The 57195-nt window shown below is 36.6% G+C and overlaps 2 protein-coding genes and 4 long non-coding RNA genes across 9 annotated transcripts; 2 read left to right on the plus strand and 4 right to left on the minus strand.

The window, feature by feature from the left end:
- Window positions 1-4789: 4789 nt before the first annotated feature.
- Window positions 4790-6309, minus strand: LOC148842274 (uncharacterized). Its single transcript, XR_016102885.1, has 3 exons — window positions 6055-6309; window positions 5780-5901; window positions 4790-5657 (listed from the first exon to the last, which is right to left on the minus strand). It is a non-coding gene; the product is annotated as an uncharacterized LOC148842274 (long non-coding RNA).
- Window positions 6310-14206: 7897 nt separating this feature from the next.
- Window positions 14207-20428, plus strand: LOC148842275 (uncharacterized). Its single transcript, XR_016103110.1, has 3 exons — window positions 14207-14403; window positions 19899-19979; window positions 20069-20428. It is a non-coding gene; the product is annotated as an uncharacterized LOC148842275 (long non-coding RNA).
- A 1794-nt stretch (window positions 20429-22222) lies between these two features.
- LOC148842276 (uncharacterized) lies at window positions 22223-23034 on the minus strand. The gene is made up of 2 exons (XR_016103111.1): window positions 22760-23034; window positions 22223-22677 (listed from the first exon to the last, which is right to left on the minus strand). It is a non-coding gene; the product is annotated as an uncharacterized LOC148842276 (long non-coding RNA).
- A 4013-nt stretch (window positions 23035-27047) lies between these two features.
- LOC148842277 (protein C-terminal S-isoprenylcysteine carboxyl O-methyltransferase) lies at window positions 27048-33162 on the minus strand. Of its 3 annotated transcripts, none has more exons than XM_088956569.1 (4): window positions 32869-33162; window positions 32653-32788; window positions 28502-28573; window positions 27048-28406 (listed from the first exon to the last, which is right to left on the minus strand). In XM_088956569.1, the coding sequence occupies exon 4, from the start codon at window positions 28381-28383 to the stop codon at window positions 27139-27141; it is 1245 nt and encodes a 414-aa protein (XP_088812695.1). In that variant the 5' UTR covers window positions 28384-28406; window positions 28502-28573; window positions 32653-32788; window positions 32869-33162; the 3' UTR covers window positions 27048-27138. The 3 variants fall into 3 exon arrangements, with proteins under 3 accessions (XP_088812695.1, XP_088812696.1, XP_088812697.1); XM_088956570.1 differs by having other exon boundaries at window positions 32653-32799; window positions 32869-33089; XM_088956571.1 differs by having other exon boundaries at window positions 32653-32762; window positions 32869-33043.
- Window positions 33163-45860: 12698 nt separating this feature from the next.
- On the plus strand, window positions 45861-49240 carry LOC148842278 (FtsJ-like methyltransferase family protein). 2 transcript variants are annotated; one of them, XM_088956573.1, is made up of 6 exons: window positions 45861-46106; window positions 46224-46315; window positions 46423-46485; window positions 46723-46824; window positions 48465-48723; window positions 48807-49240. In XM_088956573.1, the coding sequence occupies exons 2-6, from the start codon at window positions 46238-46240 to the stop codon at window positions 48914-48916; spliced, it is 612 nt and encodes a 203-aa protein (XP_088812699.1). In that variant the 5' UTR covers window positions 45861-46106; window positions 46224-46237; the 3' UTR covers window positions 48917-49240. The 2 variants fall into 2 exon arrangements, with proteins under 2 accessions (XP_088812699.1, XP_088812698.1); XM_088956572.1 differs by having other exon boundaries at window positions 46229-46315.
- Window positions 49241-51309: 2069 nt separating this feature from the next.
- Window positions 51310-52772, minus strand: LOC148842279 (uncharacterized). Its single transcript, XR_016102823.1, has 5 exons — window positions 52669-52772; window positions 52304-52369; window positions 52046-52199; window positions 51771-51958; window positions 51310-51684 (listed from the first exon to the last, which is right to left on the minus strand). It is a non-coding gene; the product is annotated as an uncharacterized LOC148842279 (long non-coding RNA).
- Window positions 52773-57195: the final 4423 nt, after the last annotated feature.

A 57195-nucleotide genomic window follows, 5' to 3' on the forward strand; every position in this document is an offset into this window, starting at 1 on the left:
GTTGCGTCCACTTCCGATGCCGCAATTCGAGCTGGTGGTGGTGCCGCCACTGGTCACCACCGCCGGTTGTGGGTCAAGGATAGGTCGCAAGCGTGGTGGGATCGCTGTAACCATCCTGATTTCCCGGAAGAAGAGTTCCAGCGGGCGTTTCGGATGGGGCGGGCTACTTTCGACATGATTTGCGAAGAGCTTAATTCCGTTGTTGCCAAGGAGGATACCATGCTTCGTGCTGCGATTCCCGTTCGACAAAGGGTCGCTGTCTGCATCTGGAGATTAGCCACGGGTGAGCCTCTTCGCCTTGTCTCTAAGCGATTTGGTTTGGGTATATCAACTTGTCACAAGCTTGTTCTTGAAGTCTGTTCGGCCATAAAGACTGTTCTCATGCCCAAATTTCTTCAATGGCCTGATGAGGAAAAACTGAAGAATATTAGGAACGAGTTTGAATCCATTTCTGGAATACCCAATGTTGTTGGTTCCATGTACACCACCCATGTCCCAATTATAGCTCCAAAGATCAGTGTGGCGGCCTATTTCAATAGGCGGCACACAGAGCGTAACCAGAAGACTTCTTACACGATTACAGTTCAGGGAGTTGTCGACCCAAGAGGGGTGTTTACGGACGTTTGCATTGGTTGGCCTGGTTCGATGCCTGATGACCAAGTTCTGGAGAAGTCCGCGCTCTATAAGCGGGCAAATGGAGGATTGTTGAAGGGTGATTGGATTGTCGGGAGTTCAGGCTACCCTCTAATGGATTGGGTCTTGGTTCCCTATACCCACCAACATCTCACTTGGACACAACACGCCTTCAATGAGAAAATTGGGGAGATTCAATGCGTTGCTAAGGAGGCATTCACCAGATTGAAGGGGAGGTGGAGTTGCCTGCAGAAACGGACAGAGGTGAAACTCCAGGACTTGCCAGTGGTTCTTGGGGCATGCTGTGTATTACACAACATCTGTGAGATGAGGAACGAAGTAATGGATCCTGATCTCAGGTTTGAGCTTATTGATGATGAAATGTTCCCTGAAAGCAGACTCAGATCAGTGAGTTCAATGCAGGCTAGGGATAACATTGCTCACAACCTCCTACACCATGGCCTTGCAGGCACCACATTTTTCCAATAGTTAAAGGTCTCCCCTCTTTGTTTTGGTCCTTTGAGATTGCAATTCTTTAGGATACGGCTTTTAGAATCGTGTCTTAGAATAATTCAATTATAATCCATTATCATTTGTTGAAGAGGTTTTTTGTAAAGGATTCATTTGCACCTCCTACAAATAGATGGATGATATTTTTAGCTGGTATATCATGTAACTTAGTTCCCATACTAAATTACTACTTAAAGAGATTTGAGAATCCAATATACTTTTCATGGTATGTGATCCTTTTTTCCCATGGATTATTGCTTCTGGATGTTCTTGTAACAGTTGCTTTACATGTTTACTTTCTAATGGTTTTTTTAGGGATAATAACAGAACTCTTAATCACTCTGTACAATGAGAATGAGATATAGCATAAGTAAACACTTCTTGCATGTCAGTTGATCCAACTCTAATACCTAAAAGCCCCTTGTTTTCTATTATCTTAGATTTTGAGAAGAAATATCTATGTTTAGAAACTGTTTGATCTGTCTCTAACTGAATGCATATCAAGGCTTACTTCAGTGGATAGTACTTTGGAGCACCTCCTGCATCGTTGGTTGGTCATGGGTGCAAACAAAGTTGGATGGGTTGATTTCATTGGTTAGTGTAATGTCCCATGTAATAAAGTTCCTATTTCTTGTTATATGATTGGAAGTGACTTGTCTCCAGAAGAGTCCTGTAGTCGTAAAAATCCTGTGTTGACTATATCCAAATAGGTTTGCAGTTTTAATAAATGAAAATGAATATAGCAATTACTGGGAACCAGATTTACATGGTCAATGGAGCCGATGATATCATGACCAGTCATTTTTCCAGCGTCATCATTGAATCAAAATCTATTTTATCCCCCACTATTCTTTGGTCTTCTGTTTTCCCTGAGTTTAATTCGTATCTCATTGTACTCTGGGTAGCTTTTTTTTTTTTGGCAAATACTTTGGGTAGCATTTGAAGACTGATTAACAGAGAAAAACAGCCAAGCTTGTGATACAGGAAAGTAGTCATTGACAACAGATGGGGATTGGGAAGTGCCTACTAACTATAAAGGGATGAGAAATTTAGGGGCCATTACTTGGTGGTTGGTGCAATAGTAAACTCTCAGTGTGACAAGTATGAAGGATGAGAAATTTAGGGGCCATTACTTGGTGGTTGGTGCAATAGTAAACTCTCAGTGTGACAAGTATGAAAACACATGTTCAAATCTGAGAACGGACACTTGTGCAAAAAAATGCTGAGGATCAGTCCATGTCCAGTGCATCCCCACCAAGACTCTAGATAGCTAGGACCAACAACTAGTAATCGAGGTTCATTAAATGAATCTCAAAGACTAGTAAGTGATTTACCATCTAATTGATGACAAATAAATCCTGATGTAATGATTCATCAAGACATTATGATAGAGAGATGGATTTGAAAGTTTTCTTTGATATGATATTACAATTGGTGGCATTGTAAACAACACAATTCTTACTTGTGGAATGAGAGCACAAGATACCATCATCATCATCTAAGTCTTATCCCAATTACCAACTATATGGGGTTGGCTACATGAATCCTGTTTCACCATTCAGTTCAAATGAGAGTGCAAGATATATTCTTCTAGTTGTACCCACTGAAAATAAGTCAGCAAGTTTCTGAGCTGACTGTGCTTTCCATAAGTTCCTTAGGCTCAGTTTGGAAGTTTGGAAAGAGTACAAATACAAATATGTACAGTGCAAATACATACAAAATGATGCAAAATACAAGCTTTTGCACTCTACGTATTTGTATTTGTACTCTTTCCAAACTGAGTCTTGTTAATAGATATAGAGATGTGATGGGGGTTAGGATTTGGGGGCCTCTACATATTTGTATTTGTACAGTGCAGAAAAGATATATCTGTGTTTCTATTATTTTGGAATTTGAACTATCTTACAAAGCATGAAAACTCAAACTTTAATTCGTTCATATTTTTTAAGGACATCAGAAATTTTGTTATATGGGTATTTCCTGAAGCATCCAAATGAAATAAAATATATGGAAGTTTTCTGGAAATTCCTGGATAAAATTAGGAGTAAATTAATAATATACCTGTTGTTAAGTGGTAAGTTGTTTCTAAAAGGAATTCCTGAAAAGAAAAACTCTCATTCCAAGCACACATACTTTCTCTTCATGACAAGCACAACAGGATGCATAGGATCTACATACATTGGCAGGTAGAAATCTATGTTTTTCTATGATTCTATCTTAAATTGTTAGTCACAGGTACAGGCATATGTGACACTGAATGATAGAGGCTGCACAGTGCGGCAGTTTACTAGGATTTTCAGAGCAGCTCCTCATTTGTGTTACCGTTGACTGAAAGTCGTTTCTTCTATTGTCATAAACAAAAGGCACTGTTAGTTCGTTAAAGTTGTCTCATGCCACCAATTGTTGATTAATTGCCACATGGACTGAGTTTTTCAGATATTTGACTGCATTTTTAATTATATAGATTGCTCTCCAGATTATGCTTTCAACCTTGGATCAAATTCAGACTTAATAGAAACAAAAACAGAGAACCTCTAAAGCTAATGATAATCAGAGTTGAGAAGCTAATGCCTAGATTTTTCAGATCTTTCTCCAGAGTATGCTTTCAACCTTGCTTAGTAACAATCAAGAAAATATCAGATTCTTGGCAACAAAAACAATACCTATCTACAAAGTTGGGTTATCTTTCGAGGAAAAAGATCCACAGGAGTTGAAAAATGATTTTATGGATTAACAGGGCAATTCATTGATTTGAAGCGTCAATCTTTCAAGCCATGCTAACATTCTCACCTTTCCTATGGGGCTTTATCTACCTAAGGCTTAGTTTTATGTTATTATTTTTCTTCTCTCAGATTGCTGTTAACTCTAGTTCTGTCAAGCTTTTAATTAGTAGTTTAATCATTGAGTCTGTAATTTCAAGTTTTTGCTCAATTTGCGGTGCCTTTTAGGGAAGTATTCCTGTTCTAATTATTTAATGTAATTTATTCAATTGGAATTCAAGCTAGTTTATTTTCATGTTTACCACGGTTACTGTGAATAAGTGACTACAAGCTTATGTAGTATGATTTTTCCATGCTTTTGAACCGTCATTGACCCAAACAGCCAGATCATTTGGCCTGGAAAACTGTCCAGGCAACTGGTTAAGTTTCACCCCTGAACTGCTCTTTTGCTAAAAACCATTGACTTGGTTAATGATCCACTGACCTAGATAGTCAAACCATCAACCTGTTGGACCCAGACAACATTTTTTTGACAGTTTTTTTTTTTTTAATTGTAATGAGCCATCCATTTGGACCAGATGGGCAAACCATTGACTGACAAGCGGTGGCCAAAGTAGTTCTGATTCCGGGTTGGTTTTTAAAACAACGGTTTTTCCATTAAATATCATTGGTTTTCCTCTATTTTCTATGCAACCAAACACAGCCTATTCTATAACTGGCAAATCAAGTAGGAAATTGTTAACAAATGATTATTTGTAATAGTCATACTCTATAAAAAAATTAAAACCCAAGGTCGTCCATCATGATTGCCTAAACATAATTATTTCAAGGGTTGGCCCATCACTACAACAGCCTAGAATATTGAGGTTTTTGGCACATGCACCAGATACAAATTAAGTTGAACTACTCAGATGAGAAAAAAGTCATACAAACAACAAACTTGGCATCACTTATTATTCCATAATGGCATCACTACTTGGACCCATGTTCGTTTTGGCCTTTAACTCTGATCCCTTCAACTTCTAATAAATATACCACTTCTTCCCCCTATAACTCAGCCACCTTTTAAAACCTCAAAAATAAAAGAACAATGATAAAAATCCTGGACATTTATTGTATTCAATTCCATTTGGTTCACAGTTGGAATCGAAATCAAAATTCTTCAGAATCATAATCATAATGATCTATTCCCAGTCTATTTGGTTCAGACAGGAATCAGAATGGGAATTAAAACCAACTGGAATAGAATTTCGTTAAGAAATGGCCATTCCACTAGTAAATAGGATTCCAGTTCCACCCAACCATACACTTGGTGGGCTCTAACAGTTGGTTTGAACTTCTGGGGTCAACATGAATGATTCTGATCTTCTTCACTACAAAATTAGGAAAGCCGGATATATTTCTCCATCAGTTTTTCTTCTCAAAACAAAAACAACTAATCGGTGATAGTAACTTGATTGTTGACAAGTTGATCTGGACTCTGCATCATGACATTTGAGTTGGTCTTGTCACGACAACTGCAGCGAAAATGTCTCAACAGCTACGTGGTGGTTAGCAAAACTTAAGCTTCTATGCACGCAGTGGCTCCTCCAGATGACCGTAAGTAGACCGCTCTGCCAGACTGCCACTGCCAAGGGCGATAAAGGCTGAACTGTTCCTACTGCCTAGGAGTTAGCAGTCTACCACTAACAAGCAATAATCATAGAAAGATCAATTTGGATCAAGCAAGCGGGTGAAGGTGGTCCTTTCCATCTTTCTGTCTGCTCCATGGTTTGATGCTGGAGAACATGAGATCTGCCAGATCATTTAGGCATATGAAGTGAGAGAGTGCGTGTGTATTGAGTTGAAACTTTACAACAATGTAGCATGTCTAAGGTTCAAACTTCAAATATGCAAATCTCATTTCATGGGTTTACCATACTGGGGAGCTGTTGGATCTCGTAAACTCAACGACTCTGGTATCCTTTCTAAACAGAGGAACAATGTGATCACTCCGGAAACAGGGCTTCCCTTGTTGCGGGAATCCTTGCGATCAAACCTGCAAGAGGCCCCAAATTTCAAAGTTCAAATAAATGTAAATAAATCTCCAACTAATCAGTACACTAGAAACATGGGCCATTTTCATGCAAAAATCTAAAAGATGGGTCTATGACCGGAAGTCCATTAAACATGCAATGTGTCCTCTACTTACAGTGTCATCGAGGACCGGAAACGATGAAAAGACGCAAGAGTCAACAAGCCATTCCCGAAATGAACAAGACCTTGAGCAATCTGCAGCTTCGCATATACCCTAAGAAAATTAGTGACACTCGGAAACCCACAAGAGAAAGCCAAATGAAGCCTAGAAATGGAAAGCTTACACCAAAGAGTGGACCGGCTTCTTTATGGTAATACCTCGAGCGGTTGTGCAACATGCCTGCAATTTGAGCATTCTTGGTGCCTGCACCTATAAGACCCAAGAATTTTATGGCCGCCTCCATAACCAGCAAACACTATCTTGTAGAAATAATGCGAGATTGGATTTCAGACATTGTACAACAAGAACATACTTGTGCCACTCCTGAATCTGTATCACGGATGTGTCTCCCTTGTGCGACCATGGCATTCACCTGCCAAGAATAGTCACAAACAGGTGTAGAAGAAATAACTCTAGAAATGATCATGGAGGAAGATGGTTAGAGTGGCTTATTCTGGGCTCCAGCGTATGCGAGGCCGTTGCTCATTACTGCTCCAATTCGAACACTTGAATCGTCTTTGCTGGCGCATTCTCCGAGAAGTGTCAATCCTAAAATGTTCCAGATCAATTTGGTATACTAAAAAGAATAACAAGGATAACAGCAATAATAAAGAAATGATGGGCTTTAAAAGATTTCTAGCATATAGAAACAACATTGGCTTACACAATCAGTCATTCCCAATGCCACACTGGCAATGCGAACTCCTAGGAATGCGCTTGCAGTGACATGACTGAAATTGCTTTAGAATCATACGCCACAATAGCAGAAGTTTGAACATCGAGTATGTGTTGGAGAGGTCCTTACCGAGAAGAGCGGATTCCGATGGGGAAGAGAAAGAGATACCAACCCTGCTACAACACTAGCCATCAACGGTTCAGGTCTATTTGACGGGCCTGAACAGACCAAGCTAATTATAGTGGTTCTGGTGTCTTGATTATGTCGGAGTAATAATTGGTTTGGTTCCTATTCTCACTTGTCCCGAACCGATTCATACCCAAAATCGATTGTTTTGTTAGGTATATATAATATTTCCTTCATTTTCTTATAATTACTATCATATTATATGTTTAAGGCCTCAAATTTGATAGATAGTTAAAGGTGTTTAGCTTTCTAACATATAAGTAATTTAGTTTTTATCTACAAATTTTATTAGCGTTATATGATCAAAATTTAAATTTTAAGTTACCATTTAAAAAAGAACATGGTTTTTAGTTTAACAGGTTCAGTTTTTTTTATCAATTAATTGGTTCAGTTTTTACCGTAAGTTATTGTTTAAACATAAATTTTATGTTAACAACGACGGTTTTGGGTCTGTGATTGTTTTTTTTTTTTTTTGATCAATAGTTTTGGGTCTGTGATTGTCCTGATTACTAATTGGCTCAGGAGTACTTCTACTTAGACTCGACCCAGACCCCACTCGCTGACAGCCCTATCTTGAACAACGGCCAACTTCCGATCGTGCCACCACTTAAAGCTTCATGAGGAACTGTTAGCCACTTATCCTACGGAATGAAAAGAAAACAGAAGTCCAATAAGCATGCGATGTGTCCTATATTTACAATGTCATCGAGGACCAGAATGATGGTAAGGCGCAAGAGTCAGCAAGCCCTTCTTAAAATGAGCAAGACCTTGAGCAATCCGTAGCTGCACATATATCATTAGCAAATTAGTGACACCGGGAAAACCATAAGAGAAAGCCAAATGAAGCATAGAAATGGGAAGCTTTCACCAAAGAGTAGACGGGCTGCTTTATGGTAATACCTCGAGCGGCTCCACAGCATGCCCACAATTCGAGCATTCCTAATGCATGTACCTATAAGACCCAAGAATATTATGGCCACCTCCATAACCGACAAACATTGTCTTGCAGAAATAACGAGAGATTGGATTGCAAACATTCTACAACAAGAACATACCTATGCTACTTTTGAATCTTTACCACAGATGAATCTCCCTTGTGCGCCCAAGACATTGACCTGCCAAGAATATCCAATCACAAACAGGTTGAGAAGAAATAGCTCTACAAATGATCATGGAGGAAGCTGGTTAGAGTGGCTTATTCTGGGCTCTAGCGTATGCAAGGCCATTACTCATTACTGCTCCAATGCGAACACTTGAATCGTCTTCACCGGTACATTCTCCAAGAAGTGCCAATCGCCTGAAGATGTTCCAAATCCATTTTAGAAACTAAAAAGAATAACAAAGATAACAACAACAATAGAGAAATGACTGGCTTCAAAAGAAGTGTTTACCCAATACCTCACTTAGGGAAGAGATAATCTGGGAACTACATGTAGGGGGTGTAACAGGTCATTTTGGAAGGGACAAAACCATTTCCATGGTTGAAGATCGTTTCTATTGGTCAAGACTCAAAAGAGATGTAGCTAAGGTTATCAAGTAGTGTTGTGTATGTCAACTAGCAAAGGGAAGGAAACATGATGCTGGTTTGTACACTCCACTCCCTGTTCCACATTCTCCTTGGCAATACCTTAGCATGGATTTTGTGCTAGGCCTCCTAAGACTCTATGGAGGCATGATTCCATCTATGTTGTGGTTGATCGCTTATCCAAAATGGCTCATTTCATCCCTTGTAGCAAGACATCTGATGCTTTTCACATTGCATAACTATTCTTTAATGAAGTTGTGTGTTTGCATAGTCTACCTAGTACTATTGTTTCAAATAGAGATGCCAAATTTATGAGTTACTTTCGGAGGACTCTTTGGCATATGTTGAATACTAAGTTGAAGTTCATTCCCTAACTGATGGGCAAATTAAAGTTGTGAATGGAGATTTACTACGATGTTTGGTGAGTGATCATGTTTCAAAATGGGATTTGGTGTTGCCTATAGCTGAATTTGCCTACAATAGCTCCGTGAACAGAATTACATGTCACAACCCCTTTGAGATAGTGATGGGAATTCAACCTAAGAAGACTATAGACCTAGTGCCTTTGCTATTAGAAGCAAGACCAAGTACAGATGCAAAAGATTTTGCCAACCACATCAAGGGGATCCATGATGTGGTTAGGAGGAAGATTGCAACCAACAATGAAGCCTACAAGTTCCATGCTATCCTATTGTTACTAAAAATTTTTTTAGTATAATTTCTCACATAACATAATTCACCCAATTAGACTAATAATTAGGTTTTTTTTTGTTATTTGAGTAAGCCCCAATAGCAAACTGACCCCTTAATTACCTTGGTTTGCCATTGGGTGTTAACCCTTAGAAAGGTGAGTTTTGGGTTCCAATTGTGGAGAGGTTTGAAAAGAAATTAGCAACTTGGAAGAAAAACTATGTCTCTTGGAGGGAGAATCACTCTAATCAGGTCTACTTTAGCTAACCTTCCTGTTTACTTTTTGTCAATCTTCAAGATTCCGACAAAGGTGGCTAGTAGATTAGAAAAACTAATGAGAGACTTTCTCTGGGAGCCGGGGGAGGAGAAGGACCATAGGGTGGGGTGGGAGATGGTTTGTAGGAGTAAGAGGGAAGGAGGTTTGGGTATCGGGAATTTAAGGAATAGGAACTTGGCTCTTCTGGGGAAATGGCTTTGGAGATTCTCATTGGAGGACAAACTTTGGGTGAAGATAGTGGAAAGTATTCATGGGGTTGCAGCAAATGGATGGGACTGGGGGATTCTGGAAAGGAGTACAAGAGCATCTCCTTGGAAAGCTATTCAAGCTATTCTACCTTTGTTCTCTCCATGAATTAGGTATGACTTGCACTCAGGCAATCTCATTAATTTTTGGGAACAAGTTTGGATTGGGGACTCCTCCCTAAAAGACCAATTCCCAAGCCTTTTTGCCCTTTCCACGTTATAAAATGAACCGGTGTCTTCATTCATTGTTCCTTCTAATTCTATTTCTGGGGTCGGTTGGAACTTGGGCCTGCAAAGAGATATCAGGGACACAGAGCTTGATGGTATCTCATCATTGTTATCCATTCTTGAAGGGGTGTTCCTAGAGCCAACAAAGGCATACAGTAGAATTTGGACTCTCACCCCCTCTGGTTCTTTCACTTGTGCCTCTTTCTTTAGCGCTCTCGGACATTCTTCTTCTACAGGCTTGCCTTTCCCTGTTAAAGAGGTGTGGTGTCATCCTATACCTCCTAAGGTTGGGAGTTTCTGTTGGGAAGCCTTTCTGGAAAGAGTTAACACAACAGATTTACTTCAAAGAAAAAGACCCAATAGTTGTTTTTGTCCTCACTGGTGTGTCCTCTATAAAGCTGATGGTGAGTCTGGATATCACTTACTAATCTCCTGTCGGTTCACTAACATCATTTGGGAGTGGTGTACTTTGTTTGGGTGCAGGTGGGCCCCTCTTCGAATGTGCAAAGCCTATTCACATGTATGCCGTTTCGACCAACAAAAAGGACCAAGTTTATGTGGAGGTGTATGAGGGCTGCAGTCTGTTGGACTATTTGGGTGGAGAGAAATTCACGAATATTTACAGATAAGGAGAGAAGTTTGGAAGCAATGATGGAGGTCATCCACATTAGGGTTACACACTGGCTGAAAACCTTGGCTCTGTTTGCAGAATTCTCAGTTGATGAACTGCAAAGAAAGTGGAAGGTGATAGCAGAACTTGTTCTAATGAAGAAGGCCTCAAATGTTTGTTGGATCCCCCCACCCCATGACTTTATTAAATTGAACTTTGATGGCAGCAGCTTGGGCAATCCAGGGCCATCCGGAATAGGAGGAGTAATAAGAGATGAACAAGGGAAGCTGTTAGCTATGTATTCTGGACCAGTTGGGGTGGGAGATTCTTTGAGAGTTGAGATTCTTGCAGCTCTTTAAGGGGTACAAAGAATCAAAGATATGCATATTAACAAGTTGATCATAGAAGGAGATTCTGAAGTAGTGGTAAACTGGCTAAAAAAGGATAGTCTTAGACTTCGGAATTATAGTAATGAAAAGAGGAATTTAAGTGGCTGACTAAGGACATGGAAATCCAATACAAATAGGTAAAAAGAAGTGTGAACTCTTTGGCAGATGATCTAGCTAGACAAGGGGTGAACAGACATTCTATTTTTTGGGCTGTCTTGTAATTTTTGTTCTTTTGATGCTTAATGGTTGTTCTTGGGAGCTAAGATTGTTTAGCCCCCTTGCCCTGTAATTTTCTCATATTTTTAATATTAATTCAATCCACAGTTATTGATAAAAAAAATCACGTAGATATTCCCTTAATTACATCTTTGTAAGGGGCATAGAAAACCTTTTGATTCTGATTCAGAAGTACAAATGAATAGACTAAACTAAGTATCATTTTTTTACAGAATTTTCCTTTGAAAATTCTGGTATATATTCCCTCTTTGTTTGACAGAAAACCAGTAAATAAATAAACAAACTTTTATACATAACAAGTAAATAGGTATCATAAATAATCATATTTCATCAATAAGGCTGCAAATGACCTTTAAATTGTAATTATGTGCATTATCATGCTATGAGGAACCATAATTAGTCAAGTTTCATGAACAAAGTTGTAGATGGTTGTCTCCCTTACATAAAGTAATGATTTTCAGGATCAAAATGAAGTAAGGAACCATAATTAGCTAAGTTTCATAGACAAGGCTATAGATGGTTATCTCCTTACATGCATTTCAATATGAAATAAAGAAGAAAAGAAAAGAAAAGAAAGGAAGAAAGGAAGGAATGAGAGGAAGAAAAAGAATATGGTCTTCCATCTCATGTGGGAAGCACAAGGAGTATCATATTGAAGGGGTGTAGGAAGAAATCAAGATTCCCTCCTTAACCCATTTTAAGTGGGGTGACACTTGACGCTCTAAGAAGAGATGAGTGGGGAGTTACTTAACCACCTCCCTCCTCTATATTAACTTGGGGCCTGTTGTTCACTAAACTAGATTGCAGGCCCCTTTCTTTACTAAAATGTTTGAGCCCACCAATAGGACTAATTGGGCTTATTAGAAAGCCCTTTTTCTTCTTTATTATTATTTTTAAGTTGTCTCTGGGAGTATCTTAATAACCTGCTCCCAGTCCAACAAACTTAAGGACTTAACACCTACGATGCAGGTTTACTGATTTTAAAGAAGGGGACATGCTAATGGTATGAATCAGGCCTGAACGTTTCCCTAAAGGTATTTATAAGAAGCTCCATTCAAGAAGCTTGGGTCCTTTTAAAATCAAGAAGAAAATCAGCTCTAATGCTTACATATTTGATTTGTCGAAGGATATGGGTATGAGTAATGTGTTCAATGTGGAGGAATTAACATTTTATCATGGTAATACAACCAATATGGACCAATTCGTAGGCCGCTTGCCACAAGCCCCCACTTCCAAGGAAGAGACTAAAGATGTTATTGATGATCAAATTGTTTCAACACAACATGGGGGATATTGCAAGTTTCTTATCAAATGAAAATGTTGTCCTCGCTCCGATTGCACTTGAATCACTGCTAATGAGTCCAACGCTTGAATTGTGATATGTATGAGAGGTACCTTTCCTTTTACTCAACGGAGCTGAGTTTTTTTAAGCTGGGGAAAGATGATGGGGATCAACTTAAGGCATGTCAAAAGAGAACCAAAGCTGCTCCTATGCTCATTTGGCATTGTTATGAAGACGGGGAGTCCACATGGGAGTTGGGTTAGTGGTGAATCAACTTGGGAAGACCCTAGAGTCTTCAATCCACCTTAAGATGCTCTTTGTGTGGTTGAGCTTGCTGTTGGATAGGACTTACTTGGTTTTCTTACATTTCTTGATAGCAAGGGTACTTTTGTAATTTTGCATGTTTAGTGGGTTACGTTTGGAAACAGGTTTTAGTCTAGTAATTTCACTTTGCTTTGCTTTATATTTGTAATTGTTTGGGGCAGGTTTCGTCTAATGTAGCTTCTATTTATAAGTGGCTTGTTGGGCAAGCTTCTTCCTTTGGAAGCTTCTTATTATTAAGCTTGTAAGGCTCATTTGGAAGACAGTTTTTCTGATGAACAAAGAAAGTTTCTCTACAGAATTTGGTGTGATTGCCCTCACCCTTAGGTGTGATTTCCTAGGATTTTATCTAATTTCCATCTCTTCTCTTCTTTCTCCATTAGTTCTTTGTTAATCATGGATGTACGTAAGTTTTTTGTAGCTATTATTACAAATCTGTCAGGCAATCCTCCAAATCAGTCAACCTTTTCAAGTTAAGCATACATTAGATGGTAAACAATCATGTGCGACTCTTCAGTAATTTGCAAAGTCCTAATGGCCCTTTAACCTCTAACCCAAAGCTTTCAGTTTTCTTTTGTCAACGTATATATTGGCAAAAGTTTAGTAAGGGTGTTTTCAGTTTTCTTTTGTCTTTCTCACTCAATTATGCACACTAACACTTGTGTTAGTATAGGTGTCTCCCCAACTTCATGGAGTTTTTCTTTGAAACAGGTAAAGTATAGTAATTCATTAATATACAAAAAACATGTACAACTAGGAGCTGTACACAGGGAGTTACAAAAAAAAAAAAAAAAAAAAGAACTAACCCCCAAACCCTGATTTACGAAAAGATTCCCAACGGCAAAAAAGGAGCTAAAACTTCTATTCCTTAAACACTTTTTTTTTTAATTATCCTCAAACACACTGTTTACTGCCAACCAAGAGTACATTTTCACCAAAAATTTCTGGAAAACTGTATCTGTGGAGCATTATTGATTCTTGAAAATCCTTGCATTCCTCTCCTGCCAGATGCACAAAAAAACAGCAGCAGGAGTCAGGTTCCACGCAGTCTTCCCTTCTTTTGTGAGGCCCTTGACTATCCAACTCTTAACAAAATCTGCTACTGACTCTAGATAGCAACTTTTCACCTCAAACAAGTTCCCATCCCTAACCTAAATCTCATAGGAGAAACAACAGTGAAGCAGTAAATGGTTGACTGACTCAGTATAATTCTGACAGAGCACACAAACTTTTGTGTCCAGCAGCATACCCTTCTTCTACAAACTATCCCTAGTTAGAATCCTGTTCAAGTAGGCTGTCCAAACAAAAAAAGCCACCTTTGTGGGCACACCCTTACACCTCACAATGCTAACTGGGGTTGGCTCCTTCTCTGTTCTAGAACAGTAATTGTAAAAAGATCTAACAGAGAAAACCCTTTCTCCCACTTCCAAACTCTTTTATCCTCACTCCCTTCATCCACTTGAGTACTATATGGTCTGTGCAGCAGATACACCAGCGAGTCTACTTCCCAACCATTCAAATTTCGCCTGAAAAGAGAAATCCAAACAATGCTTCCATTCTGCACCTGCAAATAGTCTGAAACCAGAGCCTCTTTATCTGAAGCTATTTCAAACAGAGTGGAATAAATATCCATCAAAGGTATGTTATCTCACCATATATCCTTCCAGAAAGAAACTCGTAGCCCATTCCCGACCCTAAAGAGTTCCGTTTGAGTAGAGATCTGAACTTTCCCAATCCCCTTCCAAACTGAGCAACCATAGGGCTGGTTTGACTCTCCTGGAACCCAGCCAGAATTACTAAGCCAATACTTAGCTGCAATCACCCTCTTCCAAAGACCACCTTGATTCTCACCAAACCTCCAAAACCATTTTCCTAGTAAAGCAGAATTGGTGTCCTTCACTCTTCTCACACCCAAACCCCCTTGAAGTTTGGATTTACAAATCTTAGACCATCTGACCAGCATGTATTTTTTCTTCTCATCCCTCCAGCCTCTCCACAGAAAATCTCGCATCTTCCTTAGCCATCCCAGCAGGAATTGGATACAGAGAGAGCATATGCAAAGGGCGAGAAGATAAGACACTTTTCAGAAAAAACAATTTACATCCATATGATAAATACCTGGTTTTCCAAGAGGCCAATCTCTTGTCTAATCTCCCCACAATAGGGTCCTAAATCAATTTGGAGTTGCACCTCGCACCTAAAGGCATCCCAAGATATTTCAGAGGTAATTTACCTGTTCTACATCCCCATTCCTCCTCCCACCTATCAAGCTTTGGCACTTCTCTCACCACAACCAATTCACTTTTGTGCAAGTTTACATGCAAGCCGGGCTCTACCTCAAACCACCGCAACACTGCCATAAGTCCATAGTGTAACCGAGTTGCTTAGCTGAAACATCACAAAAGACGAGTGTGTTTTTAACTTCTCTATCTATCTTCCTTTTCTTGACTTGATCAATTCAGACATTACCATGATCCAGAGAGCAGTAGAAAACCCACAAATGCCACTAACCAAATCAATTCCAAACCTTCACTTCAACATGACTGCTAATATATTCTTCCACCTTGAAAATTCTTACCACACTCCTTACCCAAACCCTTCTTCGATCTTTCAAACCCTGATATTCCTTTAATGCCACCTCATATCGAATTTCACCCTCCACCATCCTTCCTTCTTGTTAGACAGTTTTGTATGCCCTTAGTTTCAATCAAAATTGATGTACTTTATGAGTTTATTGTAAATGAATAAAAGTGCATTTTTGGTTCATGTTCCCTTGGTATGTTTCTGTATAATACCCTTAAACTGGACACTTATTGAGACTTGTGTTAGTTTAGAATGTTCACAGCCAGTGGGTCGGTCTGGGGAGACCTATCCTGACAAGGCTGACACTGTGATGCCACCAAATCGGTTGGGGTGGCTTGTCTCAGCAACCGGGGTGAGACCCTAAGCACATACAGTGTGGGATTAATTGAATCTTTGAACTGGACCAGATTTTCAGTATTGCCCTGGACCTTGGAGATTGATGGGCAAAACTGAAAAGTTACACCTGACCCCTAGACTCGATTATGATGCTGCACTAGGTGTCGGATCGGGTTGTCTTTGATGTACCAATCAGTGAGATCCTTAGTGGGGGTCAAAACCTGGGTATGTTGGGACAATCCGAGAATTCATCTGAGTGGGTGATCATAGTGACAGGATCAGCCCCTTTGTCGGACAAAGGTAATGATCGGGGATGCACTCTCACTGTTGGAAACCAAGACTGCCGGCAGCCGATTTCAACTGTTGAAATTTGTTTTGAAAAATATATTTTATATGAGATATAAAAGTATATATATTATGGTTTCTAAAATGTTTGCAAAAGGGTTTTAATTCCCGGGATCCATATAAGTGGAGAGTGCAACACTGTTCCTTGCAGCCGAGGGAGGGGTCCTCTCTTGTCGGGCAGTGTATGATCATTATGGGCTGAGAGGTTAAGTGTAAGACCATTGAGGATAATACCTGATGGGCTAATCTTGCATCTGCCCACAGTCCCTGGGTGTTACAAGGTGGCTTGGTCCAGGGACCACTTAGGGTAAGTGTTGGGCCCATAGAGCCCATTTGATGGGTTTCAGGGGGTGCACTGTCTTTAACAGTGTATTCGACCAAACCTTGTAACAAAGGCTGGGTCAAATCCATGTGGCTGATGTGTAGATCAATGCTTGGGTCCCACGCCATACAAGGAAGCCCAACTAGGCAACAGTTAGGAAGGTTAAGTGAGCACATAAGTTTAATGGGCCTAAAGCCCATTTCGAACTGGGCTATTAATTTAGTTAATTAAAGGGGCGAATTCTGAGATGGATTATCAGTGAGGATAGGGTCTTAATTCTATCCACTCAGAGAGTCCAGATCTGAATGTGATTCAGATCTAGAAACCTCCTAATAAGATTAGGATAAAGCTAATCTAATCTGCAGATAAGATAAGGGTTTATCCTTATCATTGGAAGAGAAGGTTGATCCAAATATGATTTGGATAAGCACCTCCTAATGGGATTAGGAGCTGATCTTTTCAAGTTAACAAAAGGAAGGAGGGGGCGGCAGCCTTGAGAGAGACCAAGAAACACATCAGATCCTCTTTAGTGCTGAAATCAAGAAGAGAGAATTCTGCACCCTGTGAATACTCTCTTGCCACCTCCCTGCTCTTGCCGCCCTGTTTGTCAGTTCGATCTCCAGCTGTGGGAGAAGTCAAGATTGGATCTTGACATCAGTTCTTTGAGAAATGACTGAAAAGGGAAGCTGTGCTCACGTTCCATCCTGTTGTTTCTTGTGAAGGACAGAGTTCTTAGGGAAGAACACTGCTGATTCTGCTCCATCCTGCACTGCGCCATCTTCAGTGGGAGCAGTCTTTGGATCCTTGGGCATGAACACCTTCGTTGGGAGATATTGCTTCTCCGTATCAGGTATTAATCTCTCACATTCCTTTTGGTTCAGATCTGGTTCAGTTTAAGGTTCAAGATTTATCTTTGAAAATATGATTTTCTAAATAGGGAATGTGATTCCCAGTTGAAAGGAGAGAAAAAAGTTTGAAATTCGCCCCTTATTCTACAATCTTTGGGCGTCCATGTGATGGATCTCTCAACCCTTCAGTGGTATCAGAGCCACAGGTTCAAATCTTGAACCATTCTGTTTCAGATCTGAACCTGCGCAATTAGGGAGAAGGCGTTCTACCCAATTTGCGCAGATTTGGTTTTGGAAAATTTGTTCCCAAAACAGTTGGGCAAATAATCTGAAATTAATTTTAAATAAATCTGATTATTATTTAGAATTGTTCTTTATAATTTTCTTGATTTATGGGTTGTTCGTACAAGAGGATATCGAATTCTTGGTTTGCACAGGGAACCTGCGAATTTGCAGTTCTTGACTTTTTTTTTGGTCTGTAAATATTTTTTTTTTTATTTTCTAGACTCAATGTATAGGTATTCGATTTGATGTAATTATTAATAGAAATAGGATTTCTATTTATTTTATTTTGGATCGAAGATGGCGGCGCAAAGAAGGAGATTTCGCAGGTAAGAGAAATGCTATCTGCGATTTGCAGTTTGTGAAACTGCATTCTGTGATCTAACCTCTGTTTTGCAGGAAGGATTGTGCGAACAGCCCTGTTTGACTGATTCTTGTTTTTCCTTTTATCAGTATTTAATTTCAGATTATTTTCTTGAATTAAGGATTTAATTAAAAATCAAACACTAGACCCATTCGAACCAAGATTGGTTCAAAACTGTTTGGACCAATTCTAGGGTTTAATCAAGGCTGAATGTCAGCCCTAATTTCCCACTAATGGGCCTAAGGATTGATATTTAATTAAATGGTTAATTCGGCCCAGCTTGTAAAGGCCCAGTTTTAAATAGTTAAAACTGCAAAAGCCCATTTCAAAGGATAAAGCTATATGGGCCGAACTGGGTAACCCTAATTCAGCCCATATACCTAGATAATATTAATGGTTAATATTATGGAATTTTAACGGGCTTCCAACGGGCCTTACAGATAATTAATTGATAATTTATCCCTGCATGTGATGTATGGATGTGTGATGTGCTGCGTACATGGGCCATAAGTACTTGGCCCATGCTCATTCGACAGTGGCTCTTGCGCACACCATGGCTGAATGCATATCATTGCCATGGTGTCCCTTTTGGTCATTGGATGACTTCCCTCAGTGGTGGGCCCCCACACCTCATCAAGAGATTGCGTGCGGAACCCTACCCGATTTAAGGCCCACCGAAATCTGGCTTTATGAAAGTTAGTGGGAGCCACTTTGGTTTGACCTAAATCAAACTGGAGCGTAATTTTGTTCCCTCCAGCTAATATGAGTGCGTGTGATAGGGAGATTCATATGATGAACTCTCTAAAGGCCTTCCATCATTAGCATGAGGATGGGTCATTCAGTAATGAGGAAACGCACTAGAAAATGGGCTATCCATTTGCTGTTGGGCTTGTCTGAGTGTTTCATAAGATGATAGGGGCATCATAGACCGATGTGGGAGGGGCTTCACCAGAAAATGGGAACTCTCTCACGGTACCTTGGCGTTCACGAATATGATGGGTAAGCACTCACTGGACAGAAAGGTTTACCTGAAAACGGCTCTGACAGAGGCCAAAGGGAAAACTCATATGATGAGGGGATGTGATCCTTCACAGAAAGGTGGTGGGGTTATGCAGCTGAAACAGTTGGCTCCATGCACCCTATGTGATTTCCCACATTTCCAGAGACAACCTGTAGTCTCCGTCACTGAGAGAGGAGGGAAATCTCAGAGACGAATAAATGAAAATGGATCGTAGATTAAAATCCATATCTATGAAATAAACATGAATCAAATTAGGTTGTGGACTGATGTTTGCTCTTTTATCAGAAAATGGCAAACGGATCTTTTGCAAAACTACTTGATGACAACAAGTTGAAGGGCCCAAACTATGCTGATTGGTACAGGAACCTTATGCTGGTCCTAACTTCTGAAAAGCTGGACAAAATGGCAAAGAATCCTGCCCCGGAGCATCCGGGTGATAAGGTTTCTGAGGCCCGAAGGAGAAACTATCAAGAATTGGAGGAGAAAAACTCCCTTACGCGGTGTTACATCATTGCCTCATACTTTAATAATGGTATGGAACTAAACAAAATGGAATGGAAAAACATGATTCATGTAGTCAACCCCATATGGTGATGATGATGATGATTTTTAACCTGAATTATTGCTAACCCTAAACATAGTGATCAAAATCTTATGATTTAAAATACAATCCATGATTCAAATCATGAATTCCAAGGATTCCTATTTGAATACTTTTCCGAATATATGCATCCGAGTTCTCTACTTATTTCTTTTCTTTTTCTTTTTTTTTTAAACCCTTAATAGAGTAAGACTTGTTTATTATCTAAATACCTATTTAAAGACATCTTTGAGCTTATCTCCCATCATATTTGTGTGTTAATTGACATTCAAAACAAACCTGATTATATCATCTCAAGCTTCTGAAGTAAAAGCGGTAAACTTATATGATTCACAATTCAACTCAAGCTTCACTGCGATTTACAATACAATTACAATATTCAAAACATTAACTAATCACAAGCTCGAAACACCTTGCAAGCACAATTGCAGTAAGCATAATCCCCTGCAGCACCTTTACCACCACAACCATTGTTGTCACCATCTCTGTAGTATCATCAACTTCGCGACCAGGTACTTCCGGTCTCTCTCATCTCATCTCTCTCTCTCTCACATCCATTATGATTAGGGTTTGATATTTTCTTTTTTTTCAATTCAAATAGACAAGGCGGAGGTTGTTCAACCACCACCGGCCATCTCCGGCAACTACCAGCAACAGTAAACAGGTGGTGCACTTTTTTCCCTCTTCCATCTACTCTGTTTTTTCTTTTTTATTCATTTGCATTTTCCCCAGCAAATCTTTAGACAATGTCTGAAATGTTAGAAGAAGGTTTAACAGGCTTTGTTGTAGACTCCATTGGCTGAAAATCTTTGCAAGAGAATGTAAACAGATAACGCGAGCCTGAAAGATGTAACTGGGATTCTGCTTCTAGAATCAGATCAAAAGAGACAGAGAAAATCAACTGAAGTCCTAAACGAAATGCAGGATTCCCGCTCAAATGCCTTGTTATGAAAACATTAAAGATCCAACTTACAAACAAGCACCCCAAAAATATTCATTTATTTCTTTTCAGCCTCATCAGTTCGACAGTTCCAAAACACGTTCATTCATATAAACATATATAATAAAACCCAGATTTAAACATCCATGGTAATCGGTTTCTTTTCCTTGTAGAAATCTAGACAGTTCGAGGCTTCGAGCTTAGCACAACTTAATTAAAGATCAATTCTTTTGTCAGTTCAAAGAAAAAAGCATAGCACCGGACCATCAAAGGACGCACTTAACACTGTATTGGAAATGCTTAGTTATAATTTTACAGCTTAAAATACCTATATTTCAGGTCCGGAACTTCTTCGATCTGAGAAAACAAAAGTTTGTTGCTCTACAACTCTAACGACAATCCGCATTCCTGAAGAGCAAATATGTCACGTTCCCTACGTACACCCCTCTGAAGCCGAATATTTTCTGTTACAGGTCGTTAGAAGGTAATCATGGTCTGTTATGATTGTCATCATTTGGTTGTTATGAGGTTGTTTTGAATGCTGACGTGGCAATGCTTGTATGACAAATCCACTGTTATAAATGGAGGCCGAGAGGAATAACAACGCGAGTTATTACAACTTACATTTGTTTTCCTTTTTCTTTTCTTTCGTCTTCTCGCTCTAGAGTTTTCCCCTTCGAGCGGCGTCGCCACCATAGCTCGGGGTAACCCTAACCTGCCTTCTCGGGAGAAGAGATCCGTGACATTTTGGCATCAAAGCCTATACTATGCCTCCTTGTTGCAATCGTGCGACGCAAGTGGTGACGTCGATATTGCAGTGTTAGGCCGGGACTAGGGGGACTAATGCAAAGCCAGCCTGTATAAACGCCGGGACTGCAGAGCGTGATGGAATGTTACGATTCATTAGTCCCATATCGATAGTATGGGATGCCATTGTGGGGTGTATATGGGATGCCACAGAACAGATGGAAGAAGGAAAAAAACGCACCACCTGTTTACTGTTGCTAGTGGTCGCCGGAGATGGCCGGTGGTGGGTGAATAACTTCCCCTCCATTATTTTTTAATTGAAAATATAAAAAGAAAATATAAAAATTAATATCAAACCCTAATCGTAATGGATGTATAAGAAAGATGAGATGAGAGAGACGGGGAGTACCTCCGGACGGCGAAACTGCCGGAACAGTCGTCGGCATCGGAGTGCGTGGATTTCGAGCTCGGATCGGATTGAGAAGTATACAGGTCTCAGCCGGAGAGTGCGTTAGGGGTGTAGTTTGTGCGGGAGGACAGATGGGCCACACGCGAATTCAAATCTGCGCCCCACACAATCGGAAGGCGCCTCTCGCACGATTTACTGCCATAGCGTGCGTGTGCGTGGAGCTGACGGGAGTTCAAATCTGCGCCTCACGGCCGGACGCCCCACACAATCGAAAAGTGCCAAGTGTCCTTCCACACGATTTCCCCCTCAGCGCGTGTGGAGCTAACAGGACGAACGTTAGCTCGTCCCGTTAGCTCCAAATTCCCGCTGCTCTCAACTCTTGACCCTGGCCTCGTCTCTTGATCCTTGCACCCCTCCATCTGAACTAATGGCGAGAACTCCGTTAAAGACGACCAATCCGACAAATACACCACTCCCCGTCCCTCTCATCTCATCCCTCTCTAGCATCCTTTACATGTTTTACTGAGTTATTTTTTATCTTTTTTTTTTTAAATATAAAACACAAAAGGGAAGGGAGATCACCGGCGACCACCCGACCATTATACAGGTTCAGATTTCCCTATTCATTCTCATCAAAACTTGGATTTTCTAATAAAAATAGAAAAAGTGAATTCTATGTAAAAACACCCACATTCAAAATTAAGAATATCCATATTCAATGAACGCCTCAAATTTTGTTCTTGTTCTAATAAGACGAATCCTATTTTGTGCAAAAAAAAAAAAAAAAGAAGAAGAAGAACACCCATATTCAAGTAACGCGCCAAAATATAGATTTCTAGTGATCCAATACTCCGACTCGCGTAGATCAATTGACGCTCACCTACATTGGTAATGGAACCAGAGCATGGCGAGAGAACTCTCACTAGGGAACACCAGATCATTCTCCTCCGAAGCAAGCGCTTCCCCGAAGAGTACAGCATGCGAATGCAAAATCTTCCCCTCGCTGGATAGTAGAAGTGTAGAACCGCCAAGGATTCAACATACCGGAGATAGTTCGACGTCTTTAGCTTCTTGGCCCCGTCCGATGTGGCCATCGAAAACAAATAGTTCCTCCCTGGAGCAAAAGAAGAAAAAGAGCGATTGATGAATAGAAGGTCGGAGGAGAGAAGTGGAGACTACTGGCAAACGAGGAATACCTCCGGTGTGTCTTCCGGAACGGTCTCCGTCGCCGGAGTTCTTGCTGTTAGCTCGGATGTAGGAGTGCAGGGGAGGGTCAAAATTAGATAGAGGAGGCCAGGTCGAGAGTCGAGAGTAGCGGGAATTTGGAGCCAACAGCCGTCCCGTTAGCTCCACGCACGCTAAGGGAGGAAATCGTGCGAGAGGACACTTGGTGCCTTCCGATTGTCTGGGGAGTTTGTGGGGCGCCCGGTTGTGAGGCACAGATTTGAACTCAGCTAACGGGATTGCATATCAACTTATAGGAGTTATCTAGTTTAGTGTAATTCTCCAAGTTTCAAGCCAATTTCAACTTGTCAACCTCCATTAGAGCACGATTCAAAGTACCGACACCTGCCCATATCAGCCAATATATTCTTCCAGAACCCCACCGATATACCCTTATAGTGGGTGCATTGGAAGTCTGACCGGTCCAGGGGATGGAGGAGACTTAGAACGGCCCCCCCTGAACTGGTTTCAGAAAAAAATAAAAATACTACAATTAAATAATATTGATTCGCCTAATGCATCAGGCATATCCATATTTTGAACCTTGCATTAGATAACTGCAATTTGTAAACCGACTATAGTTGAATTTATAGATTGATTGCATATCAACTGTCATGTTGTCACCAATTGGGGCTACTTCTATAACACTTTTTTCTTGACTTTTTAAACCTTGTCATGCATCCATCTTAGCAGTCTCATCTCAACTATTTTCTTTTTAATTTTTAACATGCATTTACCAACCATATGATCTATATATAGCATTTCATATAGAGTCAAAGCTTTGCACTGTCCAAATAATAAGGCAAAAGTAGATTGTTATGCTCATTAGTTTTTGCTGATTCCTAACCGTATTTACAATTCTTTGATTATCTAACCCATCTGTCTCATTTACTTGGAACGGTAAATTCCAGATCATCTTAACTTTAGGCAGGCATAGAAATGATACTACCTGTTTTATTATAGGCATAGACTCTTCAAATGATGGAGAGAATTCCAGGTCATCTTATCTTTAGTGTGAACAAACACAATCACACAATCTCTAAATCATATTCATTACAGTGGCTGCTGTACTGTTAAATCTGAGTCATCTTCTGTGGACTCTCTTAATCAATATCCTGAGTATGTATTCATGAAACACAGTAATCATGAAACTCCATAAGCACTGGAGAGTGGAAACCATGGAAAGGACAAAATGTCCCTGAAAAACAGCAACAAAAAAAACCAATTTGCTTGATTACTGTATTTTTTCTCATTTCATTACTAATTTGCTTCTGAACTAAGTTTCTTTCAGCATTTTCCCCCTTTTACCATTTTGTTTTTCTACGAAGAATGCTTACCACCTGTTGAATTTGTGGATGGAAATAGAAATTGGGTATGGAGCTTATAGAGAAAACTACCACAGATGAAGATTACATGTAGCAGTGAATATGTAATGAGGATCACACATTGAAACACCACAAAATGTTTTCAGACGGCCTGAATAATTCCTGGTTTTTACTCATTTTTATTCAACGTTTTCATGAAAACAAATAATAGCTGTTTATCTTTGTAGATTCTTGAACGGTTTGGCTTGCCTTTTACAAGGGACAGTACAGGTGGGAAATTAACCTGCAACATCAAAGTTCAAACCACATTGTTGAACTTTTTCTGTGCTTGCTTGATCCGTTCCAGACTCCAACAGCCCGGTCGGTAACTCAGTACTCGGTGTGAATTAAATATAGCTATTAAATAGCCCAGATGATTCAAATTTTGAAACTCCTCGGTAGTTTTTACTAACAACACCCAGCAAAAGACAACTCAATCAAAGCTATCAGAGATAGAGATAGAGAAACTGACAAGCACCAATTCTAATAAATAATGTCTGATCTCCAAGCTCACAAAATTTATCTTGAGGATGGAAATTTTAATTAATTGGTCGCTACTCCTTTGACAAGTTTGGGTAGAAGTGTATAACCAATGATCGTGGGCTCTTTTTTTATTTTGGCTAACAAGAACTGCTTCATGAAACTACACAAGCAGATTATTTTATTAAAAAAATGAGTTCATGTTTGTGACACTGATTCTCAGGATACAGAGAAGTCAGCATTTGCATAGTGCAAAACCCTATATTTTGTATTATTTTCTATGTATTTGCATAGAAAACCTTATATTTTGGGCAGCCTTAGGCTCAGTTTGTGTAGTTCCATGCATTTGTACTCCTTCCAATCCGTTCCAAACTGAGCCTAAGAACTACCCAAAACCTTGTATTTGTACTTCCAAAACCAAACTCCACAAATTATATAAATGGGTCAGTTTGGAAGGAGTACAAATACAAATTTGTAGAGTGCAAAACCTTATATTTTGTATTATTTTCTATGTATTTGTATAGTACATATTTGTATTTGTACTCTTCCAAACTATGCCTTAATATCATTTATCAAAAGACCAAAAAACAATAGGGCCCCTGTACAATGAAATTGTTGTGCCTAGGGCTTAGGCAAGGCATATACCTTAAAATGCATCTCCCCTGTGTGCCTAGGTGCACCTTTTTAAATCACTGCCCAAAAAACCTCTCTAGCTAAATAGTTGAATTCAACTAGTCTCATTTCAGAGTAAAAATATCCAAAGAATTGTCATAGTCAAAGTGTAGAACAGAATTCAAGTCATTAAGAAGAAACCCTAACTCATCAATTTAAATTTTGTAGTAAAGAAAAAAAAAAAGACATTTCTCATTTAAAGAAGAGGAACGTGAAGACTATGAGTTTATATTACATGTTCAATAATCAATAATGGTATGAAGACATGAGGCATTTAATCTTGCAGTGTGGTGGATTTCCTTTTATTATGATGAGGATATGATTGTGATTGGGTTTTGGTACTGCTGAAATTCTCAGGGGTGGATAGACCTTCCTTTGGTTCAAGTTTCTGGAGACTCTTGAATTGAAATTTGATGTTGTAATCTGAATTAAAATATGAGTGCTGTCTTTTGTTGTCTGCACCTTCTTTTTGGATTGTCAAGCTATCTCAACACACTATTTGTTAGTGTATCTTCTTTATTTAATGAAATTTCTCTTTTATTTATTATCAAAAAATGATGGTTTCTGTATATTTTGCACGGGCAACTTCTCTAAACACAACCTGCCCCAGATTCGCCTTTTGTTTCAAGCCTCATGGCTTGTATTTATTACCTGATCTTACAAATTAATACAATACTTTAATGATCTTCTAACCCATCTAACAATTACACCAATCTCTTCTGATAAGCATCTAATCTCCCTTGTGACCTGCCTATGAATCCAAATCAGGTTGCGCATATCCTTTGTTGCGCAACCTATCCCTTTTCAGCCTAATGCAGGTATTTTCATTTTCTGGCCAAGTCGCTAGGTAAATAGTTCTCTAGATTGACCACATGTTTAGAGCAGTTAATAGTAGTAAGCACCAGTGGAAACATCTAATTGAGGTGTCTCCAGCAATACCAATTATGCTTCAAACAACATATATTGAATTTTGAAAGTCCAAGCAGGAGATAAGAACATGCTGTTCAGATTTCATTCAGTAGAATTGTGGATAGGACTTGGCAGTGACCAAACAGAATATATGTTGTTAGTCCATACAGCAGACATAACTTGGTTCAAACTAAATGGTGAATAGTTTAGATGGCACAGATTACCATTTACCAAAATTGTATATCTCAACAATCTTTAAACCATGCAAATACCTTAAGATTTTTGGTAGATATTTCATGTGAATTTCTGGTGAGACAATTAGACAAAAATAAAATAGAAGAGAAAAAACAAAAATGGGTAGCATGAATGTAAGCAGTCTTTGATCTTTATTTGTCTTTCAGGTGGATGACAGCTTGCAAATGAGCCATGATAAAGGATTCCAACTTAGAGAAATTTTTTGAACAAATTAGCAAGCACTAAGGCCTGGAGCACAGCATAACCTGTAGAAGTTTCAATTAAGTATCTGATATTCTAAGAATGACGAACCAAAATGATTACAATACAAAGACTCATCACAAATGAAGTAGTATAAGTGATGGATGAAAAATCACTAGCGTGCAGCTTATCAAGGTTCCGATGATGGAGGTGGCAAATATAAACAAACACAAATTGACGAAGCCACATAAGAAATAAGCATGCCACCAACTTAGGCAACATAAGAGAATGCAGAAGACACCAAATTGAGAATCATAAAAGGCATAACAGAATTGAGGACCATGAAAACAAAACGCTCTGTTAAGTCCAATCTAACGCATCACATTTTTTATACAAGGCATTGGTGCTAAAGCTTAATCAATTGATTCAATTAATGAATCCTACAAATTTCAGTTTTGTTGCAAGGCAAACAAAGTTTGTTAAATAGCAGACTAATAGACAAAAGGAATCAATTTGTACCTAACTTTACTCATGTATTCCACATATCTTTCTCCAAAAGTCTCCACCATCAACTCCTCCTCCGATTTGGCCTTATATCCATAATACAACAAACAAACCACTACCGTAAATAGAAAGCTGAGTGGCGCCCGGAGTGCAACACAGTAAGTTGAAAAGAGAAGCACCGTGGATGCATATATCGGATGGCGGACCCATCTATATGGCCCAAATTGCACAACAGAAGTTGGCACCACCACCTTCTCTGAATACTTTGCAAGGTACAATGTGGAGTGATACTGCATAAATAGTGTCAACATGATCAAAATCCAAATCCCGAGATTACTCCATCCTCCAGGCGTGAGATGCAATGCCGGTCCTTCAGATGCTGCCAGCCAGTGGCTAGCCATAACTCCAACACAAAACCCAAGCCGATGAGAATTAGGTGGACTAACATCCCATTTGGGATCATGGGATCGAGGATAGTAGTCGCCATACAGGCGTTTCCTGACACTGACATTTAAGAAGAAAAAATAGTGGTAAACAAAGAAGAAAACAAATGGCCAACCTTCCAGATAGCCGTTAAAATGGGCGGGTGGAACAAGAGTGAGCCAAGTAAATGTTGAGGTCACTATGACTAGCTGTTCGAAGATGTTTGCTTCACCATGAAAGTGCTTTCGTAGGCAATAAAGTCCATATAGTGCAAGGCTGATGGCTAGGAACCAAGGCCAGAAAAGCCAGGTCCAGCTGAAATACATCCAGAAGAAAGGATTCAATAGGAGATTTACAGTCCATTTTGTTGCTGCAATGGAGATGGAGAGAATAGCAAACCATTTGCAGACGTCCAGAGGGGTAAGATTAGAAATGGTACTCTTCAACGAAGAAACAGAAAGATTCTTGAGGGTTCTGGCTAATGGGTTTTGGAATTCAGAGTTGTCGGAATAAGAGCATTTAAGAGGATAAAAGGATTCGTTTCTTCCCCCTGTCTTTTTCATTGATAATGGTGATAAAAAAACAGGATTTATCAGGATTTTGCTTAATGAATTTTGAGATATACATGAGTACGAGCATTCCAAAGGGGTTTTGACGATTCCGAAATTCCTCAAGTTCCAAGAGCGTTCGTTAAGAAGATGAGCTTGTAGGTGTTTATTTCGTTGTCTGAGAGAGAACCAATTGGTTTTTGCGAAAGAGAAACCAAATGGGGTTGCTTTCGTGTGAAGGAAAACTGAAGTGGCCTCCATAATAGATTGAAGAAAGAGAAGCCCTGCAGAAATGATAGATGTTAACCCAATTATTTGAAAAAAGAAACATAACCTAAAAGGTGAAATATGGAAACATAACAATCTGCTTATTTCATACCGTGCAATGCCGGGCGGAGCGCTCAGTCCACTAGAAAGATGACCATCCAACAGATGTGCTTCAGGTGCAAGCCTGAGTATTAAGTCAGAATTTATCATACTAGGAGTATTAAGTTAGAAACATCTACAACCCCATAAAGACCCAGTAAACCCCTGAGTTTATGTGAACTAAATCAATCCAATATGAATAAAACCACACCATCATAAATATTAGAGTTCAGTATTAAGCCATCAAAAAATAAGAAAAAAGAAAACTAATGGAACCAGCTGAACTGCTGAAGTAAACCCACATGTAAAAAGGGGATTAAAAGGTAAGCAAATGGCAGCAAGATTAACATGGATGAGAAGGAAAAAAACAAAGTTGGCTTTTATCATAGAGGCTATAGGTTCATGTGCCAGTGTTAGGTTTGAGAGACCCTACATTAAATCAATTCCATGCTTGATATATTTAAACAAAGACCTATACTGCTTGTTTTTGGATTGTCAAGAAAACCCCCCTAAAGATTAATGAACAGGTACCAAACAGAGGAGGGCTTCCACTAAATGCCATAAGCCAATTTTCAGCAGTCCAAATGGCCCATTTTGTGTCAATATTTATTGAGCCAACATGACAAGTTTGGGTGGAGAATTAAAAACATATTGAACTTCGACAGAGGGGAACTGGTCTTTCTCTTCCTCAATGAAACCGACAATTTCAGGGTACAATATCACTAAAACAATTCATGTAGTTGACAGTTGGATGTTGATGGAGGAAGTAGTGTCCCTTTAAAGTAGTGACTGGTGGGTGGTTTCCACATGGTCTGCAATAAAGGAAGGAAACCTACACCAAGTTGCTATGATATTAATAGAAACAATTAATTGCATATATTTTAATTTAAATTGATTGACCAGTTGAAGTGAAACCATGGGTTTTCCATAGTTTACTAAAGCCATGAAAAAGATTGTTTTACCAGTACAAAAATTGTAATGTACATTGCCATGAATTTGCCTACAATTTCAAAGGAGCAAAACAAACATGTTTCCAAGATTCGATTTCAAGCTTTAGTTAATAAAATTAAATGGCAAAATGGGATTCATGTAACCAACTCCATATATGTTCAAATGGATAATTCCTGTGATACAAGAAAATTATTTTATAGTCAGAAATCCATGTGAATTTGAATGAATTCCAGTGGAATGGTAAAAGAAACTATTGGTTACCCAATGAATTCCAGTCTGATATTTTTGACTGAATTAATGGTTATCATTTGGATGATACCTCTTTTTTTTTTTTTTTGCATGGTAAAAGAAACTATTCATTCATAATTAAGCCAAAATATAATAGACGGGGCTACCATCTATTGGGGAGGCTCTTTAGACCAAAAAAAAATATCAGATTTTTAACATGCTTAACAGGGCAATCCTGTGAGCGTCTATATTTAGATATATATTAACAATTAACAAAGAGATAAGAGAGTTTATCTATAGACGGGCATCCACACTTTATAGAGTCTACCTACTTAATGTAAGCATTACAGGCTTACAACTCAACAAAATGAGTTCCCCATCTATTTTTAACATGCTTAACAGGACAATCCTGTGAGCGTCTACATTTAGATATATATTAACAATTAACAAAGAGATAAGAGAGTTTATCTATAGACGGGTATTCACACTTTATAGAGTCTACCTACTTAATGTAAGCATTACAGGCTTACAACTCAACAAAATGAGTTCCCCATCTATGACTAGGGCTGTCAATTGGACTGGATTTGGTCAATCCAACATTGGTCCCCGGTCCAAACCCTACCCAAACCGGATCCAATCCAGTCCAATCGAAATGCAAATGGACTGGATTGGACCCAATCCAGTCCAAACTAAATGAAGTTTGAAAATTACATGAAAACCCAAAAATATAAAAAAAATGTAGAAGTATACTAAAATCTTCACAATTGAATTCCCATCGTGAGCCTCGCATTAAAGCCTTGCTTCTTGGTGCTTACTCTAAACTCTAAACGTTAGAAAGGTCTACTTCATCGTACATTGACTACTCTATTAGCCAATTAAACCACAAAGTTACAAGAAATAACCAACACTTACATCTAATAAAACGTTTGATTAAATCCAACTTCTAGTTTTAGTCACCAATAAGCATAATATCAAGCTTACTGATAATTCCAAGTACCATTATCCATGCTCAAACAACATACTGAAAAGAGCATTTTCTATGCAAAAGATTTAATTCATCTTAAATGAAAGCCTACAGTCTATAATCCCAGATTCTTAGTGGGCTAATGGGCTTCCATTATTTGATGCAAAAGAGCATTTTGGTTCTAGGCAGCTCCTCTCACCACTTCACCAGTCACCAATCAGTCAATCACATGAGGGATGCTAAATGTAGGCTGTTTTCTGTTTCTCTGTCAAAAGTAATAAACTTTGTTTCTCTGCACAAGTAACTACTAGCATGTAAGAAGTAGGTCACAAAATTCAATGAAGATGTATAGAAAATATTGTGGGGCATCTGAACTAAGATTTAGGCGTGCTTCAATTCAAGAAAGGGTTAAGGTGCAGCAGTATTTTCTATTTTATCACCCAACACAGAGATACAGGGATTACAGCATGAGCAGCTCCTAACCCTACCCTTTTCTGTTATATTTAATAGAGATGTTACAAAAATGTTGGAGGCATCAAGTAAATTCTATCAAGAATAGTGTTATATTTAATAGAGATGCTACTTTTATGGAAATACATATATTTATTACATGTATTTATTCAAAACATTGTTGTACAAATCTTTGTATACAAATCTCTAGGATTTCAGTTCAATCCAATATAGGACCACATATATTTATTAAGTTCTACATGATACATTAAGGAAATCCCCCTTGCTGTTATGAATGTCAAGTCCCCACATACCAAACAGAAAGGGAATCAGTACAAAGAAACAGAGAATATTTCTGTCAATTAGATTCACAAAGTAATTTTCTATCAGCAATGAAAACATGCATTTCATCAAGTAAAATGAAGGTGCAACAGTACATAGACGTACAAAGCCTTATTCTTGATCCTAAACATAGAATCAACAAGGAAGAAACAAGAAAATCTTAGCATGCTATGCATAGATTAGAGGTTGCAAAACAAAATGGCTAGGTAATCACTGTAGGAGCAACATTGGAGGCCCCATTTGTGATTGTTGGCTAGTCAGTGAACACATCAACCAGGAGGCATAGGTGGGGCAGGCTTGCCAAGCTGGTTGACAGGAATTTAAATCTGGCCAACTCATAATATCATGTAATTCTTAAACATTTTCTGATCTATGGGCTTAGTCTCCTTGAACTCATAGTTAATCCTTATCTTTGTGGCCTTTGTTGGTTAAAGCCTTATTTTGAAACACAGGAAAGTGACTTTGAAGCTTGGAGAATTACAGTGACTACAGTCAACAGTGCAACTTTTTTGCTGCTATCAAATCTTCAACCAAGTTCAAGCTTCAAACACTAGCAGTTTCCAACTGTTTGCTGCTAAGGCATGTATAAAAAATTTACATGAAAAAGAAGAAAAGCTTTCCTTGTTTTCATGACTGCATCATTTTCTTTGTTTTTGAGAAGTAAAATGGGAAGTAGAATGATCTAGTTCCCACTTTAAAGCAAAGAAAATGAAGGCAGGTTATGTGTTTGATAACTATGCTCTATAATTCAGGGTTACACATCTTGAATAGATTAAGGCTTTCCCTCAAAACTCAGTATGATGATATGGGATCCGTCATCCTCTGCATGAACAATGACGAGGGCACCAATTTTGTTTTTATGTAATCAGTAATGCATAACATACACTTAGGGAACAAGAGGTGTCTGCAATTTTTAAGGGTTTCGGGAATTTTAACAAGCAATCTAAATGGGAAATTTCACCTATTGTGAAACCAAGCAAGAATATAATTCAAAAACATAATATCAGTTGATATTAAAGTAAAGAACCTAACTGTCCAATTTAATTGGAAGTTTGGAACCTCTACAGCTTGCTGCGTATCAAAATGTCAAATATTTATAGGAATTAAAACAGAGCTCTAAAACTATAGACTGAATTATTCAAAATAAATCTCTGTATCCTAGAATCTTCTACAACTAAAACAAAAAATAAGAGACTAGGGAAGAGAGAATTGAACAAGAGAGAAAATACCTGCATGAACCTAATAATCGCAGAGGTCAGAGGTCAAAGGAGCCTATCGCTTGAGAGAGAGATGTAAGAGAAAAATGGACCAAAATACCACCGAGACTACCACCGGAGTGCTGTCGCTAAGAAAAGGGGGCTGTCACTGGAGAAGTGCTATCGTTGGAGAAAGTGAGAGGGCGAGGAAAAATAAACAATGATAAATCGCTGGAGAGAGAGAAATACCATCTGGACTACCACCGGAGTTGGGAGAATATCGCCGAAGAAAAACAGACTACCACCGAAGTTCGTTCATCTTTAGACTCTGAGGATGGAGTGATGGTGTCGCACTGCCTTCGAAAGTTTCCGCTTCAAACGAAATGAACGGATTACGAACCAGCGGACTTTTTTGAACTAATCCGCTTTGTCCACTTTCGGTCCATTTTATGCATAAACGATTCATATTCGAATCGGTCCGAATCTATATCATTTTTAAGACCACTCAGTCCGTCCATAATATTTCCGATTTGGACGGGGTCCAACCTGAAATCGATCCATTGATACACTTACTCTCACTCGTGTAGGACATACGTTGCCCACTTAGTGAGTCCTGGGCCCAGCCATTCTCTGACGTGGCATATATGTTCTGCTGTGGGTGGGGTGAAAGGAGTCCGAGCCATTGCACCGACTCGGGCTGTAAGCCGATTTTTCACCGACTCTGTGACTGTGAGAAGTAAATCCGGATTGGTTAAAAGAGATAAAATTGGGGGTATGACCTTATGGCTACGAGATTCTCCACGTATTCAGTAATCCACAAGCTCAATAATCATCTGCCACGTGGCAAAGGACTCATCTTCGCTCTGACTGTTGAGTTGTGTCACCTGCGTCCCAGTCTATCCAAGATCCATGCTATATGACTGTTGAGTTGTCAATTTAGAATTTTGCACCAAACCGTGTCAATATGAGTTGAATCATATATTCTTGGTTGCCATGTGTTAAAAACGAGGCCGTCATACAATATTGAGTGGCCTTGGAAGGAAGAATGTGAGAAAGGGTGAAATCCATGAGCTCGCATCCGCTAACCCGTGGGTTAATTCGTTGAGTCAATTGTCAGTTCTAATTGGGATTATTTATGTACCGTTAAAAATTGTTATTTTTTAATTTTTTATTTAGTTTTTATTTTTTATTTTCTGAATTGTTACATGTTCAAGTTTTTATTTTATATTTGAAATTTTAAGATTAATTCCTTTAATTTTGGTGTTTTCATGTATTTCTTTTATGTTTTTAAATTTCTTATTTTAGGATGACTCAAATTGACCCATTGGTCAATTCTAACCCGAACATTTAAGGTTAGGGTCTGACATTTGACAACCCAACCTGAACCCAATTGCCACGTCTAGTTTTTTCACTTGTCAACCTTTATACATTTTCATCTTCTATACATATTCTTAGATGTAGCATGCATTTGAGAGCGCTTTCAATGAATATAAGGCTTGGTTTGGAAGAAATACAAATACAAATCCTTGTATTTTTTTTGTATATATTTATATTGTATATACTTGTATTTGTATTTGTATAAATAATTTTCTTAGGCTGTGTTTGGTTGCAATGCAAATGAATTTGCACTGATGCAAAATTATGGTCGTACAAATGATTTGAGTATAAATTCCGACTTATTTTTATTTCAGATTTTAGCTTATTTTGTTTGATTGCAGTACAAATGAAGTAAATTAGGACATGAAGCAGAATAAAGTAAAACCCAAAACAAAATTTCAAAAGAATTTGTATTTTTTTTCATTTGCATTTCAATATATTTGTATTAGTGCAAATAAAATTGCATTGCAACCAAACACAGCCTTAAAAAATTTTACTGTAATGGTGTTGGTTGAATGTGATTAAAAGACAATGAAGCAAGTACTCATTGCAGGTTTATGAACTCCTTTATTTTATTCTACAAGTTATATTTTTTTCTGACCAAATTTGGTTCATATATTGCAATATTCATGTATTAATCAACCATTTTAAGTTGTATGAAGTACCACAAAAATTAGAAATATAAGTCATTTTTCTATTGAATATTATTTTTCAAGTAAATGATCATTCATCTTCTTTCAATGTGTGTGCAACCAAACACACCCATAATTGAATTTATGCTTTCAAGGTTCATGAGATGTTTATCTTATATATCCATGTAGTAGCGGTACAATATTCTAGTAATGAATATTATGAACTTGTTTCACTCGGTCTAGCTAGGCATGCTTTAAAATATATAAATTGTGCACATTGCGAGGTCAATGTAACCGAACCACTTCACATTTGTTTATTTTAATTTCGCTGTGTATGGTTGCAACGTAATTTTATTTGCATTGGTGCAAATGTATGGGAGAGTATAAATGAAAAAAATGTAAATTTTGGTTTAATTTTATTTTGATTTTTACTTTTTTCTACTTTAGGTGTTATTTTGCTTCATTTTTAATGCAACCAAATAAAGTAAAATATAATTTGAAATAAAAATAAATCAAAATTTGCAGCCCAATCATTTGCACTACAATAGTCCTACATCAGTGCAAATTAGGGATGGCAATTTTGTAGGAATTTTTGGGTATCTGGCCCATCTTGACCCTAATAGGACCTGTTTATTAAAAACTGTAGGGTTTGAGATTTTAGATTAAAACCCTATATGGTTTGGTACGGGTTTGGGTTTTGACTTTAGGGTATCTAATACCCGATACCTGGGATACATAAATATGAACCTATTATATTATATATCATGAACAAATTTATAAATATTAAGTACTAAGATAATTATTCTATTTGTATAAATTTATTGGGATTAAAATCTTCATTAGATGTAAATTTGGATTTGATAGATTTATTTCATTTAGTTATAAAATGATAATTTTAAATATTATTTCTTTTAACTTTTAGTTAGAATTGTTAATCATACATTTTATTTCATTAAATGATACAAAAAGTGATATGACTTAGTGGCTTAAAGTAATGCTAAGAGATTTAATGCTATTATTAATTGATTTGGTATCAAATCACATTATAAGCATTAATAGACTTGTTTTTAGTAGAAAACCTTGAATCAAAGGGTTTAATGGGTGGTATGGGACAGGTTTGGAAAATTGAGAGAAAAAGTTAGACAAATTGGATGGATTTGGAATTAGGGATACAAGTTCGAAAATGAATAGGGCAATTTGTATGAATACTCTACCCGTTGTCATTCCTTGTGCAAATGAATTTGCAGTGCAATCAAACATGCCCTTCACTTTTTCTCCCTATCACACATGACATGTGAAGAATGAATACGAGAGTTGCAGAGTTAGTTGAGACATGACCTCAATTCTTTGACCCTTGAACAATTATTGAATAATTGAGAAAGGCTTTAGTTCTTTCCGATTTATGCATCTTCGTTGAATTTGCTCCTATACAAGGTTTAAAGTATCAATGCTTATCGTGCCAATGGCTTTTTGATACGCCCCGGGGGTTGTATTGGGTCAGACCATGGTTTAAAGGGTAGCTGGGACTTAAACCAATCCCTCTGAATCAATTTTGGAAAAAAAAAAACAAATGAAACATAAAAAAAACACTTATACAAGTTGATACACCCAGCCTGTGTCAACATTTTGAACCTTGCTTCCATCTTTCATTGTAAATGAGTCGACCGATGACTTCACTTAATCATTTATCAATGTACACCCTAATGCATATGAAAGAATTTGGCTCTGAAGCACCCCCCCCCCCTTCAAAAAGTTCATGTTGGATCCTATTTGATCCGAAGATTCGATCGGATCTGATAGGATTTGATTTGAATTTGAATCCTATCGGTAAGTCGGATATTTTGATATGATCCAATCCAACTTGTTTTCTTTGAAAAAAAACTAATAAATCATTGAAAGAAAAATAAAATTATACTAATTTAAATAAAATAGAAACAAAAAATACAAGTATTTTTTAATTATTTTCCTCATATATATATATATATATATATACATATTTTTATAAATAATAAATAATATAACAAAATTATAAAAATATATTTATAAATAAATACCATATATATATATATATATATATATATATATAGATATGTATGTATTATATAATCGGATTAAATATTCTCGGATTAGATAGGGGGTGATCCGAATCAGGTCCAAATTTTTATTGAATCACATTATCTAATCCGATCCAAAGATCTGAACAAGAGTGATTCGAAGATCTAGTCCATTTGCACCCATATCCGAATTAAGTAGGTTCGCCATTGTAAGCATATTAAATGAACATTTTCAAATTTTGTTGACCCCCCCTTGAAATACCCCCAACCTATCATTGAAAAAGATTAAAGACAACTTTTAATAATCCTATAAAGTGCTCAGTATATGTGATCCGATCCAATTGCAATGAGGGGAAGCCCGTATTTTTTGGGACGGAGGATAGGCAAATAAGATACAAAAGTTGGTAAGATCTTCAGTTAGTTATAACAGACACTTGGGATCAAATCCCGCCTTCACCTAGGTTGGGGGATGGGGTACCCCGTTGTATACTCCTTCAAAAAGTAATAAAAATTAATACAAACTTGGAAGCATCTTTATATGTTTGTATTATTTTTATGCTTTTTATTTATAGAGATATTCCCAATTCATAATTGCAAGTGATATGACAGTTGGGGTGCAACTTGGGCAGGCCCAATCCGAGCCTGAACTGGCCCAACCTAGAATTTTATATGGGATGGGCTTGGATTTTCAGTCCTTGGGATGGGCTCAAGCCCAAGAAGTCAGAATTTTTTATTTTTTGGGTCAGGCTCAAGCCTAGCCTTTAGGTAGCCCGAACCCGGTCCAAGCCCAACCCAATTACATACATTTATACATATATATGTAAATATTGCATATATATATATATATGTGTGTGTGTGTGTGTGTGTGTGTGTGTGTGTACATACATACATATAGGGGTGCTCATGGTTTGATTAATCGAAACCGAACCATGGGGTAATTTTTTGGACCGAACCAATTTGTTTGGTTTTAAAATTTAACCGAATCAATGCAATTGGTTAATCGGCTGATCGGTGGACCGGTTAACCATGGTTTGATTTTTCGATTTTTTATGCTCTCAAAATAAAAAAAAGGGAACTGCGAGATAGGGAGAGTGGGAGTCAGAGAGAATGTTGCTAAAGCAGGAGGGATCACCTCCGACGTCGGAGGGTGAAGCGTCAAAGGCCGCCAGTGTCGATCTATTGGGGAAGAACGAAGAGAACTGGGAGAGTGGGAGTTTGAGAGAGTGAGAACCCGAAAGAGAGAGAGAGAGAGAGAGAGAGAGAGAGAGAGAGAGAGAGAGAGAGAGGGGGGGGAATGTATCAGGTTGTTGTGGAAGCAGGAAGGATCGCCATTCGCCAGTGTCGTCAAAGGAGGGATCACCGAAGGCTATCAATGACTTGATCGGAGTGCCGAAGGCCGTTCGCCATTGGTCCATTGGGGAAGAACTAGGATTGGGAGAGACTAAAGAGTGGGTGTATCAGAGAGACAGAGAGTGAGAGTCGAGAAGGCTCAGAGAGAGAGAGGGAAAGATTAAGAAAGGAAAAATCAAAAAATGGTTGTTCGACTTCGCCAGTCTGCGACTGCTAGACTGGCGAACTGAAAACTCATAGTTTGCATTTATTAGATTTTCAAAAATAAAATAAAGAAAAATATAATATATAATATTAATATAATATATATAATATATAATACTATATAAATATATATTATTGTATATATCAGTCGATTCTGTTAATTGCTAGTTTTTTAAATGGTTAACCGAAACCGAACCGAAATTGTCGGTTTTTTAAAACGTTGAACCGAAACCGAATCGACTAGTTCGGTTAACCGATTTTTTGGTTTGGTTTTGGTCAATTTTTCGGTCATTTCGGTTTTTTGATTTTTTTTGCTCACCCCTACATACATATTTGTATAGATATTTTGCATGCATAAATATATGAATATATATTTGCATAAATACATTTATATATGTGTAATTTTAGAGAAGGTTCATTGACCAACCCAAGCCCAGCCCAGCCCCGAACCCAACTCGAGTGCATCAAATTACAGGGCAGGTTGGGAAAATTGGGCTAGACCTCGAGCTCGAGCCTTAAGTCCAAATTTTAGAGCCAGGCTTGGATTGACCATAAAGCCGGCCCAACCCACCCGACTTGCACCCCTACAGGATAGTACGAATATGGTTTCGCATTCATCCCCAAGTCCCCTTGCAGACATCATGGTCGATTAGTAGAGGTGTAAAATGGGTCGTGTCGCCCTCCCCTCGGATAACTTGGGGGATTGGCCCTAGCATGACCCACGACTCAAGCCCGTGCTGGCTTGTGCAATGTCACGGACCGAGTTGGTTCGTGGGCCGGACCAAAGCTATTTACTCAAAAAATTGATAAAAAAACTTAAATTTTAATTTTATATGAATTTTGATGTATACAATTGCTTATATATACAATAATTAAATAAATTAGTATAATAAAAGTGAAAACAATTGTTTATTTTATTAATATATTATATATTATATATTATTATATAATTATAATTTATATGATATTAAATAATATATATAGGTCGTGTTGGCCCGGCCCGCGGACTTAAAACCCCAGGCCCAACATGGCCCAGACTGTCGTGTCGGGCTTGACACAACCCGCATTGAGTTTGGCTTCAGTCATGGCAAAGCCCATTCGAGCAGCTTTTAATGCCATGCATTGAGAATATCTCCGTACTTGTGTGCTTTATTTCATGGAGAGATATTCCCAATGTAAGGTTGCAAAAGGCAATTAGAATGGTGTGGGCACGAATTTGCCCTGATAAAAGTTGATCTTGCCCACATGCCATTATGTCAAGGCTCAATTTACACTTCCTACGGCCTGACCTGATTTGCACCTCTATCCATTGAGTGCCATTGGACCGGTGAATTATTGTCGAGCTCTCACCTCAAAATTAGTTGAAAGAGTTCGCTCTAGGGTTACAACCACAACCTAGCTTGACGTATTGACAGGTTCATAACACTTACCCAGTCCAATCATAAAATAAACTTGGAGTGTAATTTGGGCGGGCTCTGTTGAATTAACTTGGCCCAAAAGCCCAAGTCTGATATGTGTACGTTCTTCAACTCGGGCTTGAGAGTTGGATTGGGTTGGGATAGATATGTACCATCTCTACCTCATGCGTAGAGATGTTGTAGGTGTTTGGCACTAGTGCTGGGAATATTGCACCAATTTCTCATAAAAATGGTTCTAGGCATATAAAGTTGTAAGAACCTATTTTTCGTTTGGAATCAGTGCTGCCACATTGGTATTTTTCGAGAAAACAGTATTGGTTTTGTTTGGCACCAATGCTGGCAGCAATGTTTTCAACATTGATCTATATTATCCAACGTCCAAGATGATGCCGCATCATTGCACTATTGGCAGCAATGCGTCGTTTTCTCAAGAAACACTGAATTTGGCATTGCTCCATACCATACTTTCCCAAATTCCAATGTGTGGTCTAGAGCAATGCTTTTTCTAGAAAACGGTACCAAACAAAAGGACGTTGTTTGAAGCATTGCTTTCTCTGATGTGACACCTATGTAGTGCCATTTTCTCAGAAAATGACATCAATACCAAACACCCACATTATTTGTGCAATGTGCAATGATGCATAAGCATAATTTTATATTACTGTTGTTTGTATACATATACCAGTTAGGGCCTCATGTCATGCACAAGTCTTGTTAAAATATTATGGTACAAGCCTTGTGATAATATCAATTGGGTAAAGCAGCATTAAGCAATGCTTTTAAAAATGACCCAAAACTAGAACCATTATGGCCACCGGTTTTTTGGTCAATGATTCGACCGTCCAGTCCGAACGAGTGGCCTGTTTTGACAAAATAAATTAAAAAATAATTAAAATTTAAAAACAATCAAAATTGTTGAATGGGTCGAATAGATCGACGGTTCGACCGCCTGGACCAACGGGTCATTAACCTATTCAACGGTTTTTCATTAAGGGCTAGGTTTGGGGTAAAACAGAATCTGGAGCCTGGACAGTTCTCAGGTTGAATGGTCCAATCATCTGGGTCAACGGTAGTTCAAAAACCATGGTATCAAGTCCAACCCAAACCACTTTTTGGGTTACATGTTAAATAAAATTGTGTTGTTTTTATTATTGATCTTAATTTTATTACATTTTATTATTCTTAAATGTTATAAATGTTATGCATAGGCATTGTTAAGCGACATTTAAGTAGGAGTCTTGGAATATTTTTAATTGGACCAAGCTCAACCCTATCCATCTTAATATTATTCTTAGTTTATGTATTGTCTAATGAATTACAAAAACGGAGATCTTGAAGAGATTAGGGAAAAGAAGAGTTACTTTTTTATTAGGCTAAACTATATATATATATATATATATATATATATATATATATATATATATATAATTTAAATTATGTTTTCGTTAATCTGTATCAATGTTAACTAATAAAATAATTTTTGCTAAGTTTGTTAACAAGTTTGTACTGTTTTAGTTATGTTAATTTTTCATTAATCATTTAACATTTTTATAAAATTAATTTTACTATTTTTACAGTAAGATGATAAAACAAAGTTATTTAATTTATTTTAGTTAATAAGTTAAATGTGTAAAGTAAGATGCTGATTTTTACTTTTCTCTTATTAACATTTTTTGTTACTTTCTAATTTTTAATATTTCCTTGATAAATAATGCTTGTAAAATATTAAAATTTGTATGTTATTTTTAGTGTTAATTTATCTTATTTTACCAATTAATTAAAAATTAAGCTTTTATTTCTTGTTATTTTTTTATTTCCCAAAAAAGGGTTCCCATTTTTATCAGGTTTTTATTAATTAACAAAGTTATTAATAATTTTTTTCTATTATCTTCCCTTATTTCTTTGTTTTTTTTTTCTGATATTTTTGTAAATAATAGAATTACTTTTAAATAAAAATATCTTATTTGCTCCTTTTATTTTCAAAATTGCATAATTAATCAAACTAATCAACCCAAACCGGTCCACTTTAGTATGACAAGTAATTGAAGCTAGCGAGTCAAACGGTTTCAGATATTCAAATAACCTGGCCCATAAACTTCATCTTCTTGATGCATAGTGAATTTTAGGCCCTTAGTTCATTTCTTCTTTCCCTAAGAAATTAGCACGGTTGAGGAAGCAATTTAATCTAAAACTTAAGTTCAATGCAATGAAGCTATAAAACAAAAGAGACAATTCATGTTCATAGAAAAATTAGTAGTGAACTTTTCACATACATTTATAGAAAAATAATGATTTTTTAACAAAAATATTGAAAATATAACGAAAAATATTTTTATACAAAATTAATATTTTAATACAAATATGCTCACTAATAATGTTTTTTATATTTGTTTGAAAGGCATATTTTCTAAAAATTTATATAGTAGATTTGGTAGACCAAACCAAACCAATCAAGATTTGCTCAATTTGGTAACTAAAAATTTATTTTTTCTAGACCAATCCTCTTGCTATAATGTTCACCAAATTTTGGAATCATACAAATAGTGTTGTGTGGGGCCCAAAACATTCAATGGAGAGATAGATTTTACATTGCCAATATTAAAATATTGTTTATTATTATAATAATATTTGTTATTAATTATTAATTTTTATTGCTTTAATTTTATTATTTCTCTTATTGTATCATCTATTTTCTCTTATTAGTATTTCAGATATTTTTTGTTACTCACAAAATTTTAATATTTTCTCAATAAATAATACTTCTAATATATATTAAAAAAACCTATTAGTTTGAGTAAAATTTTCTCTTATTTTACTTGTTAATTTAAAAAATTAAGTTTCTAATTTCTTGTTATTTTTTATTTGTTTTAATAATCCTTATTTTATTAATATTTTATATTAATTAAAAAATACTAATAATATTTTTATAAAATTACCAGTGAAATTTTCACATAATCTATGAAAAAATAGTGAAATTTTAACAAAAAATAATAGAAAAAACAGTTTATTCAAAATTTAATCAATAGTAAATTTAATATTTTAACAAAAACATGTTAGTTAATAGTGTTTATATTATTTAGTTTTCAAGACATATTTTCTATATATATATATATATATATATATTTATTTATTTATATATAGAAAATTTGGCATATCAAAATGGATCAATCAAGATCTATTCAAATTGGTAAAGAATAATTTACAATTTATATTCAAGACATATTTTATATTGCTTTGCTTTCATTATATCTCTTATTTTTTTATTTTTTACTAGTTTATTTCAATATTTTAGTTTTGAATTAAATTGTTTAAAAGAAAAGTCTTAACTTAAACATTAATATTTTAATACATTTATGAAAAACTAGTAAGCATGCACGTGCTTTGCACGTGGTAATTTTAAGTTAGTGATAATATATCAAAAGTATTTTATAAATTTTCATGTGTTGTTTTTCTATTATTAATTGGATGGAGATTGCAAAATCCAAATTTGATTAATAAACACCTCATTCAAATATGTGATAATTATATCGAGTTGTGAAGTTTCAAGTATCATTGACAATCCTACCTACTTGGCTAGATAGTTTCTTTTGTAGTGTTTTATCTTTTTTATGTATCCTTTATCTTATATTCATTTATTACAAAATGTAAAATTTAAATAGAAAAAATTGAATGAGGTGAAAATTAGTAGTTTAATTTATAATTTAAACCTTATAATTAAATATGGACTAAATTCAAAAATAAGTATTTTAGTTAAACCACAATCTTATTCATATTTTTTATAATAGTGTATATATAGAATTATAGATGTGTTCAATTTTTTCTACATTTTTTTTTTGTATTTTTGTGTGTAAAAATAATTATAGTATATCACACTTACTTTTATTTAATATGATAAATATATGATATTATACATGTGCCTGAATGCTTTTTTTTTGCAAAATTTATGTATTTTTATATTTTATTAAGTTTTATTATTTATTAATTACATTAAAGGTTAACACATTTAACCCAAAAGTTGAACTGTTTATTATTAATTTTTATATTTCATTTTTGGCTAATTCTAAATTATATATATGCTCTCGGATATAGATTGAAATTTTGAATTCTCTTCGGATTTGCCCTGAATTGCTATAGTGAATGCTTTGTATCTATGATATGTGGTACATTATGTGATATTAAGATTTAAATAAGGGGAGAAATAGGTATTAGAAAGATAAGAAAAGCTGAATTAATTTCTTAATAAATAGGCTAACAAAAAGAGGAAAGAGTTGGTTAGCGAGGTGGGTATAATAAAATAATGATACTAATAGATAGTAGAATCATAAAAAAAAAAATAGAGAGAAAAATAAAATATATAAAACATGAAACAAGACAAACATAAAAGAGAAATAGCAATATTAGAAATTTGTAGTGATAGGTTTGTTTAGGTTGAGAGGTTGGCTTAAAAGATAAGAAATTTGTAGCAATTTTCTAGGTTAGAATATGATAAATAAGGAAAAATATAGTGAATAAGCATGGAAATAAGAACCCTTAAAAATGACAAAAGGAAAAAATGGAAAATCTGGCAAAAATAAATAAATAAACCAGTAAATGAACATAAATAAATCAAAATAAGAAGATGAAAACAAAACAATATAAAAGGGGAAAGATGAATAAAGCATAACAGATAAAAAAAGATAAGGAAAAGTAATGGAAAAAAGTAAAAATACAATAATAGAAAAACAATAAATAAAATAAAATAAAAAGCATCACATAATAATAAAAATAGGAAAGATTCTCTCTTGTATTGGCTTTCTTCTTTAGTGTGTTTTATTTATTTAGCATTTGTTGTTTTGTGCATGTACTTGTCTAAAATACTATGTGGGCTCAACCTATTGGAACCGGGAGTGGGGTGCTTAACACCTTCACTCTCACATTCGAGTCTTACTCGGAATGGTTTACCTGGTGCCTCGGGCTTTGGAGTCACTATTGAACTAAAATGAATTTTGATGTGATTCTCAGAGGTCTCATTACCTCAATTTTCTTAGGTGGTGACTTCAAGTCTAACTCAAGTAAGCTTGTTTCCATATGCTCACAAATGTCATTTCTAAGAAAATGTCACCACATTGATGCCACATCAGAAAAAAAAAAAAAAAAAGCAATGCTTAAAAAAAAGACATCTTATTTGGCATTGTTTTTTTAGAAAAAAACATTGCTTTGAACCTGTGGAAATCAGGAAAGTATGGTATTAAGAAACGTCAAATTCAATGTTTTCTCAAAAAATAGCCCATTGCTGCTAGTGGTGCAATGATGCACCGTCTTGGGCGTTGGATGATATTAACAAATGCTGAAAACAATATATAACACTAGTACCAAACAATACTAATGTTTTCCCAGAAAACAGCTTATGTGGTAGCATCGATGCCAAACAATAAATGCACCATTTTCTTTGTTTGGAAACATTGTTGCCAAGTGGGTAGGATGCTTATTGGAGCAACAACAACACATTTTGTTTGGTACTAGTGCTCCATATTTGTTTTCAGCACTAGTACCCATTATAGGAAGTCTACGTCACTCTCACATCATGTCCTCATTGGCAACAACTAGCTCGAATATGAGAACAAGTCAAATTCGACATTGCTCCAAACCACACCTTCTTGATTTCCAAGGCATGGCTTGGAGCACCGTTTTTTGTGGAAAGGCAGTTCCAAACATATTAACTCATAGAGCACCATTTTTTTCCAACATGATGCTGATGTGTCACCGTTTTATGGAGTAACGACATTGATGCCAAAGAGACACAAAGTATATGTTTGGCATCGATGCTGCAGTTGCAACACTATTGATATGTGTCTTGGAACAAAATGGTGCATTTTTTTTGTTTGGAATCATTGCTGCCAGGTAGGACGTTTCCTAGAGCAACAACAACTTTTTGTTTGATACCAATGATCTCAAAAACGTTTTCTGCACTTTAACCCATTATCCACTGCCACATCATTGCCCTGTTGGTAGCAACGAGTTGCAGTTCAAAAAAATGTCAAATTTAGTATTGTTCCAAGTCATGCCTTCCTAATTTCCAATACATGGCTTAGAACACCATTTTCTATGAAAAAATAGTTCCGAACAGAAGGCCTGGAGCACCGTTTTTTCCTGTATGGTGCTCATGTGGCGCCGTTTTCTGGAGCAACAGCAACGTTTGCAAACAGATGCAAAAACAACCGTTTTTTGAGAAAACGGTGCAACAGACCTTCGTCCATCCAGCATCGTTTTCTCAGAAAACATATATGAAGCAATGGCATCGATGCCAAAACACCTACCTAAATGACGGAAATACTCCTGGTAAAGGAAATCGATTCGAGCTATCGAAGAGAAGAATAGTTTCAATTTAGGAGAAGATGAGCGGGCTAGGAACAGCGGACTTCTTCTACAGAGAAGCTCAGCGTCTGGGCTACGTCGCACGGTCTGCATTCAAGGTTGTTGAGTTTATTCATTTTCTCTTTTCCTGGTTATATTCCCTTGGTTATTTTCATACCTTTACTTTGAAAAGAAAATTTTCATTTATCTTCCGTTTTCAACGATTCCCTTTCAAGAGCAGCTGCTGCAGATGCAGAAGCAATACAAGCTGATAAAACCCGGCGCATCTGTTCTCGACCTCGGATGCGCTCCTGGTGCTTGGCTGCAGGTACCGATTTCGTCTTATCTAGATTCTTCTGGTGTTTTTTTTTTTATTATTATTATAATTTTCATATCTATTCCAGTTGATCCCATGTTCTGTTTATTTTAATCCAGGTAGCCTGTCAGAGCTTGGGGCCTATGAAAAATGGTGGCATGGTTGTGGGTGTTGATCTGAAGGTAAAAACCATAATGATTATTATTATTATTATTATTTTGAAAAGGTAAGGTAATTTTGTTCAAACAGAAAAGAGAAGATACAACAAAACCCAGGCCTCAAAGACAGTCTGAGAACAACACAAATTACAGACTCCACCAAGAAATATCTTGATGTTGTGCATTGTGCAGCTTATTTTACTGAGTTCCTATTTCTTGAGTCAGTAATTCTGGTGTCTGTGATTTGGAGTTGCAGAGCAGAAGGTGAAAGTTCCTTCTCTTCATTGTGATACGAGAGTGCGAACAGTTTGTGCTGATGTTATGAATCTTCCAAAAGAGCAAGCTAGGTTGCTCTCACCTAAGGTATTACATTGTTCATTGTCTTGCTTCTCCCGACCTTCATTTCTTTGAATTTAGATTTTCTGCAAAATATTGCACACAAAACCAGGATTACAAATAAACATTTCTAGCATTTGTATTGAATATTGACGGTTCTGACAATGGAAGTTGGAGTTGCTGATGCCTACAATACTCATGCTTGATGCCATAACTTACAAATGATAAGTTCCTCCTTGGGTGATTAACTTTGTGCACTCCATCAAACCATGGGATTACGATGTTAGTATATTTTTTCTGCATAGAGCTTGTTAGGAACTAACGTGACTTACCACAGGGAACCTAACTACAGTTACTAAATATGTATTCTCAAAGAAGTATGATACGAACAACTTCATGTACAATTTGTTTTCAAGAATGGAAAATATGACTAAAAATCCAATCTAACATACAAAGACTGGTAAAAGTTGAATGTGTTATCTTTTAAAAAAGTATGGAACGAAAAATTTGGCCCAATTTATATGTAAATATATGCATGATCCATTGAAATATGCATATTTTTACAAATTAACCATACTTTGTATTATAAAATATTTAAAAATATATTAAAAATAAAGCATTTTAAAATCTAAGCCATTTTTATTAATATTTTAAAATTACTGTTTTAGATAATCTAAACTATCCATGCATTAATTTTTTATGAAAAATTACTGTATTTTCCATATCTTTAGATAATTAGTGTTTAATATGTTTAGTAAAAAAATTTAAAATATGTGTTTAATACATGCATAATACATGTATGTACTAATTATGCACCTAACCCTATTTTTAGTGGGAGTTAACTTTAATTTATATGTTTTATTTTGCTGGATGAGAAACACTCTTTTCATTTTCTTGTCACTCCCAAGAGTAATGAGCGTGGCATTCTCTTACACTTATTGACATGGGCATCATGACAGTCATAGAATCAGTGTAGGAATATTATTATTTTTAATTTTTTTCTATTTCTTGAGTGTTTTCTGTTTTAGGAATATTTTGATAATTTTACTCAATGTCAGTAGGTTCTAATTTGATAATTATGTTATTCATGTTTGGCCTGAGCTCCATTTTCTTTATGTTATAGGTGAAAATCAGTGAAACCGAGAGGCCAAACATGATCAATCTATGTTTGGATTCTTCATTTTTGGCCTTTTGGTCTCATTGCACTAATTTAGGATTTTGTTTTGAATTGGCTTTCTTTTTACCAATCTACTAATAAAGAAGTGAGTACAGACCCAAGGTATAAATTATGGTCAATTATCTTGATAGAAACAAAAGTTACCTGGTCAAAGATCCAATCAAACCACAGCTCCTTAAATAACCAGATAACAACTAATATGTCCAGTTTTCTGTAGGTGCCGATAATTCCGTTTTAACAATACTGGTTTCCTGATAACTCTTTGGGTCGTCCATTATTTTCCTAATTTATGCTTAGTTTTAAAAGTCTGAACCCTCAGCAGGCATCGAGGGAAATAAGGTGCTTATGTATCTCTCCAACTTGGTGGATCTTTTCAGGTCCACAATAATGTTTCAATTCCTCTTGTGGGAAATTATTCTTTTGTTTGGTCTTCCATTTTGGTTTAATTCTGATTCAAGATACACACTATTTTGTCTTAATGGTTTTTCAGGGGAAAGGATTTTCTGTGATACTGTCAGATATGTGTCCCTTAGTTTCTGGAATCACAACTAAAGATGCTGCTTTGTCAGTTGAATTAGGAATGCGATCTCTTGATTTGGCTGTTGGTGGAACTGTCTTATCTCATCCTGACAGTGATATTGATCAGGAGGAGCTGTCCGATAGCTCTACGTCTAAATCAGCTGGCAATGGTATTCTTCAACCTGGAGGCAATCTTGTAATCAAGCTTCTTGAGAGTGAAGATGTGCAAGGTAGCTGTTTCATGATAGAAGTAGTGGTCTTAGTTGCCTTTTCTCCTCTTCTCACAATTTCTTATGATTGCTGTGCCTTGCAGAGTTTAGCCAAATTTGCAAACCCCGTTTTAGGAAGGCATCATGGTTAAGGCCCAAGGCAACACGGTCATCTTCAAGAGAGATTTATTTGATTTGTCAGGATTTGTGGTAGTTGATGAAAAGTTGCAGTATTTGATTCTTTTCCAACTGTAGCAGTTGCCAAATTCAAGAAACCAAAAAGAATAGTATCTACTGGATCACTGGCAGTAACCAAGATCTCAAATATGTTTGTCTTGTCTTGAGGATTAGGAATTGAATATACAAGGAGTTTTATCTTGTCTTGAGGAAAGATTACATAGAGAATTATATTACATTCTTTTTTAAAAACTTCGTATCACCACTCTCATGTGCATAAGCATAAAGCCAGACGGCTATCATTTCCAAATTTTGTTCTACTACATATAATATGCAAAAGGGGATATGCTTTTACAGTTGAGATCGACAGCCGTTGTGTGCTACTAATTCTTGAGTCTCACTTAGCACACTATGCTAGCTCTCTTCCTGATCCATAACTTGTTGTTTTTATTTATTTCTTTGTAAGAGAAGCTCCACCAAAGATTACACGTTTGGCCAAGGTGGAGGGTAATTTATAAACGAGATAAAAGCTGTTTTGATTTCTGGCCAGGTTTGTCATGTAGTGAGCCCTACTATTGTTTTTCCTATTCATATGCAAGAAAAGACAAGTGTTATTGAGCATATGGTTGGGGCTACATCCATGTCCTTAAAACTTGTCAAAAAGTAATACAAATTGTTTTTTCATCAGTTCAGATTAACAGACTTTTGCATTCAGTTGGATTGCCAATGCCAGTGTCTTTACATTTCACTTCTTTTTATTTTTCTTATAATTAAGCTGATGATAACTATAATATTCACTATCAAAGTCATAACTAGTAAGTCATTTGGTGCATATGATTTTTTGGAGAAGATCCTACTAAGGATGTTTTCTTATTGCCAAGATGTTCTTAATGTGCGGCTGCAGTGGTTTGTTGGGACAGTGTTCAGAGTGTTTTGTTGGTAGCAGATCCCTACTCTCTGGCCATTGCATGAATTCTACAATTTATTTATCTCATCTTAGATTTCTTCGTCTAGTGAAGAGACTGTAGTCCCTTAAGGCTGTGTTTGGTTTGAAAGAAAAAGGCAGGGAAGCCTGTACAAGGTAAAGAAGACTACATTGAACTGTTCTTGAATATTTGAATATGCCAGCTAGCAGAGACTGTAAAGCCAGAGTAGAGATACACCACAGACTCAGATCCATTCTTGTTCATACCAACAACCATACCACCTTGCTAATCAACCTCTAAGTTGAAGAAGTTATTGTCAATCCATTCTAGGTGCCTTACCCTTTTAGGGGATGCTCACCGATGTGTATGTTTTTTCAAGACAAATACAGTTGCCTTGCCATAAAAAATATATTGATTTTGCTGATGTGGTGGTTGTTTTTGTTTTAAAAACAAAACCAATCATGTTGCTGAACATGCCTTTAGACTGAACCAACCTTGTGCAGTTGTTGCTCATGCCATCTTGCTCAGCTGGTAATGCTGGTGCAGGTGCACGGTGGTAGCAATTCGTTTGCTAGGTAATCTAGCATACGGACTGACTTGCTAGGTAACAATCGGCTTCTAAAAACCATAGCCAAGCAGTTGCCTAAAAGGAGGGAAGACAAAATTTGTTTCTGGGCAAGCACTCTCCCCTATTATTTTTGTTTCTGGGCAAGCACTCTCCCCTATTATTTTTCAATCTTATGAACCCTCCAAGTTGTATGCCTTGTTATTTGCTGCTAGAATGTGATCAATGCAGCTTTTTATGCTCTATTTTGGAAGAGTGCAAATACAAATATGTTTAGTTTATAAAAATGCAAGGTTGCTTTAGTTTTGCAATGATAAATAAACTCTTGCTAAATGATTCTTAGTTGTGATGGATACAAATATGAATTCTAATACTGTAATCCTTTTTTTTGACATTGGCCAATTTTGTTCTCATTTTGAATGCAATTATGTCTTGGGTGCACTCTGTATGGCCCGGTACTATGGTTTCTTTTTAGCAGGATCTTTTCCCAACTCTAGGATTGGAAATTGATATTCTCATTGATAATTGTCAGCAACTTTTGGTTGCTTTTCTGAATCAAAGGTTGATCAATTAACCAGCTTAACTACCTATCTTTTATGTTACTTGTATCAATTTCCTTGACAGGAATTGTCTATGGGCAAATCTAGCCCTGTATTTATGAATAATGAAATATGGATAGATTTTTTACCAGACAATGGAAAAATGTTCAATTTTAAATGTCCAGTTGATCTCCAAATAGTGTCACATAGAGAAGGATGATGGTAAAAGTCATGTGGCACCTGTTGTTAAGCATGTACTTGTCAGTTAGAAAAGAAAAGCATGCTCTCTTTTGCCAGTGCACGAAATTTTACAGGGGCTTCTGGTTTTTCCATGCATCTTTATGGATTGAAATAGACTGATCTATTTTGATTTACACATTGTTGCTCTCATACTTGAAAATACTGGTAAGGTCTATATATAAAAAGAAAACTCTCTACAGATATTGTCTAGCAAAGAAATCTCTTTACAACCATGTGTCATTTGACACTTATTGGCCTCCAAATGTTATAATTTACATGCAACAAATGTAATAATAGTAGTATGACATCGTTTGCTTTACTGGACAACCACATAACATTCTCTACCACTCTTTCTTTTTTTAATTAGCTTCCAGCCTAACTGGTAACTTGAGATGTCAGTTTTTTCTTCGCAAAGCATCTGTTCTGTTCAACATATGGTAGAATGAAATCTCTTCTCTCCCCAACTGATCATATCACTATCGAATATGGGTTCGTCCTAGTGACCAAAACTCCTGTGTCATGGACAGGTAGGTGCCTAGTATACAAACAACATGGGGATAAGATCAACCAAAATATTTGGAAAGAGGATTCCAAATTCAAGGAGATGACAGTAATGCTTACTGGTGGTGTTTTTGCCCAAGGGAAGACATTCCAAAATCGCAAGGTCTCATCTCCTGCTCCAGTAACAATATTCTGCAAGCATATTCTAACTTTAGTGATCATGTTCTCTTGTGCATATCTCTGGAAATATCCATGAGTACTGGCTAGCTAGCTCATCGACATTCTTACTTCCATGCTAAATTGCCGACCTACAAATGGAGATATTAGTAATTGGTACTTAATTATGGCCAAGGAGTATATTAGTAGATATCTCAAATACATGCAAGAATAGAAACCTGACTTCCAGAAGCGAATACATCGATCAGCAGTTCCTCCTCCAGATGCAAGAAGGCCACTCTAGTGAGTAGACCAAGTAATGGCCTTGACAGTAGCTGTATGCTCTGTAAGTTTTAGTATTGGTTTCTGGGAATGCTGGTTCCATACTAACAACTGACCATAAACAGGAAAACCAGTTATCAGTTGGTACTTTGAAGTTGTGTTTAGAAATTGAGATACAGTATCTGAATATCTGATTGGTGAACCTGTGGTAGTACCTGGTTATCATTGCCACCTGATGCAAGTTCCCTATCATCGTGAGACTACTACTTTAGCCCACATACCTGACAAATTGGAAACAAAGAAATATCAGATGGTTGTCTAGGCTTGATATCCCATTCAACAAACCAAATTTTACATGCACCAAGAGCTGCTAGTAAGTTATAACTCTGCCTACACTATGAGAAAGTCTTGTGTTCATTCATTACAGATTGGTGCAGGATGTATGTACAGAACATTACTGATAAATTCATTTAAGTTTGTAGTGATTTTTTGCATATGCATATATTAATTGATGAATGCATTGGTGCATTTACGAGCACTCAGATTTTCTGTGTAAACATAAAGAAACAGAGGACTTTACCTCAAACTTTATGGCCTACAAGCTTGCTCACAAAGTCATTTGGGAACCAAGATCAGGCTGAAGTATACTGCGATCTCGTTCTTGCACTGAGTGTCGTCCCAAATCTATCACAAAGGTCAGAATGCTTGGTGAGTATTAACTGTAAAGTTATCATAAATTAGATGGTGAGAATTCTTGGTAAGTAGTACAATAAATTACTTGCCTGAAGTTCACCAAGATTTGTATAGATTAATATGTATGAGCCCTCACGGATCCACTGGAACTAGGTCCCAAGTCGCACAATTTTGTCACCTGGGTGGGAAAATAAGATAACAACTTCATTAGAAACCAATCTAAAGCCTGCAGCGCAATCCAGTAACATCCAGGGCAAACAAAGACGGAGTTCAATTAAGTTCTGTTTCTCTGTGTGTATATGTGATGTAAGTGGAATCTTTGAAAGAGAAAGAATCTTTACCTTGCTGGTTGATGCATTCCATAGATAAACACAGGTACCCAGTCCTACTGCAGTTAGGACATTTTGTGAAAATCAGTCAGCAAGGTTCAGGTAGAGATCCTGTTGAAGCGAGTGGGCATCCAGCAACTTATTTTACCTTGAGTAAGAAAAACAGTTCTTGTACTTACCACATTGATGGTGCCTTTTTAAATGGTATAGCTATGTAGCAATCATCAATTAATCATCAAGCATCCCAATCAGATTGTTTTTCCTATTTCTATTTGTATGCATTAAATCATCTCGACATTGTCATTTGTCCGCACGCTTTCAAATATCCCACGCTAACCAACTTCAGCAACCTGTTTTTCTTTTCTGAGCTTTGCCTCCAACTTTGGGCTATTTCATGTATATGTACTGTTTACGAGATATTCCTTTTTCATGGAATGTTTTAGAAAAAATTCCGAAAACTTTAGTACCATATTGGAAACGTATACGACCTAATCTTTTTCCCACTTCAAAAATATTTTATTTCGCTAAAGGAAAATTTCTGATTAGTACCTTGTGCTTTGGGTGTAGTGTCACTTTGGTCCTGAACTTTAAAATGCAACAATTTAGTATTCAAACTTTCAAAATGTGCCAATATAGTATCTATTGTTAATCAAATGTTATTTGACATTTAAAAAGATGCAAATACCCTTATAGTGTCATCTAATTTTCTTTATTAATCATTCAAATATTGACAAAAAATGAACAACACCAAATCATTTTTCTCTTCTATTCAATAAAGTTGGGGTCACGTCTTAGTGGAGCATTCTGGTGACTCCAACTCTTTATTGAATAGAAGAGGCAAGGATTTGGGACTGTTTATTTTTTGTTAACGTTTGCATGGTTGATAAAAAAATAGAATTCGTGCCTTTTCAAATGTTTTCTTATTTTGTTTGATTGCAATACAAATGAAACAAATTAAGACATGAAGCAGAATAAAGTAAATTCCAAAACAAAATTAAACAAGAATTTGTATTTTGTTACATTTGCACTCCCAGGCATTTGTACTAGTGCAAATAAAATTGCACTACAACCAAGCACAACCTTATTGGTTTTTTTTGCTTTATTAGTAGTTTGGTCTATTGCCTTGTTATGGGCTTTTTGAGAAAATTATTGATTAGTACTCTAAACTTTAGGGGTTGTGTCAAGTCAGTCCCCTTACTTCAAAGCATGTCTATGTAGTATCCCCGAACATTCAGAATGTGTTTAATAGGTCTTTATTGTTAATAGGCTGTTAGTTAATTTTGGAAATGTCAAAACTACCCATCAGGCGTCCTCTAATTTTCTTTATCTACCACTTCCACATAAACCAATTTAAACAAAACTCCTCCTGTTTAAATCTTGATTACAGTAAACTATGTTGTTGTTCCACCTTGATTCCAAGCAATCTTGTTTTTCGGCTTGTGGAATGATGGATAACCGGTTACTGACAATAAATTTGTAGTTAATGAAGTCAAATCCAAACACAAGTAAATTCTGAAATGAGCAAAGAATAAACAAGGTAATACCATTGTGATGCAACATTAACAATCAATAGAACCTTTCACTTGTAAATGCTAAGATTGACATCATTTCTCCCCTTGCATCCTAGTTGAGATAGGAAGGTTGTAACAATTACCCAAGATGGATTTTAGGATATATAGGAAATTTTCATCAGCTACATAAAAAAAAATATATATATATATATATATATATATATAAAGAATATACAAGAAATCATAGTAATGGCGGTTTCAACCATCGCCGGAACTTGGTTAGTTTCCGGCACCATCTTAGCAATGGCGCAGCTCTTCAGTCTAAGGTAGAAGACAATGAACATTGTTTTCTTTCAAGGGTGGTTTTGATATTTTAAACGTTTTAAATGACACATGTCATCACGTGATATAAAGAACTGATGGACTGTTAATGGCAAAGACCTATTAGACACATTCTAAAAGTTTGGGGTACTACATAGACGCATTTTGAAGTTCGGGGATTGACTTGACACAACCCCTAAAGTTCACGGTACTAATAAGGAATTTCCCCGTTTTATTTTAGTTGATTGTAACTTTGTTTTTACATTTTTTGCTGATTGATTGTAGTACCTCTTAGCTTTTCTAAATAAAAATTGCCTTTTTAAGCATGCAAAAAAATATAAAGAAATGTTAAAACCTTTTTGCTTATAAAACTTTGATGGAGTTAGATATAATTCTATATTAGGAAAGAGATGAAAATATTGAGTAGATTGTCTTTATTCCTCCTTATTTTTGGGTGTAATTGGTAAGAAAATGAAAGGAAGGCAAATAATTAATTTCTTTTGTAACATTTCTTTTTAGAGTTAAGCTACCATCCATTTTCGAATATTTGCTAAAGGATGGAGACGAGGTTTCTATATAATTCGCTGAACCCACTTCTAATCCAGTGGTAAGTTATAAAATATTTGTAGGTTTAATATTATTTTTTTTTAAATTCCCTTGAATTTTCTCCAAATTCTAAAAAGAAAACCTAGGGTCCCCATAAACACATTTCTACAATACACCCAAATTCCCACAACCCTATATTTAAAATAACCCTAAAATTTAATGCACTTTTAGGTAATTTCTTTAGGATGGGGAAAATTGGGGATTCCCCATCCCCAATGAAGGAAGGGTGCCATGTAAGGGTGTTAATGGACCAGTTTTTGATTGGACCTAATTCAGTCCAAAATCATTTTGGATGGATCAACAAGAAATATTGGATTGGACCAATCTGGTCCAAAATATTTATTAGATTGGACTAGACCTGGTCCATCTGTAATAAATTTATATCGGGTTTGGTTGGATTAACCCAATATTTGGTCCATAGATATAAAATAAGAATATATGTGTCAATGGAACAGGTTTGAGTTGAAACCAATCTAAATCAAAATGAATTTGATTAGATTAGGCGGTCCAGACATTGAATTGGATCAATCCAAATTGGTTCAAAACATTCATTGGGTTGGATTAGATATGGTCTATTTATAATGGACTCACATTGGATTGGATCGGATTGGACCAAATTCAATTCAATTGACATCCCCAATGCCATGCCCCAGCCCGCCCTATCATTGGGGACGGGGAGGGGGTTCCCCGTTGCCATTCCTAATTTGCTATGTTAAATCAAATTTCAACCAATAACTGTGATGGATGGCTTTATTACTATTTCTAGTTTTTCTTCACAGTGTAGTTCATCCATCATAGATTTTGCCATTTTTAGATTGCTTGCCTATACAAACTTGATAAACAAGTAAAATTTGCAAAAGGGGGCTTATTATTTCTATTAGGCTGCATTTGGTTTAAAGGAAAAAGTAGGGAAAGGAAGGGTCCGAAAGGAAACCTTTACAAACCTTGTATAGGTTCCCTGCCTTACCCTTTCTTTTCCTATCTTTTCCTTCAAACCAAACATAGTCTTAAGAATATGATCCAAATAAACTTAAAAATTTTTAAGCCAAATGCCTAATTTGCATCCTTGCCGAAAATATTATATTCTGTAAACTTCTGGATATCAAATATTAGCATTATGGGTAGAGATGCAATTACAAACACTAGAAAACAAAAATATAGATGTTGTATTTTTTGGTCAAAATTTCAAAAAGAAAATCCATTTTTTATATTGGTTAGAACTTAGAACTTTATTTTGGTATCATATAACTCATATCACATAGAAATTAGGGTGAGGACAAAGCATGATGCATCTGAATAGGGGTGCAAACCGGGTATCCAATTTGAGAAACTAATAAGGCTTATAAAAAAAAAAAGAATAATTAATACAATTTGAGAGTTTGTTCCAACTTAAATAAATTCCCAATTCAAGTTTGTCCAAATTACACCCCTAGACGTGAGGCTTGTCAGTCATACACCCAATACCCCCATATCACGTCAATGGACCGGTTTTGGATTGGATCCCGTTCAGTTCAAAATCAATTTGAATGGATTAGACGGACCAACAAGACATATTAAATTGGATTAATCAGGTCCTAAACATTTATTAGATTGGATTGGATTTAGTCCATTTGTAACAAATTTATATTAGATTGGGTTGGATTAAAC

This window comes from Nelumbo lutea, chromosome 8, assembly GCF_056320005.1.
Source record: "Nelumbo lutea isolate HS-2025 chromosome 8, American lotus-T2T, whole genome shotgun sequence".
NCBI classification, from domain to species: Eukaryota; Viridiplantae; Streptophyta; class Magnoliopsida; order Proteales; family Nelumbonaceae; genus Nelumbo; species Nelumbo lutea.

Excerpts from the sequence above, each read along its gene's own strand:
- LOC148842277 (XM_088956569.1), bottom strand. The coding sequence starts at position 28,383 with ATGGAGGCCACTTCAGTTTTCCTTCACACGAAAGCAACCCCATTTGGT.
- LOC148842278 (XM_088956572.1), top strand. The coding sequence starts at position 46,029 with ATGAGCGGGCTAGGAACAGCGGACTTCTTCTACAGAGAAGCTCAGCGT. Across the intron at positions 46,486-46,722 it reads TTGTGGGTGTTGATCTGAAG|AAGGTGAAAGTTCCTTCTCT; the intron begins GTAAAAACCATA and ends GTTGCAGAGCAG. Across the intron at positions 46,825-48,464 it reads CTAGGTTGCTCTCACCTAAG|GGGAAAGGATTTTCTGTGAT; the intron begins GTATTACATTGT and ends ATGGTTTTTCAG.